General features: G+C 40.2%; 3 protein-coding genes and 1 long non-coding RNA gene across 7 annotated transcripts; 2 read left to right on the top strand and 2 right to left on the bottom strand.

Annotated features, from left to right (window-relative positions):
- Positions 1–1,409: 1,409 nt before the first annotated feature.
- On the bottom strand, positions 1,410–3,039 carry LOC145445649 (uncharacterized). The gene is made up of 2 exons (XR_013917097.1): positions 2,061–3,039; positions 1,410–1,588 (listed from the first exon to the last, which is right to left on the bottom strand). It is a non-coding gene; the product is annotated as an uncharacterized LOC145445649 (long non-coding RNA).
- Positions 3,040–21,705: 18,666 nt separating this feature from the next.
- Positions 21,706–36,691, top strand: LOC145444532 (anosmin-1-like). The gene is made up of 15 exons (XM_080322518.1): positions 21,706–21,969; positions 22,254–22,299; positions 24,308–24,441; positions 24,710–24,896; positions 26,172–26,318; positions 27,178–27,267; positions 27,323–27,452; positions 28,630–28,758; positions 28,817–28,968; positions 29,126–29,195; positions 29,766–29,882; positions 29,941–30,041; positions 34,611–34,797; positions 35,618–35,808; positions 36,525–36,691. The coding sequence occupies exons 1-15, from the start codon at positions 21,866–21,868 to the stop codon at positions 36,675–36,677; spliced, it is 1,938 nt and encodes a 645-aa protein (XP_080178644.1). The 5' UTR covers positions 21,706–21,865; the 3' UTR covers positions 36,678–36,691.
- Positions 36,692–37,027: 336 nt separating this feature from the next.
- On the bottom strand, positions 37,028–44,545 carry LOC145444538 (sterile alpha motif domain-containing protein 3-like). 3 transcript variants are annotated; one of them, XM_080322528.1, is made up of 9 exons: positions 43,929–44,537; positions 41,989–42,140; positions 41,629–41,929; positions 40,765–40,858; positions 39,495–39,656; positions 39,221–39,433; positions 39,028–39,154; positions 38,662–38,741; positions 37,028–37,596 (listed from the first exon to the last, which is right to left on the bottom strand). In XM_080322528.1, the coding sequence occupies exons 3-9, from the start codon at positions 41,853–41,855 to the stop codon at positions 37,342–37,344; spliced, it is 1,158 nt and encodes a 385-aa protein (XP_080178654.1). In that variant the 5' UTR covers positions 41,856–41,929; positions 41,989–42,140; positions 43,929–44,537; the 3' UTR covers positions 37,028–37,341. The 3 variants fall into 3 exon arrangements, with proteins under 3 accessions (XP_080178654.1, XP_080178652.1, XP_080178653.1); XM_080322526.1 differs by having other exon boundaries at positions 41,989–44,541; XM_080322527.1 differs by lacking the exon at positions 39,028–39,154 and having other exon boundaries at positions 41,989–44,545.
- Positions 44,546–48,185: 3,640 nt separating this feature from the next.
- LOC145444537 (spermine oxidase-like) lies at positions 48,186–59,292 on the top strand. 2 transcript variants are annotated; one of them, XM_080322523.1, is made up of 4 exons: positions 48,186–48,685; positions 54,533–54,651; positions 55,055–55,263; positions 57,972–59,292. In XM_080322523.1, the coding sequence occupies exons 2-4, from the start codon at positions 54,591–54,593 to the stop codon at positions 59,160–59,162; spliced, it is 1,461 nt and encodes a 486-aa protein (XP_080178649.1). In that variant the 5' UTR covers positions 48,186–48,685; positions 54,533–54,590; the 3' UTR covers positions 59,163–59,292. The 2 variants fall into 2 exon arrangements, with proteins under 2 accessions (XP_080178649.1, XP_080178651.1); XM_080322525.1 differs by lacking the exon at positions 48,186–48,685 and having other exon boundaries at positions 54,001–54,651.
- Positions 59,293–69,130: the final 9,838 nt, after the last annotated feature.

Genomic DNA, 69,130 nt, shown 5'->3' with positions numbered 1-69,130 from the left:
CATTTAATTTTCAGAAAATTTTAGTAAAGCCCAGAATTTTCGTCGTGCTTCGCGCGGCTTCGGAGTGACCAGTATGTTTCCACGAAAGTATCAGTGAATATAATTTAGGTAGAGGGTTGGCGTGGTTCCGTTCACACCACATTGTCGCCCTTTGCCCATATCAAATAATTCATCACAGTATATATGGCTCATCATAACATTTGAAACTGATATTTCGCAATCTAGCATTTACTTATCATATCGTAATCTAGCATGTCCATGGCGTGTCCAAATCTGGAAAACGTGGACTCTGACTTTTTTAGTTTTAGAACTGTTTTAGCATACCACCTTTGAAACTTTCTGGACTAAAACATGAAATACATGTTCGGCTTTTAGAAGTAGTATTTATATTTCAATTTCAATTCCAAGTATCATATACTTTGAGTTATAATTAATATCAGTTAGTTTGTCTGGATAACATACATGTTGAAGTATAAAAGAAAGTGTAGTAATGCCTTTAATTTCTGGAAATAAAGCTACACAATATGGCATGTTTACGGTTCACCATAATTTTTATTAACGTTTACTAATCGCGCAATGTGTTTACACCGTGTCCTATACAACTTCTCCGTATTGCTCTTCGACTAAACTACGGCCTTATAATATGGGGAATGGCGCCATACCATGCTATTTTCTAAAACGTGCTGTTCGAGAAAACAGAGGATTAGCATCGCATTTCCATATCAATATACTATCATTTTCATCCCATGATGTGGACGAATGCTTATCCTATTGACAATTGGATATCTGTTGGTATGCATCAATATGAATCAAGCTCGTCACCTATCGCATAGCTCAATTTGCACCTTTTTACAATCCTTGTGCAGGAATTAGGATCGTTTTCCCAACTACTTACTTACTTGAGTACTTTTAAAGTCAGCCAATTCTACTTCTACTTCAAGTAGTTTTAGGTTGCTTAAAGATGAAGTACTTCTACTCGTACTTGAGTAGATTTTTTCGTCGCTATTTCTACTTCTCACTGAAAAAAAAATTTACCTCGATTTACCGCGAAATGTCTGGAAGCAGGGTGGCCAGCCACTTGGCAGTAAAATAACATTACCGTCACTCAATGTAAATTTAACTTACACCCGTCCGGTAATCTAACTTTACATGCCAGACTGTAATGTTACAGTCACCTCTGGTATATTCAATCTACATTTTCTTCTGTACATTTACCACCGAGACTGTAATTTTACCGCCTTACCTACCTACCTATAACCCTACATGCTGTCATTGTAAATCTGATTACATGCGAGCTTGTAAATTCACGTCTCAGCCTACATCCATACCTATCCAAAGCAACGCGATGCCAAAATACCGCAGAAGTTTCTTCACGCTCTCAAGACGACATTAGGACAACTGTATATGCATTCATGATTCACGATGAAAAAGTATTGCTGCTGGAGGTATAATTCTTGTTTAGGAGGCATGCAAATATAGCACGAGTGGTCCCAAGAAAAGGTGAATTAATTCCAACGCCGGATAAACTTCCAATTGTTTCTTTTTCTCGTCTTCATTCCTTCTGTGTGACTAGTATCTTGCAGTTCCACTAAAAATAATTCATGCGTAAGTCGCTATACTAAGCCAAGTTGCTAACCTAGACATGACTTTAAAGACCAAGACAAATAGGCTAACAAAAATATAACAAGTCTTGAAGTACCGGTACTGGTACATTGTGAGTTGACGACTCCTCATTTGACATGATATAGCAGAGATTCATGATCAATGTATTGAAAGAAAAGGTGCCTCATTTGATGCGGCATGTGAGCCAAACATACCGAGCAGTGGATGAAAACATATCTAAGCTATGGCCCGATAAATGTCAATAACAAGCTAACAGTTTCAACTACTCCGCGGTAGAGTATGATGTGGTGTCGCAGGTCATTATACAAGTCGACCAATATCCCAAAATAGAGAATGGGGCGACTGAAATATTTAAATCATGAAACTAAAGTCATCCGGGTGGTGTGCACAGTCGTAGATATTCACGGTAACTAATACTATACAGTAGGCTACTGTACCTTTTACGATGCGCATCCCATTCATCAGTCCTGGGAATCTTTAACGAAAGTCTCTACTTTCTTCAATCACAAGTCACAAGCTTCGCACCGTCAGCATTTGTATGCCCAAAGCTCAATATTAATGGCCGACCAGTCGGCTACTCGGCTCGACACGCAGACGACTTTGAAATAAGTGATATTCATCCGCTCACATATGCCACCAATAATATTTACTGTCCACGTTATAATGTTCAATCCAGGTTGGTTTTTCATACAGAAACATCTATCAACACCTATAGTCCCTTTCTTTTGCATCTAATTTCGTATATATTGATATTTATTGCTCCACGTGTGGTTCCCTATTTACTTACCTAACCGGACGCTATTTGTGATGTCACAGTTGATTGTTGGTTGTTTACTACGAATCTCAGAAAAACCCGCAACGCGCAACCTAAGGTAACCTATTATAGGTCGCCGTGTCCGCCATTAAGAAATGGTCAACTGAGCCTGATGTGCTGATATTTCTAGTTTCAGTAATAAGGTTATATATCCTAAACTGATTTTTGTAGCTCATTAGCCCTATCTGTTACAACAAATCTAACCGCCGAGACCGACCGTGTAGCCATAGCCTTAATATAATGTCTATGGTGTAACTACATTATCAGCTGCTTCTTGCACCCAACTATGCACTATACCGAAATTGGTACTAGGGTCAACCAGTTCCGTGTGAACTAATCCGTCTCGCGAACGAGGTTGAATCAGGTCAAATCGCAACGAGAATGATATCACAGTGACATGCACTTCCACGTATCCACTGGTTGCTGGGGCTTGGAAGCTAATCAATTTTGCCAATAGCTTGGTAAAATGCCGTAGCGAGTAACTGTCAGTAACCTTGCGACGAAATTCTGGTAACTTGACTTAGCAGCTAAATTAATGTAATATTACATATCAAAATGTAAAATGACAAGCTACACGCTGCTATTGGCTGCGACCGGTAATTCGTTGTAAAATTTACAGAAATTTCTTTGTAAATCTACCAGATTTTTTTGTGTGTACTTGAGTAGATTTCTTGACTACTTTGACCACCTATGGTACATAATGGTATGCGAGGGATGCCACGAACTGCGAGGATACAATGCGGCTGATAAAAATGAGAATGAAGTCAAAAATAGGATGATATACCAGAGCACAGCTTTCATTGCGTCGCTTTCATAAATGTGATTAGTTTTCCGGTGAGTAAGCATAGGGAATTGGCCAATATAGCGCGTAAACAAAGCAGTCGTTGTTGTTGTTTGCGGTATTAGGTTTGATTTTCGACTGTAATGGTCATTTACACCAGATGGATATTTTTTATTTTGCTTGTGTAGCTGCCGTCTTGTAGCACGGTCCACTTCTGGGCTTCTTACGACACGTCTTACGCGGATCAGATGGCGAAACAGAGTCTTTGATAAACCTCTAATACAGTGGTTCGCAACCCGAGGGGCGCGCCCCCATTGGGAGGGGAGTGCGTGAAAGCATCTGAAGGAGGCGCGAAGAAGCGTTCAACTGAAAAATGTTTTTGCGCTCTGCACGATTTACCTCCAATTCACGCATGTTTCTCTATATATAGACCGAATTTCATATTTTTAAATTCTCTCATCAACAGTCATACCTTCCATGCCATCAAACAACCTGTTGGGGTTGATAGCATCCCGGTTGGATTCTGTGATATGACGATAAGTGTTGGGGGGGGGGGGGGGGCGAAATTTTTCACTATCATGAAGGGGGCGTGTCTCAAAAATGTTGAGAACCACTGCTCTAATACGTAAGAAGGGATTTTGGAGTCGACCTCGTTCGGACTCAAATCCACAGCCTATTGGTCATTTTTAAAAAGATTTCCGCCTTTCGCAAATTTTCATCTTGGCAACGCTTATGATTGTTTTATGTTTTGCTCGTTAATTCGCGTGCATGGAAAATAAACCTTGTTCTATCATCGCCATGAGGCCTGTCTGGCACTGGCATCAATAACAGATTTAGATGAGCTGTTGGCGTGAGAGATTTGAAGTAAGTTTGTTTTGTATTATCATTAATTCATTATTCATACATAGGCGGCACTAACACAAATAGCTCGTGTCAAATCGTTGAAAAACACTTCGCTAATTCGTGTATTTATCTCGGTACCAAAAACACAAAGTGTATATAAGATACAAATTATCCTTGGATTAAGGTGGGTTCCAAATAATTAGGCGCATCAATGTAATCGAACATATATAACCAGAAACAGCAGTGTGTAGTCACTGGGTTAGTATACAATGTCATTAATGAAGATTAGGAAAGGGATAGGCCGAGGAAGTGACACCGGAGAAAAGCTCACAGTTCGCGAAAACAATCTCTAGACCAGGGGTCACCAACCCGGTGCCCGCGGGCCCGAGGTAGCCCGCGAGGACTAGATAAGTAGCCCGCGAGCCCGTTCTAAAAAAGGTGGAATAGCAGCACCTACCAATATTCGTCAGATTATTACCAGTGAGATTTTAAATATATAGATTGATTGATTCAGCTATTCTTGTTTCAAATACACTTATATGTAACTTACATATATAAACACTTAAAAATATCCTCAATTACAATTAATAATATATAGATGTATGTGATAGAATCACCCGAAATTGAAGATACGGCGCATTGCCTATAATACAGGCGACATGACGGAATGCCATTCACGGTCTTCTTGAAATGGCGGGGGTTCCGTTATGATAGCTCGACGTCCAGGACAATGCCAAGGTAGTAAACAATATTACTATTTGGAGTTAGATGGCCGTGAAGTACTAGCAGATTTTGAATATCTGTATAGTGTATACTCATTACGTATTGCATCTTTTGACACAGCTTGTTTCTGTTACACTCAACGCAGTTTACGCAGTTTAGTATACCATGTTTCTAACTTTATGTAATCGTTGTCCGGTATAATGAAATCTTGTCATTTCTGGATGCTGAACAGTTGGAGATTGAAATTGTAACACTGAAACATGACCTTCACCGCAGTCTGCAGCAAACGTCTGGGGTCTTGTTGATACGGAAAAGTACAGTGGTGTATGCGCAGCAGCTATGAAGGTTGCAAGCGTCTATGGTTCAACTTATCGTTGCGAATAAGCCTTTTCGGACATGAACTTCATCAAAAACAAAACATCTGGAACACTCACTCAGAATTGCATGCAGTGTCAAGTTACATACCAGAGTACAGCGCACTAGTTGATATCGTGCAATGTCAGGCTTCCCACTGACTGCTATAGAAACAGATAACATGATGTCCAGTCCTGCCCAGTGCTATGAATATCAAATCGGAAATACGGTGTGGTACGGGTAAACGGCAGGAGTAAATAGTAGCCCGCCGCTTCCATCATTACGCAAAAGTAGCCCTCGGTTGCAAAAAGGTTGGTGACCCCTGATCTAGACTATTTTGAATCAGCTCATCATATCATCAACCAAACATGGGCCGCGAACGGTTTAAATTGATATCACTGCTGCACCACGGGCAGAGATGAGCGGATTTGAAATTTCGATGTCCTAATCCAATCCAAATCCGAACCTTCAAATCCAAATCCTAATCCATAACTTTTTCTTATTCAAGTCCATGTCCAATCCTAATCCGATTCCAACTGCAAATTCAGAAAAAATACTAATTTACGCAATGGAGGGATTCGAAAATTTTCTTTCACAACCAACGATTCACTTGATTCAAGATAACTTAGTAACCATAAGTACATTAATAACTGATTTGAATAAAGTTTGTCGCCATTCGCCACACGACATTTCAATCTCCCAGAAAATAGACCAATCCAAATCCAATCCAAATCCGACAAAATTTCACAAATCCTGTTTTTTCAAAACCTAATCCTAATCCATGCTCATCTCTGACCACGGGTATCGTTTAATATCAATAATCATATTTGCTTGCTAATGGGAATAACTGTCACACTCACGTACGGAAAACTTGATACAAAATACGGATTAACAATAAATTGCGCGCAACCCTGATTTACACAGGTCGTATTGATATCGTAGAAAGATCGTCTGAAATTTAGTTTACCTAGAAAACTGTAGCTTGCCCTGGTAATAGGCAGGCAGCAGTGTTGCGATGACCCAAGTCAGACTCGAGTCAACTTTTTTGTATGACTTGTCTCGACGCTTCAGAAATGTGGATTGACTCGTGACTAAGGAGCAAAATTTGCGGTTCAATCTCAAGTCATTAAGTAAACGGTTTCGATCAAATCACCCTTGTTCGTGATACGCTGGTGTTTCTTGTGAGAGCAACTAGACTAGTCATTCACTCGTTGTACGTTTCACTGATCCCCCATTGTTACATCACAAATAAATTGAGCAGACGAAACGATCACAGCTTACGTCAGAGGTCTCAAACACGCTGCCCGCGAGAGCATTTTGTGCGGCCGCGACGGCGTTTTGGAATTTCAAGTATTCAAAAAGATATTCACGTGCCATATATCTTTTTTTTTTAGATACAAGATCTTAAAGTTCAACCTAAAACTACTATAAAGATCACTGAAGTCTCGAAAAACTTCACTATCACATCACTTTTAAAAGTAGTAGTAGTAGAAGTAGTAGCAGTAGAATATCTGCTACTACGTCACATTTCTAATTCATGATGATAAAACATGACCCTTGATGATTCGTGACTGAAAATTGTGATTTGGTTTGGTTCGACCTTCTCATCAAATTACTCGATTTGGGATTGAATGGGTGAGTTATTAAAAATGACTTGAGTGTGGTCGGGTCAAACGGTAAAATCAGAGAAGGATTTGCGACTAGGAACGGTGACTTGGTATTCCTACGGACGAAACAATCCATGAAACAGTCATGGGGAATAGTAATATATCACAACATCGTTGCTTGCGTTGCATAGGATATGTAGTAGGGTGGAGTGAAAATGACTTTTTTTTTCAAATCAAAAAAGGCCTTCCTCAAACCTGACAAATGACCTAAAACTTCAATTAAAAGTGACTTCAGGCTGTTGCCCCCATTTTCCAGCCGGCAACCCCCCAATTTCTGCGCGTGGGGGGGTAAAATGGCCCATCTCGGCAACCGCTGGTCGTAGAGTCATGATATATAGCTCAAAATCTGCGGAAGCATCATGTTTCTATCTGTCTTCTGAGGAAAGTTTTCTCTATTGTGAACACAAAATGAGTTATAGCCCAAAAACTATATATACGCACATTTTTGTTGAAATTCAGCATTTATTCTGACGAATTGTGATCTGTCATTAGTTTTTTTTCAAGTAAAGTAACACACTGGAAATACCGGATATTGGGCCCATATTACAAATATATTCACAACACAGTCCTTTTAAAATCGGTTCAAAACATCATAATGAAACACTCACATTTAACGACTTATAGTAAAAATGCATTCTTTTGTCAAGTTTTTTCATCAGTTTAAGAGACTTAATTTTTCGGCGAATGAGGCCATCTCGTCTTTGTAATCCCGAAACTTGCCCTGATGCTTCTGTTACGAGCTTTACATGATGTTCCATGCACTGTTTGATTGCGGCAAGGATGAAACAAAATCAGAGGCTTCTCGCGGCATTCTTCTAACTCTGCATCAGTTGAGTGCTCAATCGCTGGAGAAAGTTGTTGATATAAGGTTCAATATCAACCAACTCGTGGTATACCTTTACTTCCAAGTTCAACTTTGAGACGCAGAATAAACGAACAGGACCGCAGTTCTATTGGTTGGAACCGCTATGACTCTCAATGTCCAGGAGTGAATTTTATTCAGCGGCATGTTTTCGAATCGCCAGCACCTTGGTCACACCCAATTGAAAAAAACTACGTGGAAGTGTATCTTGTTGGCCAGTTACTCAATTCAAAAAGCTCTCGGCTCCACTTATGGCCTTTCAAAAGCTCCCATAGGAAATTGTTAGTGACTTAAGTAAGGACCAGTTATATGCTTATAAATGTGCTGGGCAATTATTCAAGGAAATGCTGATGATGACCTGGCTTACTTGGAGATTGGACCACCGGTTGCGCATTCAAGATGGCTAACTTTAGGATGCAGTGCAGAGTTTTACGGTATTATGTAACAGTTAATGAACCGCCTTTAAACCTGGAGATTCTGGTTCGTTTTTGCCTTGAAGTATATTTTCCGACTTAGTTTGAGATCATGGGAAACAAACATATAACACATGGACGCAGAAACATCTTCAACTTGATTAAACAGGTTTTGAATTTCTCTGACCGAAACGTTCGAAAAATTGCTCCGAATGTGGTGATAAGAAACGGTTATTCCGCACACCCCGAAAATATTATGATTGCAATGCTGGTAGATGATAATGAAGACATACTAAATAAGGGTGTGACCAAGGTGCTTGCGTTTCGAAAACATGCCGCTGAATAAAATTCACTTGTGGACATTGAAAGTCATAGCAGTTCCAACCAATTGAACTAGGGTCCTATTCGTTTATTCTGTGTCCCAAAGCCAAGGCATACCACGAATTGGTTGATATTGAACCTTTATCAACAACTTCCTCCAACGATTGAGCACTAGGGCTGTTCAAAAATAACTTTTTTTTCCGGATTCCAGCCATTCAGTGCTTAAATTGTCAGGTTGCCACAACAAAGGCTGCACACCAAATTTGGTTCAATTCTAACAAGTATAGGGCTCCGCGGATCCAATTAAAATTTTTCATCTATACAGGAAAATTGAAAAAAAAAAATTTTCAAATTTTTCTGTCAACCCCATGAAATTGTTGAGCTGTCTTCAGAGACGATGCAAATAAAATTTGACTCAATTCGGACTAGTAGAAGTGGAGTTATTGGAGTTTTTCGTTGATAATTCTCCAATTATCCTTGATTGGGGGATAATCCGAGAATTATCAACGAAAAACTCGAATAACTCCGTTTCTACTGGTTGGAATTGACTCAAATTTCATTTGCATGGTCTTTGAAGACATCTCAACATTTTCATGGGATTGAGAGAAAAATTTGAAAAAATTTATTTTTCAATTTTCCTGTATAAATTAAAAATTTTAATTGGATCCGCGGAGCCCTATACTTGTTAGAATTGAACCAAATTTGGTGTGCAGCCTTTGTTGTGGCAACCTGACAATTTAATCAGTGAATGGCTGGAATCAGGAAAAAAAAGTTATTTTTGAACAGCCCTATTGAGCACTCAACTGATGCAGAGTTAGAAGAATGCCGCGAGAAGCCTCTGATTTTGTTTCATCCATGCCACAATTAGACAGTGGAACGACATGTAAAGCTCGTAACAGAAGCATCAGCACAAGTTTCGGGATTTCAAAGACGAGAAGGCCTCATTCGCCGAAAAATTGAGTCTCGTAAACTGATGAAAAAACTTGACAAAAGAATGCATTTTTAATATAAGTCGTGAAATGTGAGTGTTTCATTATGATGTTTTGAACCGATTTTAAAAGGACTGTGTTGTGAATATATTTGTAATATGGGCCCAATATTCGGTATTGCCACTGTGTTACTTTACTTAAAAAAAAAAACTAATGACAGATCACAATTCGTCAGAATAAATGCTGAATTTCAACAAAAATATGCGTATATATAGATTTTTGGCTATAACTCATTTTGTGTTCACAATAGAGAAAACTTTCTTCAGAAGACAGATAGAAACATGATGCTTCCGCAGATTTTGAGCTATATATCATGACTCTACGACCAGCGGTTGCCGAGATGGGCCATTTTACCCCCCCACGCGCAGAAATTGGGGGGTTGCCGGCTGGAAAATGGGGGCAACACCCTGAAGTCACTTTTAATTGAAGTTTTAGGTCATTTGTCAGGATTGAGGAAGGCCTTTTTTGATTTGAAAAAAAAAAGTCATTTTCACTCCACCCTAATATGTAGCTATCTAATCAGGTCAGTATGGTAACCATGGCATTCTGTGACCCCCGTGACGTATAGTTGGTTACATGTTGGGTGTTGTTTGTTCTCTTTATCCATTTCATTATCGGTTTCGAGAAAGATAGTAGCACGCTCTACAGCTGTTACACCAATGAATTCTTTGCCGATTGGATATTTCTATTTCAGGGGTTCTTAACCATAACCAGGGTCCGTAGACCCCATCGGGGTACGAAGCACCACATCAGGGAGCACGAAATGTATTGTGGAATTAGGCCTATATGCTGTGGAATATTTTTCTGGCCAATTTATTCAACTGGTAAATAGTATTGGCGCTATGAGCATTTTATGTTAACGGGCTTTCTGATTTTCATATAGGTACCATCAGAAATTGTGTTGAAAATGGACAGGGGCAACGAGAAAGCTCATTGGAATCACAAGGAGTGCAAGATGCATCCTCTCCTAAGATGTCAATAACTCATTAATTAAAAATAAATTATGCCCGCCGCGAAACCAATTTTATTCAAATTTTGATAATATGAATGTTGTCCGTAACAAGCGTGAATATTACAATAGTAAAGTACATATCTAAGATGATTTTGGAATGCCTGTCTACAAGGTCCCGTCAAAAAAGGCCTACGTGGAAATAATACATTGGTGCTGCGGCCCGAGGCAACATCAAAACTAGAAAATTGGCCCGCGAGCTCATTTGAGTTTGAGGCATCTGCCAAAATTATACTTGCTTAGTTAGCGAAATACCAAGATGCGACCTTCTGATCTATTACTATTCCCCTGATACGCGATTAGTTTTGTTGCGCCCATGGTTCTAACAAATTCACGGCATTCCGAGTCACTCCGAGTCCACTCGAGTCATTTTCATTTTGCCATCGAGTTAGCCCGAGTCTGAGTAATTCCAAGAGGGGTCGCGTCCAAGTCCAACTCACAAATTTCAGTCACGAATCGTCTAAGGGTCAGGTTTTGTCATCGTGAATTGGAAATGTGGCGAAATAGTGAATCTTCCACTGCGTGGTAGCGTTTGCAATTGATGTGATAGTGAAGTTTGATGAATAGTTTCAGGCTTTCGGAGCAATTTAAGAGGGCAGTTCCACTTTATAACCTGAAAAGATGTATGTGACACTTTTATATTGTCAAATTCATAAAAATCTAAAATGCCGTCGCGGGCCGCACAAAATGCTCTGGCGGGCCGCGTGTTTGAGACCTCTGCTCTAAGGCTAAGCTATAACAAGCCAACTGTCTTTTTAGTGGTCAAGCCAGCATAGTCTGTGTTTGCCTTTCCACCTATTTCTGCGGCATCATTGACGACTTTGACAGCCCTTGCGAGTGAATTCATTTTGCGGTGAGAGTCTGATAAATCCCCAGCATAAACGGCTGATTCAGTCAATCCTTAGAGCAGGGGTTCTCAACTTTCCTTGTATAACGGGCCGCATTTTAACAGCAAAAGACGCTGCGGGCCGCAGAACTATGTTACCTTGCATTCATGGGCTACTATTAAATTTAGGCTATTGTAGCCGATTTACCAGTCGTATACCGGCATTTAGTTCATTTCTATGCATTATAAAGTAATAATGAAAAGCGTTCGTAAGTTTGCAGCTGCTGTTTGTGAGAATGTGTTACTTCTAGCGGCGCATCTGAATCCCTTCATGGAGCGTGCATTACATTCGTTGTAAAGTCGGAATATGTAACTTCAAATCCTTCCACCAAAGAGCCGAACTCTTTGTTCCAATGCGTGGGCGAGCAAGTATAAAATTACTATAACTTTTGCGTTACAGAGACCATTATCACATTGAGCTCTGAGTGATATGAGAAGAAATCTGGTGTTTGGGGACATTTCTGAGCAAAACAATCAACATTTCTCCTTTCCGTTCATGCCAAGGGCACTGTACCAATAGTTACAGAAGTCAGCTTTGTCAAGTTGATATTTTTCGCTGGTCCCCTCCCCACGTTTGCCCAGCCGGTATTTCTCTGCATATATGTCCACTCTGATGAAATTCAACCAGATAATTAGTTATACAATGTCGGTGGATTCATCCAAGGCTGCGTAAAAGTAGTCTACGCGGCAACGTGTTTCAGAACAGGCGATAAAAGATTGACTGATATTGATGTTACTCGTCTGGTCAGAATTGAATCAGACGATTGCATCTTCGAAATTTGTCTGGTGATGTTGTCCTTGCTGCTAAGTTCCGGAAACAGCAAATATTCGCAAAGTATGTTACGATTTTATTGAAATCACATCTTCTATATCAGATTTCTCGGGCTTAGAGATATTCGAAGCAATTTAAACGATGCGTCTGTAACGTCGTCGGCAATCTCAACAAACGTTCGCAGTGAGTCAAACACTCTTTAAAAGTGTAGGCCTACTAAGAAGCGGGATTCTCTTGAACCAGAGTCCAGCCGAATAATGACTCAAAACAATAACAATCTGAAGTCGAGCATATATCAAGAAACGAGAGCACATTGAAGCAGTGGTTCTCAAACATTTTTTAGTCACGCCCCCCCCCCTTTTTGATAGGGAAAAGTTTCGTGCCCCCTTATCGTCATATAACAAAATGCAACCAGAATGCTAGCAATACAAACGGCTAGTTTGATGGCATGGAAGGTTATAGCTGTTGACACAGATAAATAACAGTGAATTAGGGATAAATTGCGCGCAGCGCGAATTTTTTTTCAGTTGACTGCACCTTCGCGCCCCCTTCAGATGCTTCACGCACCAAAGAGGGCGCGTGCCCCCAGTTTGAGAACCACTGTCTTCAAGAATGAGTAATCAAACGAAACAGAGACGGTGCGATAAAAGAGCTAAGTATCTAAATTAATTTGTAACAATACCGTGTCATTAGTAATTGCGTTTATAATGAAAGATGTCGCGGGCCACAAAATATACGTCTGCGGGCCGCATGCGGCCCGCGGGCCGCGGGTTGAGAACCCCTGCCTTAGAGCATTCAAGACTTCAATTATATACCGCGACTGGAGCCTAATAAGATCAGACAAAGTATAGTGTCATTGTTGAGCTTTATATTTTTATTCAATGATTATACTTCTCTTCTGAAACCAGAAATTCGTTCGCCACTTGCATAAGCGCCTATGCAATCTTTCTCGCCGTGTTCTGTGCTTTCCAAACATGAAGCCTACGGAGGTTTCCTTCGCAATAGGTCAGTCATGCTTTAAAAGTTTATATAAAGCAGCTTTTGCTTGTTCATCATCATGTATTTAGTAACTCAACATGTCCTGAATTAATCTTAAATTATTATATGCCAACCAACGTACAATGCGCTTATAGAATCACCGCCGTTAGTAGACTCCTTTAACAACTAATCAGCATGCTACCACAGTCGTGATCATTGAAGCATAGCCGATTAGCTAATCGAGAGCCTTCCTTACGTGATTATTAGTCTTGTGGCCGTTCTGTGGTCGTTGGTGCGCCCACTCGTCGGTAGCTTATTTCAAACGCTTTGCGACAAATCTTAGCGACTTTTCTGTGAGCTTATTCCAGGCTCATTGCTGTTTTTTTTTTATCAATTATTATCTATAGAATGAGACATTGATACCCATCATTTTTGAGATTTTGGAAGCTAATCAATTTTGCCAATATAGCCTGATAAAAAGCAGTAACGAGTAACTGTCAGGGATCTTGCGAAGAAATTCTGGTGACTCGACTTTGCAGCTAAATTAATTTAATATTACATATCAAAATGTATAACTACAATCTACACTGTTTATAACAAGTTAACCGACCAATCATCGTATTTTTGCCAAGTCTATTGTTTGCGAAGAAAGGTGTTGTTACTAGAATAGAACCCCTGTAATATGTAATACAACGTATTGCACTATCATGTATATAGCATGATAATAAAGCAGGGGCGGGCAACTTCTCCGGTCGGCGGGATGGATATGGGAAAATGAAGCACTTAGCGGGCCGAATTACAGAATATATACATTATACGTTATACGTCAATCGCGTATTTATCCACCTATAGAAGGAATCCATTGTATTTAATGTAAACCTCAAGTTTAAAGCATAGCGTCTAAAAACGGTATTTATTGAATTTATTTACAACAGCTATTGAAGTCAATCAGAGATCTGTTGTCCTTCAATATTGTCAACTATTTTTTTGAACTCTGGTTGCATGTCATATGCGGAAACCCTTAGAAAAGACTGCACACGAACATCAGTTATATTGGAACGCGACCTTCCTCGTTAATTTTCATGGCAGTGTTGGGATCAAGTCACTACCGTCGAGTCACAAGTCATCTCGCGTCATTGCACATTTTGACTCGAGTCGAGTCAAGTCACGTCACTTGATTTTCAAAGGTGACTCGGGTCAAGTCAAGTCACTCGATTTTTGAAGGTGACTCCAGTCAAGTCTAGTCAAGTCAAATCACGAGTCAGGTCACTAGCCCAGTCAAGTTGAAATTTCAACGTACTAGCCATGATTAAAGTCATTACATTTTGCTAACTGTTTTAAATACAGATGAAGTACCCATTTATTTGGAATCGACGAACGAATAAACAGTTTGTTTGTTTGTTTTCAGACATTCGATTGTGTTTGTCGACTACTACGATCATTTACACCAGGCCAATATTCTTCATATTTATTCCTCAACTGCCGACTTATAGCACGGCACATTTCTAGGCTTTGTGTAAGACACCGCTTACGCGGATTAACTGGCGAGGAGTAATGGAATGAAGAGTTGATTTTATTCGCAAAAGACGGTGTATCGCTCACACATACACAGGACTGCTCAACTACGCAATATAGCGGTGAAGCCTCAGTCTTTAAATATCAGCCAAAATACAGGATAACATACGAAACCTCAGAAAGTTTAAAAATGATATAGTTCAATACCCTACCCGCCTACTTATCCACGATATACAATTATAAACGTATAGGCGATATTCGTTTGATTTAAGTTATATACAAGAGGGTTGGTTGAGGTGAGCAAGTTTACGACAACGTAAGCTGTTGTATAAGCTCCGATCACTGCGTTTGCGATCAATTTATTTGTGATATAACAATGGAGGCTCGGCGAACTTACACGAGATACAGCGATTTAGTCAACGTCAATTACTTGATGACTTTAAATTGACTCGTCACTTTTGCTTCGAGTGACGAGTCAATCTGCATTTCTGAAGCGTCAAGTGAAGTCATTTTTCCGAGGCGACTCGAGTCAAGTCAAGTCATACGAAAAAGGTGACTCGGGTCATCCCAACACTGGTTCATGGTAGAAAATGTAAGTAGACCCAAACCGAGCAAGTAGTTTAATGTCCATCTTTCTCAGGTTCGCAAACTTGTATTCATTCTGTGACGCATGAAACTTGTCAATACATTCACAATGAAATTTCACTTTCAGAGTAAATACTCTCGGCGCGCCGGACAAAATCCCTTCGCGGGCCGGATCCGGCCCGCGGGCCGTATGTTGCCCGCCCCTGTAATAAAGTGTTCAAGTGGACAACACGGGCATGGATTTTGAGGTAAAATTTCGGCATAATAATTTGACTTCTCCGGCGAGCGATCTGAAGGTTTTGAATCCGACCAGCAACGCCAGATGAGTTAGACACCCCTGGCTCAGAATGTTGTAACAATGCAGATCTGTAACCAAAAACTCGATCAGATCGCAGAAGCTTATTATCTTCATTTGATGTTACGCCAGTTGGCACATGCCTGACCGCCCCGGCCGCCATGAACACGATAAATACAATATATTCCCAACGTTTGCTTCACCAGATCTTTGTTTCAGCTTTCCGACATCCAAATGACTTCCTATGTAGGCTAATCGACATCGACGTTTTCTATTAAATTGTACCGAGATCTATTACACTCAACCTTTTTCGTCGTGGCACTCCCTTTTAACGCTTATTCGGAACTGGTACGCCCCTGACCAGTTAACTCACTGATACCGTATAGCAAGCCTGATTCACGTGTGTTCAACTTCCTTGTTATTCACGGCCGTGCTTTGAATCCATACATAGTATATTAGTATACGGCCTCATTCCGGCGGAGAGTCGTCTTGGCTCATCTGGACGTCATGCTCACGTTAAATTGGCTACTGGGAATTTCGCAACGTGGAGAGCGCTTATGGTATTCTGTACCAACCCTGATTCGTAAGTGTAGCAGCAGAATACCCCCGCTGGCATGCTTTTTATGCACCACAATCGTGAGTATAAATGTTAGGAAAGGTTATGTGGACTCTCCTTTTGGTCGAGCGGAACGCGAAATATTGTCACATCTGGGAATTTTAATTCGTCGATATTATTGGTTGTTTCATATATTACTGTCAAATATTCATCCATTCTTAGCCCACATAATCAGATTAAACGATATAGCTGATGGATGAGGTTGTCTTCGTAAATATTGCGCATGAAATAATGATGATGCATCTCCCTTTTTTAATAATCACTTTGTTGCTCGTTGTTCTTTTTTGATCTCCCACCAGGATTGTAGACATATTTGAAAAATATATTGGAAACGGCCAATAGTACGAGACAAACCTTCATTCGTGAGACGCACACGATTCCAACCTGGTATATCTGCATCGTATTCCTCTGCCGTTCGCATTCGTACCGTGGGACAGATTTCACTATAACGAACATTTCAAGTCGCCCTGAATAGCGCCAAGCATGAATTATATTTTTGAAGTTTGAAATCTCTCAAAGATTTGGGGGCCATATTTTTCAATCAAATTGCATATTGAAGGTCGCCAACACACGCTAATTTAATTACCGGTGTGTGTTGTGGGCCACATAATTATTGATCAACTGGCTGCATGCGACCGTACGCCTTCAGGCTGGCCACCTCTAGCCTGTTGAAATAAGGAGGAATGAGGCTGTGACGTATTTGAAATGCTAAATACTATAACCAGGGCTCGAGATTACCGGACCACCATCTAGCACAGTGGTTCTCAAACTTGACCCCCGAGACATCCTGGCTACATACCCCTGCAATGAAGTACACTATGTGCGCTATTTAAAAGCATCTCGCAGGAGGCACCAAATCAAATTTTACTGAGCTTTCGCAGTGGTTTTCTCAGAATCATTATAGACATATATCGACAGCGAAGCACATGTCAACTCCACCCTGTTCTACTCCAAAATGAACCAATAAGTCAGTTACCAACGTTTAAATCAGGGGTTCTCAACCCGCGGCACGTGGGCCGCGTGTTATGAACGCAATTACTACTGACACGGTATTGTTACATATTAATTTAGTTACCTAGCTCTTTTACCACATCTTCTCTGTTTCGTTTGATAACTCATTCTTTATTATTTTCTAGTTTATCGGTATATGTTGAGGTTAGATTGTTATTGTTTTGAATCGGTATTCCGCTGGAGTCTGGTTCAAGAGAATCCCACCGCGTAGACTTTTAGAGAGTGTTTCAGTCACCGCGAATGGTTTCAATAGAAACTAGAACAAGGTTTAGGAAGATAAAACGACAGAAAATGGGTTTGTAACTCTTCGCGGAACAATGAATAACAATAGTCGAACAATTTTAAACGGAAAATTTGTTGACTTTGATTTTGCACTTGATTTAGGCTAATTTTGGCGTGCTGATTCCAAAAATACCGCTGGTTTTCTTCTATTACCTCAACGTTTTGCTCTACGACATATGCCGAAAATATGCAAATATTGACGAATTTAGCCATTTAACTTTTACATACCATATAAAAATCCACACTCTTATCATATAATAAGTTATATAGCCACGGGCTCAATTGCATTATTAAGAAAAAGGTACTGGTATCTAGCTAGGCCAATGCTTTCACCATTTTTGGTTTGGGGATGCAATTATCCGAGGATATTTCATACACATATTTGATGCAAACTGCAGGGTATGGCGAGAAAAATAAACCTTACATTTGCTATCAGCTATAGGTCCAATGCCCCATTCAGCTAATCCAGTGTAACTTGAAACTCCTATACGCTCGATAAAATGGATCAAGATGAAGATCTTAGGGATAGCAGTCCTAATGATGAAGATTTTGAAATCGAAGAAGATTCAGAACGTAGAGTAGTACATAAAAAGAAATTAAATGATCTGACATAGGGTATGGGACTTGGAATAGAAATATTCGACATTTTAGCATCTTTGCTAATTGAGAAAAGATTACTTGGCAAGAGAGAAGATACCGGTATCTCACTTTTGATAATGAGAAACGGCGTTTTCATCGTAGGGCTACTTTCGGTAGTTTTGTGTAAGCCTATTGCTTTGATACTGGCATGGGCATGATACTGGTACCATGGATTGTTGGAGGAGTTAGGAATCTTGATTTACAACTACAGTGAATGGAAAATGTCTATCGTGTGGTATTCTCCAAAAGTTCAACGTCTTAGGTGCATTAACAATTGCACACTCAGTTAGTCTTCTCTAATAATACAGAAACAATGGGAATAATACAGAAACCCCGTAATTGTTGAATTATCACAGGCCCGATTGGATCATATGTGTCAGATTTGAAATATTTTGTTTTCTTAGTTGCCAGACAATAATGATGCATGCATCATGACGCATGTAACCATGATACACATGTGCCACTGTCATATGTATATGTCGGACAGCAGACATTCAAAAAAGCTAAAATATCTAAATAATTTCCCGGAAAAACCTGACATAGTCAGATATGGGCTAGGAGAAAATGTCCCCCAATATCTGATGATGATGTGTGTAAGATGCTAGAGTAGATTGGAGCTTACATATGTTAGCTGACTATTGTTCGAGTATCGAACGAGACAACCTACAGAATTATGGGTTATAAGCGTAAATTCGTACCCTAAAACTCTCATTTTACTTGTCCTGTAGAAGCAATACCAGTTTAAATCAACGAAATAAAGCAGTGCAAATGTTTATTTGAAGTCTGCTGATTCACTTTCGACTGATTGTGGTTTCTGAAACGTTTTATACAATAAATATAAAATATCAAAAGTAGTGCCTCTGTGTGGGTTATGAGACAATGTGGGGGTGCCTGACTCAAAAACTTGACTTGATAGAGAAAAATGGTAGTCATTTTTTAATTCAGCGCCCAAAAGTTAGTCCAAATCAATTGTCTGATCATAGTAAACAAAAATTGTGTTGACCAGTGTAATGAATGTGCTTTCTCATATATAAATGGACAACTGATGTGTCCTATTTGTCGAAGAAGGGCTGTCGTAACGAAGCGTAGAAGACTAAAATGATACCACGGGAGTTTCTTCCCGGATTATACATATCGGTCGTTCTTAAAAAAACGTTGCTAGCTAAGTCGCATCGCATTGTCGCCCATACGACATATTTCATTACAATAACTATGGCCCATCATAACGTTTGACCCTACCGTTTCGCAATTTAGCATTTACCCATCATACATTAATATAGCAACCCATTGCGTGCCCAAGTCTGGAAAGGTGGGCTCTGACTTTTTTTAGCGTTAGACCTGTTTTAGTAGACCACCGTTAAAATTGTCTCGACAAAAGACATGAAATACATTTTCCGCTTTTCTGAAGTAGAATTGGCATTTATCGGTTAATGAAAATAGTATCATTACTAGACTTCAGATTAGTTTCAGTTCTTTTGTCTGGAGAACATATATGTTTAAGTTTAAAAGCAAGTGCAGCATCGCCCTCTATTCTCCGAAAATACAATTACAATACATGCCATTTTTACGTTACAGCGCGTAAACGCCATATTTTTATCATCGTATACGAATCGCGCAAAGTGTTAACATCGTATAAATACAACTTAAAGTATTGCTCTTCGACTAAACTAAAGGCCGTAGGATGGTGAGATAACAGGCCATGACATTTTGTAAAATGGGGTGTTTGAGTAAACAAAAGATTAGTATCTCATTTTCATAGCAAAACTATCATATGCATATCTCATGATGCGGTCGAATGTTCAATCTGTCGGAAATTTACACCTATGGGATGCATTAATGTGCAGTGCATTGTGCATGAAGCTCTCTGTACCTTCCGCATTGCTCAATTTGCAGCTTTTGAAAGTCCATGCGAAATTATTATGACCGGTTTCATAACTACTTACTTACTTGAGTAGATTTAAAGATGGCAAATTCTACTTTTACTTCAAGTAGTTTTAGGTTGCTTTCAAAATTTCTACTTGTACTTGTACTTGAGTAGCTTTCTTGACTACTTTGAACACCTCTGCTTTTCGTTCGCAAGTCGTCAATTGACTATGTTACCTCACGAAGTTCTGAATCAGTTTGAAATTTGACGCTTTTATTGATTTTATCAATGGTCATTGGACAGGCCTTCAACATATTGCATCTTGAAATTGCGATATAAAAGTGTAATAAACCTGGTGAACCGGCAGGAAAGTCGTCACGGACAGGCGGTTGCGAAACACTGTTATAGAACGAATGTTATTGGGTATATTGTAGGGCTCCAGCAGCGGAAAAGAAACCTGATGATTTTAATCGACCGAGAGTACTATGTTGACTTAAAAAATACGTTATGGCTTCAGCTCGACTCCCAAATTACCCTCTTTTTTACGATAGTATGTTGTGTTGAGTGCTGACCAAAACTAAAAGGTAATAACTTTGACTCGACTCCCGTTATACCCGATTTTTCACGAAGCTCTAACGTTTGCTGCGTGGGGGTGAAGTTTTTGACCGCATTCTATTACTCTTTCTAGGAAAAAGACAATATCCCAAAACAGAGGACATTTGGGCGTCTCCCAAGGACACTTTCAATTTATTGAAAATAGTATACTTTTGTTGATTGAAATTGGGTTTGCTTGACTAATATGCAATCGTACTTGCAATGTCGGGTTTTTAAATCGAAGAGAAAGATATTGTTTTACCGCTAGACGGTAATGGTCGATGGGGATGGATCGCAATCAGTTCGTGAATATCCGATGGGCACAATGTTTCAAGTTCTCGAATATTCATTGAAAGTTAATCCTCACAATTCGTGTCGCGTGGGGAAAATGATTTTTTTCGAGTGCTGAATTGTATGCCCCTTGCCACTAAGAATTTGAATTATTATCGTTTCGTTACTGTTTCCGCTGCAGACGTCTATTTGTTTTGTTTTATTCGCACAACTTTGGCGCTTATCGCCTATAAGGTCATTTGCACCCAGTAATTTCAGTAATTTCAACGGTCTTTTCACGGTCTTTTTCGTCAGATTACGGACGACTTCCATGCACGCGCTCTTCCACCATCAGTCTCTCTCGATTTTCATGCGCCCGCGTCTTTTGATGCCATCTTTCGGGAGTTCGGCTCTCTCTTTCTCTGGGCTTTTCAAGGCGCTGTATATACAGCGGGATCGGCGATGAGGAGCCCAGATAAACCTCCGACACATAGAAACATGGCAGAGCCGAGACTCGAACCAGTAACCATTGGTGTCGTGACTGCAGTGTTTAACCAACTGCGCCACTCGCTTCCCCTGCAGACGTCTGTAATCCTCGATTGGTCGCATCGCAGCATAAGTAACATGTAGTAACCGGAGTCGTGATCAACCCTGAGCATTGTTAGTAGTTGCAATGAGATAGGCACCAGAACAGGCGATATATCCTTTTTGATTGTATATATGATACATGTTTAAACTTTGTACATTATTCACACTATTGCAATGTCATAGTGTCACATGTCACACACAGATGTCACAAAGCGGATGACGTCATCGTTTATCTGCACCATTATACACATACTCGATCGTTTCATTCAAGCGAAAATCCTTAATCTCCGTATTCGTGTCTCATAATCCACAATCGAAGCGAAGAACTTAGGTATTTTAATCAGGCATCTGTGTGACATTGATTGTCTTGATTGAATTACTATATTGATTTTTCCGCTGACTTCAACTGGCTAGATCACTTAAGCGATCAATATATCGCGTCGCTTTCAGGAGAAGCGGCACGGCTTGATATTCTAGTTAAGGCGGCTCGATTCAAAACTTCGAAAATCTCTAGATCGCTGGCTTTTTGAATTGGGGACATATAAACGAACTGAGACTACCGGATACAAATATGGAGAAACCTATCTTCATATTATCTGCTCTAGTGATTTTTGTAACGTTTTGCGAGTCAAGACAAGCGGACAATTTGTTCCTCAGGCCGAGATGCGTTTCGAGGTAGTAACAAGACTTGGGCAATTAGATCATTCTAATCATGCAATTTGACTAATTAGAGCGTATTTCTCGTAATCAAATTCTTATCTAATCTAAGTTTGATTTGATATGAACTTTCTAATTAGGAATTCCATTCAATTTCCAAATTTGTTGTGAAGTCAGTAATTTTACTACTAATCTAATTTGGGAAAGCTGAATATTTTCTAGTTGTCCAGGTCTGGTAAGCAACTAATATTTACTGACGATGGTTCCTTATTGCCTCCGCAAGTCGCCTTATTTCATCGCAGGTGCATTTCAGAGGAAGAACGAAGACGCGTCGTCGGAAATACTACGGTGAGTAAGTGACATCATTCAATTCGTCACTTGACAATTTAATAGTAACAACGCATTGCTAGCACAGGCTTCTCTCTGCCAAATAGAGTATTTTGTGTATTTTCATACCGGGTTGGAGTTAGCCGTTTAGTTTTGTGTTATTTGCTAATTGTATATTCATTTCCCTAGGAACGATGAGTTTATTCCGTCGTCAATAGATGATCATGTTCAGTTTCCAAACTGAGAAGTGTGAAGTGCCAATCATATTGAAAATATTGTCCGATAGCATTGCTTAGATTGGTGCATGTTCATACAAAATAGAAGTTTTCTCGTAATTTTACCGCGGTATATATCAATCAAAAATCAGAATAAGCACAACTGGAGTACGACGGAACGGAGGCACGTATAGGAACATAGGATTATAACAACACTTGATTCTATGAAGTCGCTTTAGTCAGTCGCCGAGTGCAGACGTGTATTTCTCGCTCCGCTAGCTGATTGCTTTGTAATGATTACGTACAGCTCGGACGTGCTGCGCAGTATAGGCAGTAAACAGAGTAGACCAAGTCGCAAAGTGCGACGAAGACTTTACTGCCTTAAGTTACTGCGTACTCGCCGAGTGGGACAATATCAACAGAAAGACTGGGATCTGCTGGGTGGCGCCGGGGACCCGAAGCCTCAACCAAGATCCCTGAGGATTAGCCTAAATGCAGAAGTTAAACTTGGAACCGCATCGGCACAGCGCCTCATTAACCAGCTAGAGGCCGCCGCCGCTCTTGTTGGCCTCCAGATCAACGCCAAGACGACTGAGGTTCTGGCCATACCAGCTCTGCCGGAGAACGCGACACCAATTCGACTGGGAGATATCGATCTCAAGTATGTAACGAGTTTTGTATACCTCGGTATTGACGTCGCTGACTCTGGAAAAGCGCTCAAGGCGAGGCGAGCAAAGGCCTGGGGCGCGGCAAGACGGCTACATAGCCTCTTCCATTCAAGTGCCTCAACCCAGCTCAAGACCTGCATCTTCCGTGCCACTGTCGAGCAGGTTCTTCTCTACGGAATAGAGGCACTCACGCGGACAGAGAAGCTGGCTAAGACGCTCAACGCTAACTATGACGCACTCCTCCGCTATGCACTCGGCATTCACCATCCGGAGCATATATCCACGAACGCATTGCGAGAACTCACAGGAACGGTCCCATGCCGTCTACTGGCAGCTGAACGACGCTTCCGCCTAATCGGCCATCTAGTGCGGCATCAAGACGAGCAACCAGCCGTCGCCATCATTAATCACATTCCCACGGAGCCATGGCGCAGAGGTGGCTGGAATCGGAGAACATGGCGCTCGACAATGGAGACTGATCTAGCGCAACGCGGGCTGTCGCTTGAAGACGCCCACGACCGCCCACGTTGGAGACGCTTAACACGAGCCCAAAACTGATTATCTCGATGTTCTTTTTGTCTCCTGTTTTCTTTTGCCCTTTTTTATTTTATCTAATTGAAAAGTCGATATATATATATATGAATCAATCAGAATCGTCGCATCCGCAAATAGCGCGAAAGAGCTATGCCAGCGATTGAACGCATACCGAACAAGAAAAACGATTATCGATCGCCCCACACAAATAAGCAAATGCTGTTCAGTCGCTAACAAAAGCCTTGGAATATTCGATCGAAACTTCGAGAATAGGATATCTTAATTTCGAGAGATAGGTAATGTTTTAGGCTACCAATATTAGAGGGTGAATGTACACTCTTTTGGCTAAGTTAATATGGTGGTTGAGATGTATGGCTATTTCTACTGGCAAAGTTTCAATATGATTTGAGACTTGCACATTTCAAATAACAAGCATAAAAGTGCAAAAAGTTAAAGTCTCTGCGAGCAATTTTGTTGGTTTTGCTTATTCTTGTAGATTCAATAACTCGATTGCTACGGAACATGACTTCCGTTTTATAAGTGCCAAGACAAAGTCAGTTCCGAAACCAATGTCACCGTAACAACAAGTAAGAAGTTTGTTGTTATCAACAGGGCAAATCTCGAGCGTGTTCGTCGACCTCGAGAAACCCGAACTGTAATCTCTGCACTTTGCCCTGCGAGCGCCCGAGACTCAATTTGTCGGCTTGCCTGGAAATGTGTGGAGGGAATATCGAGTGTACACACAGGTTCGTGGACGAAGCGTTCGGGTCAGAGAGGGGCAATCTGCATAGATTTGGATTTGAATAAATATATCTATTGGAAAATGTTGGCTGGATTCTGATAAGTAGTATTATAAATTCTCTGTTGCACTTGGACATCGAATTTCTAATATTTTCACTGAGGATTGAACTAAGTTTTGTTTACATTGTAATATTATATTTAATTATTTAATATAATATTAAAATGTATATCATAGTTCTGTACACCAAAAGTCTCTTCGAAGTTTTGTTTCAGCTGCGCATTCCTGAGCGACATCCGGCATCACAAACCTGGGCTTTGCTCAGCTCCGAGTGACTTCGACAGAGCGAAGAGAAAAATCTTGTGGGGAAACGGAACCCTCGTATTGGAGCCACCGGACTGGAACGCAACGTCATGGAGTGCAGAATGCGAGAGTGACTTTGATTGCAAGAAAAACGAGAAAGTGAGATTACTAGATAACTAACCTACGAAAAGGTTCTAGCTATATTACAATATTTGCGCAGTCTCGTGTGGTACATCTATCCGTGGGTTAGTTATCTATTGTGAGAGTTGAGACTAGAGGGGATATAATCCACAGCCTTTATAGCAGGGATTAACAATCGGTTTAGTTCGAGGGCTACACTCTTTGTGATTATAAGCCAAAACGCAATCATTTATTTGATTATATAGCGACAGAAGACATGAAGATACATTGATTTGAGGATAACGCACAGACATTAACATCAGCATTAACGATATTTCATAAGCTGGTCATCCTCAATAAACAGTTTGTCAAAATAAGTTGTGCCTATTCGTAGAATAAAATGGAAATTTGAATCTTCAAGAATCGATATGTTTTCGGATTTGCTGGTCCCTACTTTTGAGCACCAATGGTGACAGCATCGTTACATGTTTCCCTAAATACGTGTCCGAAAATGGCTCACTTTGTGACTGTGTTAAACTTGCCTCTCTTCGTTATTTTCTGAAGACGAAATAATCATAATATTAACAGAATATCGAAAATTTTAATAATTCGTGTTTTATTTATCGGCTCATAATTTGATAATTTGATAATTTGTACATGTAGTTATAGGGCGTTCGGTTCAAAGAGGTGTTTCAAATGGCAGCAATGGATTCATTATATGACAACTCTTACATATTCAGTTCAGTTTTATTATGATTTCCATGGTTAAAAAACAATGCAAGACTGCGATACAATTAAACGAAAGGAAAGTGCCGAAACGACTTGATTAGTGCGTTATATCCGACACCGAAACACAAATCCTCTTCAGTTGATTCTTTATTGAGAGCAAAACATTATTCTTCAACATGTCGCGTTTAATTTGCTTTTGTAAACTCATTTTGAAGGAGTTGTGACAGAGAGGTTATGAATCATTTGTACCTGACTTCACGTAGAAATGACTATACCCTCTCTAACACACTCACGAATCGGATTTTCCAACTACAGCACTGAAAGTAATCAACTTGATGGAGTATCAAATCTAAAATCACATTCGTGAAGTCATTTCCGCTATGACTTCCTGGAATTTGTACCAATCGAAGCCTTTGAAAGTGTATAAACCCAGAAGTCAGCTATATCATAAAAATCGATACTGTTGTTCGTCTATGACTAATCAATAACATGGTGAAATATATTGGTAAATTTTTTAACGAAGTCACTGCACTATTTCCATAAGATATATTGAAGCTAGAGATTGAGAACTTTGATTGGTTTCAGTGTTGCACGGTTGACTGCGCGCCGGTTTGTCGCAAGTACGTCACGGAGAACGCGTGGCTGCCTAGGCGACCGATTGCAGAAAGTGTCGAAGTTCGCGAGAAGTTGGCGGGAAACGTGTCGTACGCGGAATTGTCATGGAGGTCAAAGGTTGGAGTTTTGAAATCTTGAATAACCAGTTACCTTACTAGACTGATTCGAGAGAAATGCCGGAAATCTAACTCTCATCTAATTGGTGAATTGTTTCTATCTTTTAATTCAAGGCTATTCAAAAGGTGGAGTGCGGTCTGGATTCGAACCTTAAATATCTGTCAGAGTATTCACTTACTCTTAAACAAAACCAACTCCATCATCGTTGGTTTGAAAAAAGGCGGATACACTTCATAAAGAGTATATTTCGCATCTGTATGACCAGCGGAAACCGTAACCACTGTCACCAGTTTATATCAAGATTTCAAGAACTATCAAGATATGAAATATGTCAGTTCTCCCATTAGCTGTGACTAGCAGAGAAAAAAATTAGAGCTTCTTGCTTTCGCTAACACCGCTGACAGGATTTTGTATATGGTATTGCATTTGCATGACTGTAAATTACTTCAGAAATGATATGGACTTGAGCAAATTTAATGTTTTAAAACTGGACCTATCCTCAGAATAACTCCGTTACCCTTTTCTTCTTGCATAATTGGGCGCATTAAAGAGAAATGCTGGTAATCTATTTCTAGTCTAATTTTTGGAATGTTTCTATGAGAAATAACTTTGATTTGATACGAACGGAATTTGATTTTTGTTCTATTTCTTTTTGATTCGGCATTCAATTCAATTTCTAAGTTTTAGCGAATTCAGTCGTTCTAATTCTATAGTACTAATCTAGTTTGAAAAAAAACTGCATCGATATCGTTCGAGTTCCTATCTAATTTTGAAAAACTGTATAGCTGACATTTCGAAACTGGTCCTATTTGGGAAAGATGAAACATTTCCAGTTGTCGAAGTCTGACGCTCTTTCCAGAACAAGCCGTGGACGATTTACGTTGTGCAGGAGAAATCCGCAATCTTCCCTGAAACTTTCGCGAAAACTCGTTGGAAAACCATCCATGAAGTCGGTTCAGTTGCAAGCGCTAGTTCGTATTCGAAACAGACCCCGATTCGTTCAGGTGAAGTCGTCAGGCGTATCCCTCCCTCACTTGCGCCGCGGGTGGACGTACAAGTTTCGTGTGGCTTCAGTCAATCAAAACGGGTCACGTGGTTTCACGCGGGAGACCAGGCTTTTCACGCTCTTTGGTGGTGAGTTACAAACATGAGCCTATCAACCAGTGTTTGTCAGCTTAGAAATTTGATTGGAAATAGACTTACTGTATTCGCAAAAACTTGAAAATTGAATTCGTTTGCGAATTAGGAAAACATCCCACAGAAATCAAAGTTCTGTTCTCTGAACCCACGGTTCTCAACCGTGTTACGCGGACAGCTTATAAAATGCGTCGTTTAAGCCAGTGCCAATTGAACTGCTCAGCGGTGCCGCGAGAAAATGTGATAGACAATGTCGACGTATAACAAAATTAAGGAATCCAAATTGTGAGTGTGACATAATATGTGTTTATATTGTTCTTACCTGCTCAAGACATTATGCACAATGCGATGCAATGAACAGATCGGTGGGTGCCGAAGCATCCAAGTACTGTTTCTCAATCTGGCATCCCCATGCTAGTGCTTGATCTATATCTTTCTTTGTTTAGGTTTCCTCTCTCATTTCATTCTCTGCCTTGAATTGCTCCTTTATCGGGTATTTTTCTGGGCTTTTTGTTGTAAAGACTTTATGAGTACAACGACGTGGGGGAGGAGAGACTCAGATAAACTTCAAACGCTGGGGAACTTGCTATTGTCTCCATCGCCAATGACACTTTCTATACTCCACGGCGAGAGTTACTACACACAGCTTATTAGAGGCCTAGATGTCATATCAGTTATACCAGAACCAGTGTCACCTGCTCATTATGAAGTTACCTAATTAGGGCTATGACGAATTTCAACGTTTTACTAATGTACAATGATGGTCTGGCCATGGTCTATGCCAGTGGCTCTTGACTTAAGCGATATCGCTCCAAGTGGACGTATTTTAGAAACAAGGGGGTGAAAATACCAAAGGCGTCGATTCGGGGCGATAGGCGCGCGAAAATGTCGAGGCCTCCAGTGGGATATATTCAATTAACATAGTAAAAAATTGACGCGACGGCTGACTAAAACATGGTCAACGCAACGGAAATTAGACTCAAAAATCGACTTTCCGGGAACCTACTCAGAAAAATTACCTTCTGTTTAATCAATTCATCTGCGATCAGAGTTAGGTGAATAAATTGCCCGTTTACATGTCCTCCTTTTCGGAGCCGTGAATATGGAGAGGGGGGTGGGGTACGCTGTCATAAGACAACTAGAATTATCCAGGTCTGGTATAAAATTCTTTTAGAGCCTCTGCCACCGCCCGCTCCTTCGAGTTTTCATATTTCTCTGATTCGATTCAAGCCGAGATTCAGATTCAATCTCCTCGTGGTTTGGAAAATGGAAAAGAACTATTTCAGCGATTTGCCGATCGAGGGTGAGAAGAGTTATTCAGCCTTTGGTAACGACATCAATTCTGATTGCTTCTATCGCAGGATTCTTCCTATCGCGTCACAATCTATCGGATAGTGGCGTCGCAGAGAAGGAGTGGAGAAAGTGCGTTCCGTTCTCGCGTTCTCGACCCTTCGATGGCGACGAGCTCTGGTCATCGTGGGTCAATGATCTGGAGCCTTACGTCACTCACCGGGTTAGGTTTCGAGAATCCAAAATTAAAAATTAGCACAACATAAAGTAATTTACATGAGATTTTTAACATGAAAACTTGAAAAGTCCATAAAAATAAAAGTCAAATAATCTGCTCCGTGCAAAAACGTGAATCCAGCATCCTATCCATTTTTCTCCAGATATACGTCACGTCTTTCTCTGTTTGGAACAACAGTCACCACGTCAGTACCTCGTCAGCAAACGTCACGTGTAAGTAGTCAGAGTTGCTACTCAAGTAAAAGTGGCAATTGAGGGTACAGAAAAATTCAGATTTACACGAAACAATAACTTCATATTTTCCATAGTCATTTATTTTTCGGCAGATCGAATGATTTTCGCCTGTCACTAAAATTCACTATGGAAAAGAGATTAATAATTCAATAGTATTCCTTCATTTTTTGTTGATAAGAAGATGCAAATTTGGTTAAGTCTGTTTGACGCAGAAGGTAATGCATTTCGTGGGATTCATTTTGCAGGGTGAAACGTAAATTTTATTTGTAAAATAAAACTCTGGTACACAGTCCTCTGAACATTTGCAGTGTTGTTAGGTACAGGTTTGCGGAAAAAACAAGCAGAAGTGGTCGTGAAAGCATTCTGAAAGCGCAACCATATGAGTAAGTAATGCGAATAGACAAAACGTACTTCAGTACTCTCAAAAAGTAGAATTACTTCATTACTGACCAGTGACCACCTGTAGCTGTACTAGACCTCCATTGGGCCGACAACTTTACCGGAGATTTAAAATAGCTTTTAAGTCAGAACGATCATTTCGTCATGCAGTCGTTTTCCCGCCACCGCACCCGAAGGAAAGAGTGACCGATTTGAAAGAGGAACTACCTTTCTTAGCGATCAATGGATCTTTGTCGGTCAAGATCACGTGGAAATTCCGATTCACAGGTTAGAGAAGTGTTTGGATGCCAGTCATTCGTAAATCGTGCCGATTATTTCGTATCAGAGGCCCCCTCGAACCTGGTCCGGTTCCTGGTTAGCGTGCGATTCGTGTCCAGCGTTCTTGGGGAGAGGAGCAGAGAGTTTCAGATGCGCGCGAAACAGAAGGTTGGTATTATATGTATACGGCTGCACAAAATTGATTGTCTATGAATGATTCGACTCCAAATCGAGTGTTCGAGTATTACTCATCACAACGTCATAACACTATGCATGTTATGAAAAGTTCAAGGATGTACCGTGTGCGAACAAAAATAAACTACGCAAGTTTTTCACCACATAAAGAAATTAATACGATATTTGCTCCATCATACCTAAGTATTGTACTTTCTGGCAATACTAAGACCGTTTTCATTACTTCACAGAAAAGTCGTTTCCACTCAAGTGCGCAGCTTTGTTGGCTACTAGATCAGTGGTTCTTAACCTTTTTGTTTTCGCGGACCCCGACGAACCGTCACGGACACCCACAGACCGCCACGAAGTTTTAGTTTAAATTCAGCTCAAGTATCGTGCAATCATCATCTGTCTTGTACCAGTTTGTTTGTTTGTTTGTTTGTTTTGGGGTATTCATGGTGTTTGTCGACTACTATGGTCATTTACACCAGGCCGATATTCTTCTTATTTTCCGTAACTGCCGACTTATAGCACGGCCCACCTCTAGGCTTTTGTAAGACACCGCTGACGCGGATGAGGTGGCGAGGAGGAGCCTACGTAAACCTCCAACACTTAGGTATCGGAATTCGGAAATCGACCTCGGTCGGACTCGAACCCGCACCCATTGGTGTTGCAGCCGCGGATGTCTTGTACCAGTGATAACTGTTGGCTTGCTGCTAAACAGCAACAAAATGACTTTTCTTGAAAAATAAGATCATAAAATTCATGCAGAGATTTGGTTGACTTCTATTATTTAAAAGCGAATTCTGCAACTGCAATTCTTGAAATAGGAGGTCGTGTCCTGAAAATCCGCGCCTTCGATGTGATATGAACGAGTGCCGAAAATCCATTTCTACATAGGTGGTGGCTAAGGTAATAATAACGCGTGACGCTTCCGACGCCACGACAGATATCGGTATGATCGCAACAAATATGGCGCCAAAATTGACCAACATATAACGCCAAGTCTGGTAATTTCTATCTAGCAGCTTATCGTGAAATTATTATGGAAAAATGGTTGTGTAGCCTATATCATAGGATAAAATGGATTTTTGTAAACATTTCGAAGTCACCGTGATTGACCTTACTCATCCAACTTTTTTCGCAATCTCTAACAAGACATCTTTTAACAGCAGCATGTTTGTATGAGTAGACTATTGGCAATCTAGCAATCAACATGAGTATGCACAGGAGGATATTTCATCGCAGAAGGCCATTCTGTTTATGTGAGCTCTGGAGTTTTACTAATAATGAAGCGAAACTTCCTCGTGATTTTCCCAGTTTAAAATATACAAATTAGGTTATCAACTATTTTGGGGCTTCGCAGACCCCTGAAAATGCTTCACGAACCCCCAGGGGTCCGCTTACCCCCGGTTGATAACCACTGTACTAGATCTTTCGTATGCAGCGGTAAGACCAGCTGAGGTTTACAGCCTTCCTTAGTGGAAAATATTATTGCAGTTATAATTGTCCTTGAATGGTATTTATTAGGAAAAAAGTTTATAATGTGCTTTTAATATTTAAAGAAGTGGTTCTCAAACTGGGGGAACATGTGAAGGGGGTGCAAAGCCGGGCGATTTACCTCCAATTCCTAGTTTTGCTCTGTGTATTGTCCGTATTTCATATTTTGGAATTCTGTCATCAACAGTCATAACCTTTCATGCCATCAAACTGTCCGCTGGGATTGCTTGCATCATGGTTGCCTCATGGTTTTGACTCGAGTCAAGTCGAGTCATTTTCAGTTCATCACCGAGTCGAGTCCGAGTCCAAGTCACCGTTTAAAGGGTCAAGTCCGAGTCATAGTGTTATGACTCGAGTCCGAGTCCAAGTCACAGTATTGAAGTCATGTTCAACTCATATTTTCAATCCTGCTTGGGTGATATCGAATTCCGATTCTACAGATAGACAAGACAGGCCGCCAAAATGATAACTCTACTAATCTTAGAACTTAAAATCAAATATCTGTCTTGTCAGTCTGATATACATCACAAATACAAGCATTCAGTTTTTATTTCGAGCACATCGATGACAGCTCACAAATAGCTGACAGAGAACCAACGAATTCACGTCTACATGCTATCTGATAAAGAACCAACGAATTCGCGTCAGAGATATTAGAGAATCAGAAAATGCATGTTTATGTCTGGAGAGGTATTTTCACCAGGCCAGCATGCTGTGAAAGCGTACATGCAGCTATGTGCACTGTGCAGTGACAAAAGAACAGATATCTTTTGATATTACTAAAGGTTTTCCCAATTGCATTACAGACTACATCGCATTTACAGCATTGGAGAAATAATTGTACAAAGGGGCTGTTCATAATCATTTTTTCAAATTTTCCGAATACTTCTTTAAATTGTACATAGTAATTGTACATAGTGAAGTCATGCTCATGTAATATCGATAAGATTATTTATCAGCCTAATGCCTGTGCGCAATGCATCACTGAGCTATATAAACACCGCACACCTGCTGGTTTCTAACCGTTCATGGTCGCGACTCCATTTCCAATATGAAAATGTTCCGTGGCCCAGCTCAAAATTTGATAGGCTGATTACTAGTTTAAGGTCGGCACATTTGCCCAGACTTATCCACGGCATATTTGGAAACTGATTTGATTGCATTCAACATCTTCGCGAACCCCATAATAAAGGCAAACTACCCCCAGGTTTAGAACCTCTATCCTTGAATAAAGCACCGAAACGGCGTAAACTGACTCTACGAATATACCGTTATCTTGTAATTGTAATTGCGATTACAATTAGACTTATTTCTATAAATGAATGTTATTTTTATTTATCTTTGATCGCAGTTTTTGCGAGGGTGGCAGTCCCCATATTAAAGCCGACATATGTGATACTAAATCGCGCGTAGCGCGAACAAAAATTTCACGTAGCATATATCTACCCAAATATAATATTGTTTATGTTGATTAAGGAAGAAATCATGACTCACTTCAAAATTCCTGACATTTCGGCGTATTTTCGAAATTCATCCGTTACGCAGTTTTAACAGTGAAATTCCGGACATGTCCGGGATATTCCAGACGTCTGGCCACCCTACCTTAGAACATAGTGTCCTATATGGTGTCGACACAAGCAAATCGCACGGTTCAATGAAATTGTATCACGTCACAGTTTCCATTTGGCTACAGGCAATTTGACGGTGATTTTTGACCGACTTGCCGAGCATCAAATTTGATAAAACGGGTATCAATCGAAAGCTGCCGCCGTACTGATTACGAAAATATAAATTTTATTCCGCTCGCGGCCCTGGAACCCCCACAATCAGCCTCTAATTTTTCATTGTTATGGAGATTGGCATTGGGACGCAACAATGCTGTCTGGCGAAACGACAGACGCAACAATACTGTCTGGCTCCCTTTTTCTCGAGCACCTGTCTCGTTTCGCTAGACAGCATTGTTGCGTCCTAATGCCAATCTCCATAACAATGAAAAATTAGAGGCTGATTGTGGGGGTTCCAGGGCCGCGAGCGGAATAAAATTTATATTTTCGTAATCAGTACGGCGGCAGCTTTCGATTGATACCCGTTTTATCAAATTTGATGCTCGGCAAGTCGGTCAAAAATCACCGTCAAATTGCCTGTAGCCAAATGGAAACTGTGACGTGATACAATTTCATTGAACCGTGCGATTTGCTTGTGTCGACACCATATAGGACACTATGCTTAGAATAAACCCACCTCTATTGAATACACGTTCCACTGGTGCACTAGATGCCAGAATGGACAAGCATTTTCGACCTACACTGAAGAGCATTGGATACTCATTCACATATATACATATATATATATATATATATATATATATTCTTTCAAATCTACACAAGAGCTTATCAGTCTCTAGCTCTTCCAAGCGCTTGACCATCTGAGTCATTGCACTGGCTATAATTGAACTTTGCTTTGATTGTTTGCTTGTATAATTGAAAAGTCTTGAGTACTTTGATTGCGGAGGATCTATTACACCTTCATTACTCGATCATTTTGTGCAATGCTTTGCTTATATGTACCATTGTCTGTTGTTTTTACGGCGACATGTTTGATATCGGACGAGTGCATCGGAAGCCGTGGTGACAAATAGCGATGACGGCAGAATTCGTCAGATGCGTTGATCTAGCCATTACGATTTGCAAATTTCTTCATCTTCAAGTCATATAAAATAAACCGAGTCAATGACTTGGGTCGAGTCATGCGTAATGACTCGAGTACAAGTCGAGTCAATCCAAATATTGACTCGACTCGAGTCGAGTCCTTTTCCCACTTCAAGAAAATGACTCGGGTCAAGTCGAGTCACAAAAAAATCGTGACTCGAGTCTGACTCGAGTCGAGTCATGACTCGAGTCATTACAACCCTGATAAAAGGTTTGAGCAAGGAGCCTATAATATTAATACTCGAAAAGTCCTCGCTTCTTATTCGAGTACCCGAATCATTGTACTTAGACCTAAGTTTGTTATGCATTCATCTACACGCACTAGAAAGACAATCGCGTTGATACTTATATCTAGAACAGGTACCGCGTCATCGATGGGCTAGAATTTGCGTCTGAATACGAAATATCAGTTTCCGCTCTGTACGGATCCTTCAAACGACAGATGGGAGAACCGCAGAAGTTGAGGGTCTTCACGCCACCTGCCGGATGGAATCAGAAGAAATTCGTGGAGCGACGGGAAAGTGGTCAAACGTGTCGGGAAGGTGAGCTTATGACTCTGGCTGATTTGATCATTGATAGATTTTGTGCTGTATGTTGTGTGGAGTATTGAGGTGATTTGATGACCGATTTATTAGCGCTAATCGTCCATTCGTGACATGGTCTCTCGATTTGTTGTACAAAATGTAATATATGATGTCTTCGCTAATGTAATGTACCTTCGTAGATACTCTTCTTCCAACCCTCTATTCAGCTTCATGCAAGGTTGTGTTGTTTTATAGATGCTATTATTCAGTGCTTACGACACCTCCCAGAGCAGGGGTCACCAACCTTTTTAAAACCAAGAGACACTTCTTAGGTACTGATAGTTAGACGGGCTACCAGTTATTCCCGCAGTTGATCCGTGCCCAGTTTGATTTATTGACTTTTACAGTACATTCATAGCACTCGGCAGGGTTTTCTCCCCTTACCAAGAACAGAAAACTCTCACTCACCGAGACTCACGCCAACGTCTTCGGGATCGACTGCATTGCAGCACCGCGCGCCGAAGCGCCAATCAATGTGTCGAGACTCTGGAATAATACCTAGATTCCCGTTAAGCCTCTGCGTGGGGGGAGACGAGCAGCGCCCCGATTGAAAACTGCGTTCGTATGTTACTTAGGCTCGACTGACCCATGTTCAACTGCTGCTCCTATGAAACACATCTCCACTTCGTTTTTCTAATCTCTCATTTGAATACTTGCTTCTGCGACCGTGAACGACTCATTTGGTTCTCGCGGGCTACCGGGAGCGCGCGAGCATCGAGTTGGTGACCACTGTAAGATAAAGATATTATGATATTACCAATAAAATGTGCCGTTCCAGTATCGAGACCAACAAGCGACATATACTGGAGCAAGTACGCGGGATTCTCATTGCAACTTTATCCGGAAATGGGCGGCACATTCACGGCCAAAATTCATCGGAATTTGCTTTCTGTGGCATATGACGTGGTGTTCGTGTACGTCGCCTTTAGCGATCTCACTCCTCTGAAATGGGAGTATCTGACGACAAAGGTACATATTCGCGACCATTGACCGTGATAACGTTTTCAGTTGACCAATTTGCTATTAGTATTTGATGTTATTGATATTGTAGCGATCCTGATACAACAAACTGTGAGCTAACAGACAGAGATGAGCGGATTTGAAATTTATATGTCCAAATCCAATCCAAATTCCAAGCTTCAAATCCTAATCCATATCCTAATCCAGAACTTTTGTATATTCAAATCCTAATCCGATTCAAACATAGAAAGCTATAGCCTACATCTTATGCCTATATATAATTCTGTAAACAGAAATAAAACCGTCAATCAGTGCCAAAGTACATGAAGTTTTTGGGAAAGTATTTACACAATTATGGCATAAATTTACAACATGAAAAAAAAAACATTTTTTAAAAGGCCTTTGTTTAAAACACTGTTTAAAACATTTGGTTTAAATGCAACTCTAATTTTAGGTATAGTACATATTATACAATGTGCTTTTCAATTCTCCACTACTTGATGACGATCACCCTTGACGAGGGTCAGCCAAAATTTTATATTTCAGCATGAAAATAATATTTAATTGCATATTGAAGTTCTGTACCTCTAAGACTAGCTATCGATATATTTCGGCAACGGTCACTGGTCACCGGTAACCTACTGCGCGTCTTCGGGTTCTCACATCTCGCAGACCGTAAAATGTCTGGGCAGCGACAGAAACTGATGTACTTTCGCATTTTACAGGATCAATCTTGCGAAATCAAATCTCTACCAGCACTACAAAGTTACGCCGTCTACTTCGTCACTGTCCGCTCCAATCGAGCCATACAGGAGTTCAAATACATATTCAGGACCGGACCTGCCACTGAGAACAATTTTAAGAGTGTGAATTCGTAGAGCGGTCGCATCGTACACTGTAAATCTAAAAGGTGGAGATTTCCTACATTAAAACTGGTTCACCATTTTGACCATTTCCGGTGGAATGCAACTCCACCCCCCATCATGGTGGAAATACTTTCCACCCTATATGGGGGAGTACCGTCCCCCCTATATGAGGATTACCTTCCACCCTATATGGAGGAATACCCTCCACCCTATATGGGGGACTACCTTCCGCCCTATATGGGGTAATACCCTCCACCCTATATGGGGGACATGCCTTCCACCCCAACCTAGCTGTCAGCTGCCACACATCTTTGTTTTAAGCAATACTGCAGAATACAAATCTAATTAAAAACATACAAGTATGGCATTTCATGCATTTTATTAGGCGTATTCGAACAGTCATTACTATAGGGTTACCATATTACGGAATCGAAAAAGGAGGACAATTTTACCAATGCAGGAATGTTAGTTGATCAAGACTGACAGCCGATTTTGCTATTTTTTGCTGGAAAACTTTTGGTGTTGAATGAAAGTGACGACTCCAGAATTACCATATTTTTACTTAAATTTAGTGATGCTGACTAAAATAAAAAGTCGGCACTGACAATCGACTTCGAATGACCCGCTTGAGCCTCCGTATGGTAACCCTACATAACTATGATGACAGTTCCATTGTTTATGGCAACATATTGGTAGCCCTCACAACAGGATTTGTCAGCTCTACGCCAGGCAGCTTTAGCAGGTATGACGAAATGAAGGTGAGAGTGTGCTTGATATTCTTCTGAAACTTGATGTTAAATATCCAATGAGCTGCGATCAGAAGAGCAAGTGCTTCATCAAAACGTTCAATGTTTTTTGAGAAGACGATTCCATCCAAGTGCAGGCTCCATTGCGAATTGTAGACCATCGTTGGATATGGAGAGATAGAAACCTGAAAGATATATTACTATGAAATCTTCAGACTTCAGATCATTATGATATCGAGATAGGCTTAGCACACAGGACAATTTATATTACCACTGCACAAGTTATAAACATGAATTTGTGTCACAAAATGTTGCTCATTTGATTTATGCTTTTAAAAATATCTTGTCACCAGTCAGTCTGCTGCGATGAAGTATATTTCAATTTCATGAGCCCCAATCCATTACTTAAGCTATGCGCGACGCCAGTACCAGGTCTACTGAAACTTGCCACTTTCTATTGCTAGAAGTTGTAAGGGCATATAAGAAATACGGCTTGACTTGATTATGAAACACTGGTTTACCATTATGGTCATTTACAACAGGCCGGTGTTCCTTATTTTTTAATCCGTATTTGCCGACTTGTAGCACGACCCACTTCTAGGATTGTTGTAAGACACCGCTTACGCGGATAAGATGGCGAGGTAGAAACCAGACTTGTACAAACTACTGAATTTTCAAAATCAGCAACTAGAACTACAACTACTGAATTTTCAAAATCAGCAACTAGAACTACAACTACTGAATTTTCAATATCAGCAACTAACTACAACTACTGAATTTTCAAAATCCGCAACTAGAACTACAACTACTAAATTTTCAATATCAGCAACTAACTACAACTACTGAATTTTCAAAATAGGCAACTAGAACTACAACTACTGAATTTTCAATATCAGCAACTAACTACAACTACTGAATTTTCAAAATCAGCAACTAACTACAACTACTGAATTTTCAAAATCAGCAACTAGAACTACAACTACTGAATTTTCAATATCAGCAACTAAGTACAACTACTGAATTTTCAAAATCAGCAACTAACTACAACTACTGAATTCTCAAAATCCGCAACTAGAACTACAACTACTGAATTTTCAAAATTTGCAACTAGAACTACAACTACTGAATTTTCAAAATCAGCAATTAGAACTACAACTAATCAAAAAAACATTAGCTAGTTGCCCATCAACTAACTAACTGTTAAGTTTTAACAATGTATATTATACACCATCTATCTACGAACAGCTTACCTCTCCAATATGAAGAAAATTGTCGTATCCTTCTCCAAACATGGTTGGTATACCAGCACGCCAATCCACCACTCCATCACCTATAAAGCAGACACAGGTTATCAGAACCATCGATAATCACTTCTAGCATTCCGATATTTATTTTGAACGCGTGTAATTTTCGGAAATGAATCCAACTGTAACTGGCTGGTACAAGACTATGTTATTGTGAAAGCCACGATTATTGGTGCGGCGCAAGTCAAACAAGTTTCAACAATTGCATCGCAACGGCAGAAGTTAGAGAGCCACTGCACTTGAATTCATTCGAAAAAAGTTGTTAGCGGAAAATTTGCAACGCCACACAATTTCATGAAATAATACTCTCACCTAGTAATCCTTGAATAGTCTCGGGAACTTTAGGCCACTTTATCTTGGCCTGAGCTATATTGTAGCGGCTCTGTGTTGTGCGCTTCAAAATATCAAACCCAATCAAGATTTCAGCCTCTTTCAACATCTTAATATACATAAGATATGATACACCTGTGGCAATGACAATTATACTATAGACTATTGTACCTACCCATTGAGCATCCAATAGTGCTGGATAAATCAGGAGTATATCCGATAACTGAGCCCCTTCTAAAATCTGATTTCTGCGGTGTTGATGGGTCCTCTTCATTCCGTCTAGGAGCGTGACTTGGTTTTGTTCCCTCTTTTTTACTTCTTGTTGCATATCTTTTATGTGATTATCAATGCTGTGTTGATCCTCAACAAAATCCGGACAGAAAGTATCCTGAAAAATTAGAGTTAAACTAGCTCATCTCAAAACCAAGATAAAAATTAACTGGACTTACAACCCTGGCTCTTTTGCATCTTGAGCTGCTGGCTTCTTCTTCTTCCTCAACAACATTCTTTCGTTTTGTACCATACTTCTGCTTCATCTGATTCACCAATTCAGCTTCCAAATGTCTTCGATAGTCCTTGAACTTCTGCCTCAAGGCAATATGCCACGAGCCCTGAAGAAATTGCAGTTGGACTCAACTCTGCAGAGAGTACTAATACTAAAAGCAAGGAAAAACCCCTAAACAGCCCGCAAAGTCTAAAAATCGGCATTGTTTCAACAATGGCAGCGCCATGACACAATGAACATAAAAATGGAACGGAACAATGCCGATTTTCAGACTTTGAGGGCGTTTTGAGGTGGTTCCATTGCATTGACTCGAGTCGCGATTTTTGGGTGACTCAACTTGACTCAAGTCTTTTTTTTCAAATACGTTAAATGATTCCACTCGAATCAATTTTTCATTGCAACTTTGAAGAATAGTTATTTCGAGTATTAGTCCTGATACTTGGCAAAATGGGGCCATATTTGCGAGGTGGCGGCCACCTCGTACAAAATGCTCAAACGCCCAAGTGATTTGTGACCAGTAATTAGTAATTAGGCGAATCGAAGCGACTTCGTTAGAGACGTCTTTGTTTTCGATAGCCTACACGTGTATGCCAGGCGCGTAACCATGGGGTTTTCGGGGTTCGAATTCCCCGGTGGGAAACGTCATTTGAAATGACCATTTTAACTCTCATATTCAGTTGCAATTCAATAACTGTGTTCGCAGTGTTCCGCACGAGTGTTATTTTCGTTATTAACGCACAGTATGCCATGCCATTGTCAAATATTGGTGCATCACGAGATTATGGGTGACAATAACTCTGAATTTATTCGATTCGTTTGAACAGGGAACCTTCCACATTCCGATAATCTTGATTGCTGGACGTACTCGTATCGAGGACAACAATATCGAATTTTAAACTATTGGGCATTTGGTAGACAGTCGATTTCTATTGATAAGATTGCGGCATGCGCCCGGAGCTGGAAATAATTCTAGCCTAGGGGTGGCCAATCTGCGGCCGTAGAAGGAAATTTGTGCTGCCGTCAACACTTAATTCAATTAGTATGTGTTGGCAGCCGTCGATTCTGGTGCGCATATGCTGATATGAAAACATATATTTGTCCGGAATTCACCGGTAATGGGCCAGGACAGTTTACTATGGATATTTGGCTTCCACTTAGTGTATTATGCCCATTGCCCACTTGCCCAGGACTACAGGTACATGCAGCTGACTTACATAGCTGGAATTTTCTTCGTTATTGTCTTTCAAAACCGGATAGTTTCTTAATAATGCCACGCATACTTCTTGATACTGATGCGCAGTGGGGTACCTGTTAGATAGATCGTCATATAGTTACCTTCATACATATCCTTTAACTTCATATGTCTTGGAGCGTCATGGTGCCGTAATGGCCGACTCCCTAGTGCCTATTTCTATAAATCATGCGCATTTTCTGTTGGAAAAGGGTACCCAATAATCAAGATATCGTACAATATTAAAACGCGCATAGCGCGAAAAAAATTCCGGAAAAATTCCAAAAAGATACACCATGATTTATGTTATTCAACGAAATTATTTTGGACCCCTTCGAGCTCGGCCCTCCAATTGGCGGGTTAGGGTCCTGAGTAAATCTTACGCAATTTTCATGCCACGCGGAGAAGAGTGTTCGTTTATCGCAGATTAACTTCGAGCTAGCCCATTGTTATTTATAACTTTGTTAAACCATATGTTATTTCGCCATTCCCATAAAAGAATGCGCTATTGAAATGATATCTATATCGCTCACGCGAACGAAACCATAATAAAAAAATCTCTTCCGTGAGGCGCACGTGATTGTAAATTCTCATTTCTTCACGGAACGCGATATTTACCTTTGGACAACAGCGCGCAACGACTAAAAAAACATCACATCGGATATTTTGTGCGCACTGCGCACGCTTCGATTTTCTGCGCGCAGAGACCGTTTCAGCACTGCTCAGTTGCGCACGTGCGCAGCTCAGAGGGAACATTGGTTACCTGATATCTATCTAAACTAACAAAATGTGTGCGCGAGCTTTGAAACAAAATGCGATGGATAGAATTGAATAGAATTATACTTACAAGGAATATCGCAAAAGATCTTGAAAGAGAATTGTCCTGATTTCTTTTCTCAGTCTTGATGGAATCACAATATTGCCAGCGCTCCCAGATACTAGGTTTTTGATGCGTTGCACCAGGTATTGAGGAAAGGTTGGGATGTCGTAGACCACAGGCCATCGTTGGTATGAACGTGAAAGTAATGATTCAACGGAATCATTCGTCACAATAGATTCAGATGGATCACCCATCACATTACATTCAGATGAATCCACAGTTAGGGAGTCGCTAGTGATGCTGCTGTCGCAAACGCTTTGTTCATTTTCTAGGAAAATGGGGTATAGAGGTGAAAAAATTGATAACTGAAGCCGAGCCTAAACTTACCCGTAACAAGAACTCTAACCCGATCATTGTCTTTTACATCAGCATCAGACAGATCAACCCAATCAGTAAACTCCTTATCATAACACTGAATATTCAGGAGTTCCGGCGCCAAATCAAATTTCAGTGCAACAGATGATGGTATATCTTCTTTTCTACACACATTAATGATCTTGTTGTTGGTATTGAATGTAGCTAAAAGTCTCATAATTATTTAGGACTGAAATTACAAATTACAATTAGTTTTCAATTACATCTCACAAGTGATCTAAACGGACATGATGGTGGTCATCGACTGCGTACGCATCTAAAGGTACAAATGAATTTTCATCGCCGGGAGAAAGCAAATATTTCACATAAGAGTTTTCCACAATGTGACTGTGAAATTGTCTAGAAAAGAAAGGCGAAATGAGTCATTCACCACACAGATACCACTGCTGCTCTCTGTACAAGATGAACTCCACCTTACAAAAGACTGGATGGTTATCAAATCCTCAGAAGCGATCGATCCCCCCCTTTAGAATATCTGCTTTGTTGAAATATGGACCCATCACAATATGTGCTTTAGCCACGTTTTGAAGTGTTTGCTTTTGAGATGCTTTCAATAACATCACGTTTTACCATATACTTTTTTAAAGTATCTAAGATAGGTATATATTGATAATTGATATTTTCGTCCAGACCAATTTCAGTTGGCAGATCTAGTCCATAGTCACACATGATTTCAATGAACTGTTTTTCACTCTGGGTCTTTTCGAGCAATACTGGGAGAGTTGACGTGCAGCTTGGCATCAGTGCATCTGTTCCCAGTGAATTTTCCTTGATACAATGCTCCCCAAATAATTCCATAATTTCGATAACATCCGATTAAAATACCTCTAACAGTGGATCTTGCCAAGGTGTACTTTTCTCGACATTTCAAAGCAAACCACAAAAATTTATCACCGAAGTCATGTTATGTTCTCTAAATGATGCTGGTTCTACATCACTGGCATGGTAACTGGTTCCAGGGAGGTCATTGTCTTCTACTATCGGTACTACTGTCTCTGCATTAGATGGCATAGAGCTTTCACTGTGTTTCCTCGAAAGGTGCATTCTATATAAGCATGATAAGAAGCAGCATTGCATGGAGTGATTATACACTTGAAGTTAGTACACATACAGTGGCAGCGTCGAGCATGAGCCAATAGAGACTTCCTGTCCGAGTACTGGTTCATGCATGCAAGGATAGGACATTTCAACACATTCATAGTAATATCTCTAATGATGTGCTGTTCAGTCATACATTTCAGATTTTACCGTTCAATTCACAACTAAAACGCACTGGTAACAGTTATTGTGCTGAATGACTGTCTAACACTATAAAGGATTAACCGCAGAAATTGTATTACTAAACGTCGGACTGTGCGGGACTGAAGACAAGTTATGCATCGTCCGAGACCGTGACCCGTCGTTTAGTATTGGCAGAATTATACTGAATATATTCATAGTAAATTCTCACATTTACAAAAATTGTGACGCCAGAAAGATATCAGAAGAGTTCCTTTCATTCAAACAATGAAAATCCAAATTATAAATATGCAGCTATAGTGCATAATGGTAAAACTAAATACAGAACCAGTTTGAATACCGGTACCCAATAGCTCTATCTATGTTATGCATGAATATGAAAATGTACTCTTCCTACCTAATTCCTTGCATTATAATCACCAATTGGCTTACTTGAATTAACTTCCCACCAAGCAAGATATCAGCAGAAAAACAGTATCGGGTCATCAGATGCATCATTCTAATCTCTCATAGGTAGCCTACTGGTAACTGCTTATGACAAGTTCATTGTATTTTTAGTCACGAGCGATACCGGTACTTAATATGAAATCGATTAAGCAAATGACATTACCTATGAACTAAAATCAACAATAATCATATTGTGATCAACTCACAATCAATGAATATAAATATCTTTCTCTGTCGACCGACTAACTCAGATTGACTGACGACGGAGAGCGCGTATCCCCGATTCCCCGTGCATTCGAAATTGCCAGAGTCCCGGATGCTGAATTACCGCCGGTCACGGTTCATTGGTGAGGATATTGGCAATAAGAATATACGTTAAAGGTTTCGGATATGCTACGGTCGTGCAGGATCTCGAAATACTTATCACAATCCATTAATAGTATTCATATATTTTCAAATTTACTAATCCCTCTACTGGCTTAACCACTTGTAAATGAAATATTTATTATTTTATCAATATTCCAAAATGTATGCGACTATGACTTTATATTGAGTGAAAAAACAACACTCGACTCGAAATTCATGTCTGATGACGTTATTATCTATAAGCCAGTATCGACTGTCATGTTTTAATTGGGCAATACGACAGTTTGCGAACAGTCATTTCTGATTTCCACCATGTCAATAATTGTTTTCCACCAAATATGGTAGACTATTGATTCCTCCCTCTTTCTACCCTCGAAATTCCTCCATATCTGGTGGAGATACGGTGGATAAATGGAGGGAAAGTATCTTTCTCCATTTTCCTACCATTTTTTCCACCTTTTAGATTTACAGTGTAACTTGAGATACTGAATCAAGGAAGTTAGATAATTTCGACTGTGAACGATTTCTTTGACAATTATTATTCTATACTTGTTGAATGAGCAGCTGTCTGTTTCACCGCATCAGGGTTCGATCTAACGAATTCGGCTCTACCTTATATCGGTATATTTTAATCGCCGGATCATTTTATGTTTTTTTTTGTAATGTCTTACAGTGTGCATGCTGCCCCGTTTTTATTTGTTATTTTTATTGCTACAAGCTATGTTTTCATTTATGGATTGTACCACCAGTGTTACGAGACGGCTTTTCAGGTGGTATGTGAGTAACGAGATCACTCCAAATTACCTTCTTATCATTTCATTTTACCGGAATCTTGTATTGTTTTACTGTGATGAAAATTCATATACTAATACAACGTATGAAGTTCGATATAATACCTGCATTTTCACCACCGGATATTTCTCTGAAATAGTCTGCTTAGTAATTTATCCAATAAACAATATGCACCATAAACCAAAAAATGTAATGACACCTGGCTACACTTTTAGGATTCCCCGATGTTGTTGTTTATATTATCATAGGGTCCTGTAGTGGGGCACACACAACCAAATCGGACGGCAAAATTTCATAAAATTGTTATCAATCGAAAGCTACCGCTTTACGAATCACGAAACTGTTAATTTATTCTGCTCGTGGATCTGAAAACCAATAAAATCAACATCGAATTTTGCATTGTGATTGATTTTGACGTTGTGACGCGACAATGTCGTATATGTCGCAGATCAAGAAAAAGTGAGCAGCGGCGCGGTGAGAGTGGGAGAAAGAATGCTCGATCGCGCAGCAAAGGGCCTATTAACACCCTAGCTAGGCCCCATATATGTGCTCGAGAGCAATACTTACTGGCTATTATGTCATTACTACTGTCGTTGGGTAAACTTGGCTTTGCATGCTCAACCCACAGCATTGTCACAAATTACAATGGGGTATGTACCAAATGATCTTTAATGTGATGTAGAACGGGCGTCATATTATCTCTGGCCGCATAAAAGGTGCATATTAGAACTTTCCACATTATTTATACTATTGCGATGCCATACTGAATCCTACTGGAATATTCTATAGTAGACGCCTATTACTCGATTCAAAATCGAATCACTAAAGACTCAATTGCGACCAGCCCTGTTATTAATGGAGAGGATTCTAGCAAGGCATTTGTTTTTTCAATTCCATGACGTATATATGGAAGACTGTCCCCTGTTTTAGAATAGGTTGCTTGGTTCTTAAACACGATCATTTCGACAAACGGGTAAATTTCTTCTGTTTTGCAATAACTTCGTGGTACAGCTGCGACATAATTCTCGTACGTGAGCCGGAAAATCATAAAATTGATTAAATGAGACAAATCATAACACCGCGAGAACGAATGCGACTGTAAGGAAATTTCTCAGGAAACTATATATTAATCATGGTTTCCTCATTGTGACACACGCTGCACTTTCAACACGTGGTGACAGAAAGAGAATCAGTGCATTCACTCTGTACTGACAGTATACATTACTGTTATTTATTCTTCACAAGTGACCAAAATTAAATGCATGCACTGGAAACGAAAATCGTGCATTTCGCCGATTTCGCCCCAAATTGTACGTTCACACCCTTCCATTCGATGAGAATGATTCAAATAAAGCAATTCATGTGGTGTTATGGACTGCATCAATTAATGATCACTAGGGCGATTTTGTTAGATGTTAAAAAATGTCAAAATAAAGTCAAAACTGTAGCGTTAGGTCATATAAGACAAAATTGTAAACAAAGTCAAAATTTTTTTACAAACTGCACTTCGTTTGTATCGTAGATTTTGCACTGTCGGGAACTTATCATTTGACATTTTACAGCTTGTAGCCTACTTTATAGGCCTACCATTGTAGACGGCCCATTGTCTACTCATTGTGCATCATAAACATTCAAATAAAACAAATAGATTGACTTGGTATTATGCACAACGTACCGCAATATCTTAACTGAAGCAAGACTGCGCGGGCATTGCATGGTTCTTATATGAAGAAGCGAATTATGAAAAATTGTGATGTAGGCACCATTGTCAGAATGATGCAACACGCTGTGTCACTAGCAGAGTACGCACAACTTCAGTGTTGTTAGCCAACAACTGCTACTGTCGAACGTTCTTTCTACATTCTTGGCAAGCTACTTAGTAAGGACGGATACTTTCTACCCGAGAATGTAGGAAATTATCTTTCGTTGTACTACAACAGATTTGAACCAGAAACGAAGATAAGTAGTACAATTCGAACATTATGTGGGAAAACCTGAGTTGCATATGTGGGGTCACTTCATCACCATAACATTCTGTGATTCACCACTTATAATGCAGCATAATGGATCAGGTGTAAGTTTATTAGCAAAAGTATTCGCCTCAAATGCGCTGCTGAGGGTACGGAAACGGAAGCCTTAGCTTGTCTGCTATGTGTGTAATTGAAGAGGCAAACTATTCGATTGTAGTACGAAACCTACGAAGCTGCCGCGAGTCCAAGACCCAGAATACTGTCCATCGAACCGTATAATCCAGTGTTCAAGAACGTATGGTTCGCGAGTCATATATGGCTCTTTTGGGTATAAGATGTGGCTATTTGCCAAATATTTATTTTTGTACTGAATTGATTAATGTTGCAGCAACTTGTTAGTAAAATGTCATCATGGCCAGAATGATTATTCTCGTGGCAGTATAAACATGTCTTTGAGAGGTAACGACAATGCCGTCTTCAGGTTTACGGACTCAGATCCCCTATTTTAAAATTTTACTGTTACTGTCGTACCGGCGACCTATATCACTCGCGAATTTGATCTACCCGACTCGAAATCTTAGATTGCACGATACGTTGATTGATCAAAGAAAATCATAGCAGACATGGCGACGCCAATACGACAACGCAGTCTTGAAATACACATCATATTTCTGATCTACGGCGGAAAATGAACTGCCGTGGACGTTACATTCCCAATTACAAACTCGAATTACAAAAATTGCCGTAGCTAGCCACGTTCTTGATTGGTCAGTAGCTCTGTAGTACCGGCGATAAAATGTAGGTGTGTAGCGCAACGTTATGTGTTTTTGGCGAATACTTTGAAAATTGGTCGGTTTTTAGATTTGCGGAATCAGTGCGACAGTTTGATGAATTCTAAGCTATTTACGAGGAATTTCTTTATCAATGGTGAGGCTTGCTCCATCTGTGCCTTACCTCTCGTTTCGCGCTTCATTTCCGAACAATAAATATGCAAATTGCGTGACTTTGGGAGAAAAATGTTCCAAATTTTGTTATTCATGTCCATCTAGAGAAAATACTAATAGTAATTCAAGGTTTCACAATTTTCGTTCACTCATCCTAACGACAGGCGAGGTACTGTCTCACTTGCCTCCCCTAACCCGACGTCACTCTTGTATCACGGCTTAGCGTAGGTAAGCATATATACTGCTGTAGTAACTATGTTTGTTTCCATTTATGCATGTGTTCCTGGGTTCTCGAAATTAATAGAAACATCACGACGAACCTACGTTTTCGTAATTCAAGGTTGGCATTCTTAAATAAGGCAACGAACATGATTAATGATATACGAGCTTTTATAGAGAAAATGTGCTGTGTTGTACACAATGGTAATACAAGTACACAATACACATAGTAGCGAATGGTAAGACAATATTAAACTTATAGGGATATGAATAAAAGGCGGAGTGCATAGTTGTAAGGGAAGAATGACCACTTCTGTAGTTGGAATGTCTTCCTGTGAGATTTCCTCAATTGATATCATGTTACTTGTCGTATAGTGACGGTCTGTATTCACCACACAGTACTTCCTGTCCTAACCGATTATGTAACTATCCGTCAATTTGAAACTTCGCTATCGGCTTGCTGAATTGCGAAGGCGTAAGACAATCCCTTTCCTCTTACGTTTTCGCGAAGTGTCAGCTTGGGGTGTGGGAGCTTTTCATCCAATGCGTCACACATGCATAACGAGGTGAACCCACTGGGCGCTTGTTTCTTCGACATGTTCTAGTAGCTGCATGGACGAAATTTTATTCGAAAAGGGTATTGATGCCGAATCAGAGTTGACTGCGATGAAGGTGGGACTTTCAGTTACATTTTATCTAGTAAATAGTCCCATAAACCAATCGCGAGCAGCGTAGACTGATGGCGATGCCTGTATGCTGTCATTTGATGATTTTCCATGATTGTAAATGCGTGTCCTGTGTATGGTTATTAGAATGCTATGGAGCCAATTTCACGTGTCGTGCTATCCTCCAGGAAGATGCGGCGAGGTTCACGGTTGCTGCGGCACTAAACCGTTAGAGTCGAATTTATAAATATATAAACCCAAATGGAGCCTGGTTCAATTAGCGACTTCTTTCTAATCACATTAGCACTCTTCACACGTCGACTACACAAGAGGGTACTACAGGTACCCGCAATTTAATGTATAGGTAATGGCATTGATGGAAATGTCCGTAGCTGTAAGGAAATGCATATAATCTCCGTTACATATTGGCCATCGTATAACTCCAGGGTTCTACGACGCCATCGGTTCGCGAAGTCGATAGCGCATTGGTTCATTGCGTTGCGATTGTCGGATTGTTAGCAGTAATGACGGAAATCCATATGTTCCTTACCTGGTCATTTTTCTATGCATTTTTATTGAACGTATTTGCCCAATTTCACATCCAATTGGGTAACAAAAGTCATTTTTGAAGACCCCTATTGTACAATGTACATGGCCACAGTGGTAACCATACGAGTGCTGCTTTTAAAACGCTCTACTCTAGACACAAGACATGTCCCGGCAGGCTCGCTCGAGTCCAGTCTCAGTCTCAGTCAAGACGCCGCCTTGCGCAATGTTGACTCCGCCGAGCAGCTTGTTCAGCTCCTCGTCGCTTCTGATGACGAGCTGCAAATCAGGGTTGCCAACTGCTGGTGGTCCAAAAGAGCCAAATTGCTCTCCAAAATGTGCCAAATGTCCCTTCAAGGAGCCAACTATTTTCGATTTCAACCGATATGCTTATAAATTACACCTAAATCACAAAAATGATACGTTTTCAACGCACTTTTACATTAGAGTGGTGTGAAAATAACTTTTTTAATCGAAAAAAGGGGGTTCTTAAATCCCGACAAATGACCTGAAGCTTCAATACAATTGATTTTTGGGAATTGCCCCTTTTTTCCAGCCGGCAACCCCCCAAATTTCTGCGCACTATAGGAGGTAAAATTGCACAACTCGACAACCACTGCTCGTAGAGTCATTATATATAGCCAGCGTTGCCATCGACATGGATTCAAAAATAAGGACAGTCAAAAAGTTCGATTAGGATTAAAAAGCGTTTTATACGAATGTTGAAATTAAACGAGCCGTGGCATATCACATTCCATACTTTTCGCCAGAAACAACCTGATCCAGCGAATCCTTGTTATTATAAAGTGATTATTGGATCTGGCGACAGCTCAGGTGTAGGTGTACCTTTCCTCAGTACGGAAAAAGCATTTCGTCTGCCCTTCCCCCCCCCCAAAAAAAAACGTTGGTGTTGGGCTACCCATATAGGGTGATAAACCAAACTTCTTCGCCGCGTTGTGATTCAAGGCATCTACCAAGATGGAAAAAGGCTGTACACCAAGTTTAGACAAAATCATTTTTTGAGCGTATGGAGCAAGAACTCCAGTAACAATGCTTGTGGTCTTGGTCTTGGCTGGAGCAAGCTTCTTTGCGATGATGGTTAACCCAAGTGTCGACTGCAGTGCGCCCTTTTTCAGTACGCAATAAATGCTGACTTTCCCACAGCTTATTCTGCTGTAGACTAAACAGCAGAAACCTGATACTGCTGTTTACTGCTAAAATTACGTCCGCTGCGATAGCTTGGCACAGCCGAAACTGCTATACCCCTCACTGTCCTAGCTATTTCACCACTTCGAAGTGAAATCCTGTGGTGCGTACGCCACGGGTGTTCCTTTCGTTTATGATGTCATAAAATCTCGACGCAAAAGCAACACAGACACCAGAGGGGGATGATCGAAGTTCTGTAGTTGCTGAAAATAAGACAAAATAAGGACGCAATTAGAAAATAAGGACATTTCTTAGAAATAAGGACAGTTGAGTTTTCCAAGACGTGGCTCTTCAAAATAAGGACACATCTTAGTGTGGCATCCAGGGGTTTCTAGAATGTTCTGTATTTGCCGTTTGGAAATTACGTTGCACGTGATATGGCTGGAGACCGCGTGTTGAGTGGGTTGAGTAGAGGGAGTTGGCTGAGAGCGTGGCTGAAGCTGGATGTGAGTGAGTATGTCTCTGTGTTTGGTAGCGTGAAGTATGAGTAGTCGGGAACAGCAGCATGAAGTAGTTGTAGTATTAGGCAGTTAGGGTGTGAAGTAGCAGGTAGTTGGCATTGTATTTGTAGGCTTGAGGTGGATGTATTCTGTCGGAATCTATGTTCAGATAGATTGACTGGGGCATGGAAAGATCACGGACGATGATGCGCTAGCATCTGGGGAGTGATATTGTCCCGTAGTTAGTCCCTCGCCTGTAGATGGTAAGGCTGCTGCTGATGTAGGTTTAGGCCTAGCTGTCGGAATACGGTTTGTGTGTACGTGTGTGCTGTGTGTAGGCCTGTGTCTCGTATTGCTATGGTCTTATGCTTCCGTTATCAGTTTGTATGTATCGCTGTGTATATTGTGTAATATGAGTCTAGTGTGAAACGCCGTTTGAGTACTGTGTCGTGGAATATAATCTTATTATAACCGTATGGACTGGTGTACTGTGCGTTGGGCGTTTCGTGTAGCGAGCGCGCAGCAGGCGGCAATCGCAGAGAGACGAGGTCCGGAGCCCAGGAACATACCGGCTTCCCTGTTAGGTACGTGACGCCGTATCAGGGTCGCTACACTTAGAAATAAGGACGGTATGGCAACCCTGTAGCTCAAAAGCTGCCGAAACATCATGTTTCTATCTGTTTCAAGAAAAATGTTTTCTCTATTGTGAACACAAAACGAGTTACAGCCAAAAACAGTAAAATATTGAAGCGGGTAAATGGCAGGAGTAACTGAGTTACATGTTAGTGTGATTTACACAAGAACAGCTAAATCATTATATAAAAGCTCGTTGCTAAGAGCTGTTACTCCAATTTTTTTAAAAACAGGCCCGCGGGCGACTCATCTAGTCCTTGCAGGCTACGTTAGGCCCGCATTGGTGACCCTGATCTAGAATATCGAGCACGAGAGAAACACTGTGATGGCAATAAGCCGCTCAAATGATGACATAGGCCTGCAAATCCTAATATCCAAGGTTAGAACGAGAACTAAAGAAGAGCGATTCGACGTTACATCAGTTTCAATTGTTAAATAATTTTATAGTAAAATGCGCCAAATTGAAGCCAACGCGCCAAAAGTAATTTTGCGTTGCCAACCGACCTTTAAAAGAGCCAAATTTCTGAAATTTGGCTCCCAAATGCGCCAATTGGCAACACTGCTGCAAATGACGCGGGATGATTCTGCTCTTCTTGTTGTCGCGGGCCGCGTTTCCGGCCAATTCCAGAACTTCGGCGCTCAGGTACTCGAGCAAGGCGGGCCAAGTACACGGGAGCTCCGGCTCCGGCTCGCTGTGCGTAGTTGCTCTGTCTCAGCAGACGGTGAACTCTGCCGACCGACCGGGAAGGAGGTTCTGGTGTTGTGACGATATTAATGTTTAGATCTCGGCAATCACTGCGACAATAGCATTAGATTAATTCCAGTTATTACCAATTCTGAGCTGTTTATGATGGGTTGCGCTATCACCAGTAAGGCTTGGCCAGTCCGTGCCTCCCATGTGTCTCACCTCTCCTTTCGCGCTATATTTTCTGAACTTTAATATGTAAATTCCGTGATTTTGTATGTAAACATGTTTTAAAATTGGTCATTGATGAACATTGTTGGATAATGCACATAATTATTGTTGTTGCAATCATTGAAGGTTTTCGGAATATTAATTTACTCATCCTGGCAACGGGCGAGGCGCTGCCGCACATACCTGCCCTGGCCGACGTCACTGCTGTCCTCTAATATAGTACACAATATAGCCTCACAACTGTATGTCGCGTACCACATGTTATTATAATAATTATGTTTCATACAGGGAGCAATTTAGTGTCCCTACTGAACAATGTCGTTTGTCTTCTTATTATATTACAAAGTAACTAAACGAATTAGATTGGATCTTATCAAGCAATAGTATTATACATGTGAATGCCGATCGCATGAACATGCTGAAAACCAAATCAATGAATGTGATCAGTGGATCTCAAACTGGGGGCCTAAAAGCATTTGAAGAGGTGCTCGGAACAGCGGTCAACTGGAGACAAAATTTGGCGCTTCGCGCGATTTACCTCCGTTTCTTTGTTATTGCTCTGCGTATAATCCGAATTTCATATTTATTTCTCTCAAAAACAGTCCTAATCTTCCATGCCATTAAACTATCCGGTGGGATTGCTAGCATTCTGGTTGCATTTTGTGATATGACGAAATTTTCCACTATCTAAAATGCGGGCGTGTCTAAAACAGTTTGAGAACGACTGAATTAGATGATAGCATAGATTCGCGCATGCAAAATACATTAAGATGAGCGGCGCCACTAAAATAATAAGTTTAGCAGCTCATGCGATGGGGGAACACATGTATGCTCAATACATGAAATCGTGCCCATCACAATCATAAGAAAACAAAACGCACTCAGACCTCATCCGGCAGAGAGCACGCAGTTAATGAAGTATTGTGTACACACCATTGACGAAGCATCAATTAATAGATAAGCCAATGTTTATTGCACTGTTCCCGCTGTCATAGGGTTACAAGATACCGAACGCCTTCAGTTTGCTAAAAATTTCATCAGGGACCATCGCACTCTATGACTGACTGTCTGGCATATGGTAATGGTTGAGATAGAAGCTGAGACTCCTTGCAATTTTGATTAGGTATGAGATTCATGTTTTATTTGATAGAGAGCCCGTTTGTAATGTTTGAGACGCTGACCCGAGATGCGAGCAATAACATCGAAGTCGCTCATTCGACAGTTAGTTACGTCGCTCACGCATTGGTCTACGGTTCAAATCATCAGATAAATATAAGATTAAATTGCGATAGGTGTTTCAGTGGTTAGATGCATACATATTGTGCAAGTTATTCTAAAACAATTGTTAACACACACTTTTCGGTGCCAAGTTGGTGTCAATGATGTTGGGAAATTGTAAGATCCTCATATGGTTTCTATTTCATGAGTTGGCTCGAATTATTGCGATACTCGATAGTTTCCTGCAAAAAGTACTAGAATTGGGTCGCTTTTCGGGTCATGATACCGGCAATAAGGAGTTGGTGGTCATGATTGAACAGATAACGAGCATTCCATGATAAAGAAGTACGAGATTTGAGCTCGGTACGATATCTCGTATTATATAAGTTGGTAAGGTTGGTTCGATGGTGGTGTTTGTTTCAATATATAAAAGAAAATCAGTGTTACGTAATTCCCTGCAGTGATGTCAAACAAAAGTAAGAATTTATGCTTCAAACTTCTTTATGTCATACCTAAATCCGTATTACCCCATAATGAAACTATTACGGATTCACCGGGATCACCGTCCTGAAATGTTGTCGTTGGCTGCGCCCAAGATATTAGCCTACCCCTGCCAGGAGTATCTATTCGATAATTAAAATGAAGATATCTTTACTCTACTCATAATCGTCATTCGGGATAGCGAAGCGGTAAAATAGCGATTGGTAGAAGAAAAGAATGGTCTTCTGTACACTAATTCGGTTGCTCGATTAAAGGAAGTATTGGCATTGTAGTGGTATGCCTATTGAGATATCGGTAAAGTGCATAATATTGATGAATCACATTTTGGTTGTATAGAAAAGGTTCCTTTATCGTAAATCCTACCATTCACATGTTTGTTACGTATTTCTCAGAGGCGTAGCATACAACATAAAGTCGATCATACCAGGATTTACGAGAAGAAACCCTTCGCCATGATTACCAACAACATTCTATCGGCATGTCTTATTTTGTACCAGATATATTCATCTGGAGGTGAGTATTACCGATGACAAATTTCTAATTGATCTCGGCTTCGATTCGAACGAGTTGAAACTAACTTTACGTCGCGTCAAACCAAAGATAGGGCACCGAAGGGCTCAGTAACAAAAGTCTCTAATATCAAGCGTTGCGCGAAAGGCATAGCTTCAAAAATTCGTTGTGAAAACTGATCAACATTGGTAATACGATAAAGAATTCGGAATCATTTTTTCATAATTCGAACTCCCGAATTGACAGTAATTGATTCAAAAGCATTTTGCAGTACGACCCGTTTCGAAAATATTCACGTCAGAAATATCGTGACTGGCATTTTCTTCCTTGGCATTAAATAGAGAGTGCGCCATGATTGACAATTTTAAAAATCACTATTTTCTGAAATCTCGTTTTACATCTTCAGTGCAAGCACAAAAAATTATCATCGTGGGAGGAGGCGTAAGCGGTCTCTCGGCCGCTAACTATCTATGTCGAAGCGATATGTGTGACATCACAATACTCGAAGCTGAGGGGCGCGTAGGTGGAAGATTATACACCGATATATTCGAAGGGGAAATTGTTGAGCGTGGGGCTCAATGGATGCATGGAATCGACGGAAACCCTGTCTACTCGGTAATCTACAGAAGTTAACTCCACGGTTCTCCAATGAATCTGCAGTTGTGGTACAAGTAGTCTATGACAATGATCAGAGCTGATCAATAAAGAAGTCCTTCTACTTGATCGGAGTACTCGAATAGATTTTTCTCCTAAACAAAACTAATCAGTTTCTATACTTAGGATTTCGACAAGTAGAAACTAGATTCCATCACTTTCACGAGTGAACTTGCCACTAGAACCGCGTGAAATAGCCCTTAAATAACGGTAACTGACTATATTTTCGAAGATTGTGCTTATTCATTGCAGTACTACTCATTTTGCACTATCCACCCCTGATTAACTGTTAAATTTCTACATCTCCTGACGTACCATTTGAAACTACTAACTTATGGAGTTTTCATACCTTTCATTTCAACCCCCACTTGAAGAGTTTTGATTCGCCCTTGGAGTTGCTAGTTCTACTTGGTATTGGATAGAACGTGAGCTGCAATGCCGAACGTGCGCAGCAATGCCGACTAGTTCGACAAATTCTGATAATACTCAACTTAAATAAAAGTAATACCATAATATCAACTCAATTGAAGTAGTTTCGAATATCGTAGGTTTATGATTAAAAATTTCTAATGCATGATGCATATTCGTGCAGTGTTGGGACCAAGTCACTACTTTGGAGTCAAGAGTCATTTCGAGTCATTGCACTTTTCGAATCGAGTCAAGTCAAGTCAATCGATTTTGGAAGGTGACTCGAGTCAAGTCGAGTCAAGTCAAGTTAAGTCACGAGTCAAGTCACAATTCAAGTCAAGTTGCCTTTTCGAAGTATGAGGCATGATTACGTTATTGCATTGTGTTAGGTGTCTGAAATACAGATTGAGTGGTCATTGATTTTGAACCGATGAACGAATATAGAGTTAAATATACATGCAAGAAGGTCCTATACCGCTCACATATACGTTAAACTGTTTAACTACGGAAGTAATTGCGTAGCCTCAGTTTATAGTTACCAGCCAGAATAGTGAAGGGACAAACTAATTGATATATTTATATTTATAATTATACATATTGCTTTGATACAATTCGAGTCTGCGCCAATGGTTGAAGAGTATATAAACCATATTCGAATTCATTTTCAATAAAGCAAGAGGTTTGGTAAAGGTAAGAACAGAGAACAGAAATAGATATTTTGCTATTAAATTACTATACTATTTGTTTACGACAACGTAAGCTGTAAGCTTCGAACACTTCGTTTGCGGTCAATTTATTTGTGAGAAAACAATGGAGGCCCAGTAAAACGCACGATCATTGAATGATTGGTCGCTATCACGGGTTACACCAGCCTTCCGCGAACAATCCGAACATATGCAGGATGCAGTGATTTTTATCGACACCGATTACTTGATGACTTGAAATTGACTCGTGAATTTTTCTCCGAGTCACGAGTCAATCAACATTTCTGATACATCGAGTCAAGTCAAGTCAAGTCATTTTAGCATAGTGACTCGAGTCAAGTCAAGTCATGCGAAAAAGGTGACTCGATTAAAGTCATGACTCGAGTCATTCCAACACTGTTGTTGCTGTTAGTATTGTGCATATGGTGTTCGGCTACTATGGCCTTTTACACCAGGTCTCAAGAGTCTTACAAATCCTTCAGCGTCACAACTGACTGCCGGTGAGTAGGCCTACAACGAATTCAGCCACTGGCAGCCCACAAAGCTGTTATCAGATCCACGGATTTCAACACTGTATTCGTGACCAACGCAAAAGGATAAATAACTCGATAAATAGATGCAACATTTGACGTTACATCGGGTTGACGTAAAACAGTGACACTCAGGGTTGCATTTATAACAAACAAGCTCAAAACATAGTGCCTTTTCATACCATGTTTTTTAACATGATGTCGCGAATCTTTAATAGTGGATTGTCATTGACAATGTAAAATACAGGTTAAATATGGCTCCTTTTACGAAAAAGGCTTCCGACCCGTCTTAAATGGATCAAAAACCAGGACTACATCGTTATGTAACATTTTCACGGTAGGCGGTCATCACCATCTGGACATTCATTCTTCACCAATGATATATATCTACGTGCTGTAACTGTTGAACCGACGACGATTTCGAGGGTCCCAAACATTCCATGTCGCACAAGTCGACTATATCGCGTGCAAATCCACAGTAGGCTCATATTACATGTTTTTTTCCGAAAGTCTTAGCACAATAATAGCATAATTATACAACTTTGGGAAAAAAGAATTTTTTATAAAACAGCATTTTTTAAATAGTGTTTAAAAACATAATTTGTTTTTAGATGCAACACTAGTGGCAATTTGTCTGCTTTAATAATGATTTGTATCCAAACGTGATGCAAATATCTTCAAACACTGCTTTCTGTTCTACAAATCCAGAAAAACAGAATTAATCTAGCTTATAGAACGATCGAAGTATGTTAAGTCTACTTGAGTACCTAAAGAAACCTAGGACAGATACACCCTATTGTGACTAATATATGATCGCAAAATAGCCCCTCCTGAAACAGTGGAAGTTGCTGCAAAGGATTAAAACGTATCACACATATCGTCTTAATGCAAAGCCTGGTTAGGTTTGACAAGATGATTAATGAACAGTATAATATTCCCACTGTAATTTTCGGCCTATCCTAATGATCAGCAATGTAAAAATAGAATTTACAAAACAATTTCTTCACTTTTTTAAATATCTTTCCAGCTTATATCGCAAAACTACCCGGTCGTCGTTGATGATCATGACGAAGAAGGGTCAATTCATCGCAGCAGTGGAAAAGCGGTGAACGGAGAGATAATAAATCTATTACACGACGCAGAGGGATTGTACGACGAGCTGAATGAAAAATTGATGGCACTCAATAAACCTAGCACTGAGAAAAATACTGTCCTCGTCAATGCCGCTAGAAAACTATGGGACGACATGTTAAATACGAAATCTGTCAACCTCGAAAAGGCTGTCACAGATGCCATTTTTCATTACACAATGACTCAATGGTCTATGGAAGACGGCGAGAGAGCGCAAAATGTCAGCGTACTTGCGTATCTGTATTATCACTATTTGGAAGGTGGCGATGTCATCGTGCCGCAGGGTTATTCAGTTTTACTTGGACTTCTGCAGAGAGACATTCCAAAATCCTGCGTCAATCTCAATACAAAAGTAACAAAAATCATTTGGGATGGCCCCGAGGTCACGTCACCCGGAAAAGTCAACGTGAAATACACTAACAATGATGGCACTGAAGGACAAATCAACGCGGATCACGTGATTGTAACAGTATCGCTCGGAGTATTGCAAAAGCATCACAGAACCATGTTGGTTCCGAGCTTTCCGAAGCAACAAGCTCAGGCTTTGGATACGATGAGACTCGGAATAGTAAACAAGATTTTCATGCATTTTGAGAAAAAGTTTTGGAATGATGGGGACTTTCCATATCGCTTCCTATGGGATTCAGACATCAAAAAAGAGTTCAGGGAAGACGCTCACTGGTTTACAGAGATAAGTCAGGTGGAGATTTATAAAGAAAATATATTGCTGGTATGGGCGAACAACTATATTTCGACAGCGGTGCTGGATCTACCTGATCAAGAAATAGGGCGCAGGATTACCATGCTTTTACGGAAATTCATGGCGAATGATATGATTCCTTTCCCCAACAATATGTACGTGACGAGGTGGCACCAAAATGAACATTTTCTGGGATCCTATAGTTACATCGCTCTTGGCGAAACGACAGCAACACAAAAAAAAGCACGCAGGCCGTTGAAAGTGAACGGCGTACCGAAGGTGCTCTTTGCTGGTGAAGCGACTGACATTGGCAGATACAGTACAATCGACGGCGCCTATCGCAGCGGAATACGAGAAGCGAGTAGAATCGTCAAAACACACTCATAAGAAAAAAGTTGATCCAAGTGCCTTGTTCAATGTGACATTTATTCTCCCTGAATATCTAAACTGCTATTTATAGACTACAAGGAATTACATATATGTGTATGTGTAACAAGAAAATATAATTTGATGCAAGTGTTAAAATTGTGCATGATCAACGTAATACAGGTTAGTTGCAGCTGTACATCTACTTATACTGCGCAGGTTCGTGGAAGATTCAAACTGGTATATAGTATCTACATTAGGGGTGTTAAAAAGTGACTTTTTCTCTCAAATTCTTCTAGCTACTTGATAAAATTGTTAGGTTACCTGATTGAAGCCTGTACACCAAATTTGGTTCACTTCCCACCAGTAGCCGCATTGCTACAGGAGAAGACAGTTATTTATTTATTTATTGTAAAAAAATGAATAAAAAAACATTCAAAATATTCTGTTCGCCCCATGAAATTGTTCGGTTGTCTATAAAAACGATGTTCACCAAATTTGGCTCCAACCAGCGGAAGCGGAGTTATTGATGTCGAAAAATTTGGATTTGAATAAAATAGTATTTACGGTGGGCCATTTGCTCATTTACAATTAAGCAATTCGTTATGCGCGGTTGCGTTCCGATTAATCAATACGATTGCAATTTTTGAGATGAATACCCGAACTGGTTTCTGAAAGGGAACAGCCGAATTCACACTGCTCTGCAATAGATATTCGTTAAAATACTTGCGTTTTGTGTGCAAATCATATTTTGTTGATTGTGTTCTTTTATTACCGTGTTGACGCATATTTGATTCCGTGAATCAGCAATCTATAGTATAATGTGTCGGAAGTGTAGTTAGAGATGCGTAATGTTAATATAATTTTGTTTTAGTGGTTCCCGAAGGCAGGGCTGTGGAGTCGGTAAACTTTACCACCGACTCCGACTCCACACGTTTTCAATATACTGACTCCAACGCCGACTCCGAAGTGTTTAAACGTACTGACTCTGACTCCGGCTCCGACTGCGACTATTTTTCAAAGAGAACTCCGACTCCGTCTCCAACTCCGACTCCAACATTCAAATTTACGTCGAAAATTATATGTCACAGTGACGGTTAAATATCTATCATATGACCATTAACATATGCGAACATATGATTAACGATGGTATGCAAAACTGTTTCATTATGGCACAGCTCGAATTATTGACTATGCACTTTGCATTAAAGAATGCCGTTCTTAAATACCCTTCCTTTTTGATATAACAGGGACTGTCTTAATACCCTATATGTGTGAATCATTCAAACATGACATATATCCAATTTTGTATATTTATAATTTAGGCCAGGGGTCTCAAACTCAAACTTGATGACGCATCAAGGGGGTATACAATGTATTTCCAAGGCTTTATTTGACGGGGCCGTGTAGACTGGCATTTTACAGATATCGTGAAAATGTGGTGTACTATATCGTAATATTCACGCCTGGCACGAGAAGAAACACATTTTTAAATATTTGAATCAAATTGTTGTTGTACTTGGCATAATAATGAGATACAGACTCAATGCAGGGGGCAAATGCATCATGACATCGTAAAAGCTGTCGCGTTACAATTTCCAGCTAGCAGACATTTGATGTGCTGAAATTATAGGTATAATATCTTGGATTTAACAAGGATTGATCTGATATCAGACCATTTGAGCAGTGTCACCCAATCCAGGTTTCGGGCATAGATCTATACTCCTGATAAGTAGGCTATTGATCATGTCATTGCCAAAGTCAAATTCAATCAGCGTTAGATTTACCAGCGAACATTGGAACGGATAATATGAAATTAATGTGTCATATTAAAGAAATGTCCAATTGCCTAACAATCCATTGGTGTTACAACAGTCTAGCGTGCCACTTTGTTACTCGTCCCATTAATTGACAATAATAACACGAATAGAGACACCCAAGATATAAGTAACTATACATCATGGAGGCAACATAATGCCAATGGTTGCCATGCCGACTTGCTTAGCGATATCCGTTACACTACGCGATGACCTTTTGATATTTTACTAATACTCATGACAGCGTCCATGGCTTTGCCAACACACGGCGTGCCAAGTTACATGTTCTTCTCTGATTTTAACGCTCGAACCGACTCAACTCGAGTCATTTTCCTTATATCACCCAGTCAGTCCGAGTTCGAGTAATTCTACGAAAGTCCAAATCACAATTTTCAGTCACTTTTTCAGTCGAATCATCAACGGGTCGTGTTTCATTATGATGAACAGGTAATGTGACGTGATACTAGATCTTCCACCGCTATGGTAGCGTTTGAAAGTGTCGCGATATTGAAGTGATCAGTAGTTGAAGGTTTTGGAGTGAATTTTAAGTGCTCAAATCTAAAAAAGACATGTGGCAGGTAAATGTTGTTGAATACTTAAAAATCCGAAATGCCGCCGCGGGCCGCATTAAATGTTCTCGCGGGCCGCGTGGTTGAGACCCCTGATGTATTTAGATGAACCAATCGGAGTGTAGCTCTTGTGTATGAGTCACCAACTGATACAGAGATGCAAAGTACTAATTTTCTCATTACATACTATACTGATTGCAAGCACGCGCACGCTCACTACTAATAACAATTGGTCAGCAACGAAATTTAGGAAGTAGTTAAAAAGCATATGTCTAGTCTACATGTACTTAGTCAAGTATTCAAGAACTAGGACTAGCAGTCTTTCTTAATCATTTGTTCGACCCAAGCACCTGAGGTATCCTAAAAACATTTTTAATTTTGTGAAGGGGGAAGCAGCTTTAGTTATATTTACATCAATTTTACAAAACCAGACGATGTATTTACTCTGTCTGCAAAAATGCATATTGTAATTTTCGTCATCGACGTAAATGAATTGCAATTTGCGAATAATGTCCAATTTTATCAATATCGTTACTAATAACAGTGATTGATGGTACATAAAAATCCTGTTTTAGTTATTATTAGTAACTTAATGATACCTTTGAAAGCATTGGTTTCATGATCAAGAAATTGGGGTCGGAGTCAGGGTCATTTTCACAAACCTCCAACCCCGACTCCAGCCGCTATAATTTTTACTACACCGAATCCAACTCCAAAGCGTGATAAAACATTTTGAGACTCCGACTCCATTAAGGAAAAAATGAGACAAAGTCCGACTCCGACTCTACAGCCCTGCCAGAAGGCTTGTAAATTAGCGTAAGGGTTTCCGAGATTACTAAACGGCGGGAACCACAGATCTAGAAGAATCAGACCGAATACAGATCGCAGAACCATGTTAAGAGCCTGTTGTTGATGTAGCAGTCATTTGTGATTGTTCAACATTCCTGCGGGTGTGCGCATCACCAGACAACACAGAAATTAAAATTCCATACACAGTACAATCTCTGAATTGGCATTCAAGATATGATTAATCAATATTTAATAAAGAAATTAAACGGATGACAGGTACAGCGAAAGTGCATATTTGTGATTCCCTGTTTCGCTGCTCGTGTTTGCTTGTCATTGGTCGTGTTATCCTGCCTCCGATTATTCCCAAACGGCCGCGAACCTCTGTGATAGAGACAATGGCCTACAGGCTCTGTCATTCAAGTGCCTTGACACCTATAGCCTGCGTATACGTCGTAGGTGTAATCATGATTCAAACTGAAGCCATTATAGCGAAATTTGCCGTAACAATTGAAGTCACAAGATATAACTGTTTTCATATAACGTTATTCGTTATCATTGCTATATTACGCATCACACGCTCTGTGCTTAAAATCCCTAATTCCTAAAAATAGGCCAATCAGTGCTCCTGATTAGAAGTCACCATCACCCATAAATGTTCAACCGGCATTTCAAAAAATGAAAAGAAGGATGAAGGCTAAAATTCCCAAAAACTTTTAGGCATTAAATATTTGTTTACTGTATTCGAAGGTAAATCCGTCATTTTAGTTCGTGACTGATCGTCGCTGACACTTGGCTCAGGCAGAGGGAGATCGAATTTCTGAAGAACTGTCAACTGGAACACTTCTTCAAAATCTATACATTTGCCCAGTATAGTGATGTAATGAATCTGATGCAAGTCTCTTCGAGCACGGCAATCCGATAAAATGCAGTTGAAGTGTATTTGATGTATCTAGGTCTATCTAGGTCTAGGTCTAGGTCAGGGTTCGGCAACCTTTCGTATGCAGCTTGTCAAAATTTCAAAATATGACCAACTGGCGTGCCAAACATTTTTTATTTTGCAAAATATTTACCGTTTCAAGCAAGGAATCCCAGGAACCTCTCATCTGCAGCTAGCAACGGCATCGGTTACGCCTGTGAATCTTAAAGTATTGGTCCCGAAAGGTATAACTTTTGGTCGCTACTGCACTATACCTATCGCTTATTACACGTAATATTTGCACCATTTACTTTTAGTCGCGCAATGATCGATCTTCTCTGATTGCTTTGGTATTTTCCAAGTCCACTGCGTTCACTACCATAGCCTATAAGTAGAGCGATTTTTTTTTACATGTCACAAAAAGTCAAAATTAGGTCAAATTTGTATCGTTAGGTCAAAAAAATGCAAAATTATTTACCAAGGTAAAGCCTTTTTGCAACCGCCATTTCGTTTGTATCGTAGATTTTGCACTGTTGGTAAACTTTTCGTTTGGCAGTTTACAGCTTGTAGCCTACTTTATAGGCCTACCGTTGTATACGGCCCGTTGTCTGCTCCTTGTGAATCAGAAACCTTCAAATGAAGCAAATAGGTTGACATGGTCTTATGCTCAACGTAATATCCCAACTGATACAAGACTGCGTGGGCATTCCATTGTTCTTATATCAAAAAGCGCATGATGAAAAATTCTGATGTAAAAAACATTACCTGAATGAAGCAACACGGTTTGTCACCAGCAGTGTACGCACAACCTTAGTGTTGTCAGTCAACAACTGTTGCTGTTGAACGTTTATTCTCCATGCTTGGCAACCTACTTAGTAAGAACTTGCACTTTCTTCTCGAAAATGTAGGAAAGTATCTTTGGCTGTAAGTTGAATTATTTCTGCCATAATGCGTAATGTAACTACTGGAATTCTTCTGAGCCGGATTTCGTTAAAATAAAGTTTTTTCATGTAAAAATTTGTCAAGTTTCCAAATCCGCATTTCGAGACGGGGCTCATTATTTACCCCTACTGGTTCTCATTTCATGCGTGCGGTTCAAGCTGCAGGCGCTGGATTATTGGGCACCGGTCATTTCGGCGCCTGGACAGTTAACATATCAATGTATAGAACGTTTTGGCCAACATGGGCGGTTATTCTGTTTCAGAGTTTTATCGACGTCAATAATTCTGACATCATACGGGGTCGCATGTTGTGCGAAACTTTATGTCTAGGTCGTGCCTCCTAGCGTAAAATGCACAGCGCCAAAATATCGGTTCAAATAATAGTCGCGATCCCGCAGGCTGCAAAGTGCACACTACTAGACTAAAGCATCCAATCGGTTCCATGCGATATCGGGTTTCCGTTCTTTCATAATTGCTAATGCGGTTGAACTCATTTCTGTGTAAAAAACATAGACCCAGTAAATCACGCGCAGCGTGGTAAAATTTTTCAAGTTAAATAAAATCTGCCCGAAAAGACTCCATTCTATATTTATTTACAAAATAATTTTGGGTAGCCTAGGAGCATAAAATGTTCAAGAACATTGAAGCAGGGTATGATATGGAAGTATGGTATGGAACGAAATATCGGTACGGTATGGAAAGAAATGTCGGTATGGTATGGTATGATATGTCGGTATGGAATATGGCAATGTGCAAGTAAGGTATGGTATGGTATTTTAAAGTAAGATGTGGATATTTTTTCCATACTCTTCCATACTTCGACAGTTTTGCTAGAACCATGACAATGATCCGACTTTCAATTTGTCAAATTGATTGCTTACCTCAGAATATCGTTCACTGTACATGTTCATATCTGAAATGGCGATTCATGACTCACCAATCCCGGTCGACATCTATTTGAAGACAACAAAAGTTGTGCTACGCGCATGGGAAGGAACATAATAGTAATGATAATTATTATTTCAATCTGAATATCATAAAATAGAATTGTAATCGACCGCTGTCGTGTTGCATTTCGCTTATCGTCACTTTTTCTCCGTTAGTCATCTCCAGAATTCCTACCTAAAGTGTCACAGGTTTATCTAGGCTCCTACTCGCCCTCTCATCCGCGTAAGCGATGTCGTAAAAAGCCTAGAAGTGGGCTGTGCTACAAGTCGGCAGATACGGAATCAAAAAATAAGAAATATCGTCATGATGTAAATGACCGTTTTAGTCGACAAGCACCATGAATACAACAAAAACTAACAAACCTTCGTTAGACACCATTGTAGACTCTGAGAATGTAGCAGTTACAAGAATATTCATATAAATTGGTTGAACTTGGAAATAATTTCCTTGATATTGGTCGGATGATCATCACGCAGTATCTATTTGACAAAACCATCATTGTAATAATATAAGTAGCGTGTCTTCTAGCGACGTTACACCATTGCGGCCTCCAACTGTGCATGTCCAAGTTCATTTCTGATGAACTCCGGACTAATGTACTTTGTCATATCGTCTTACTATAGTCATCGAAATCACATCATAGTGGTAATATTATGAATAACAACTGGGATCGGTTATGATTCACGAATGCATTTCGTCATTAATATTGGTAGTTTCACATATTACTATGAAATATTTATCCTTTGTCAACCAAAGTGATCAGATTCATCGGTAGAGTTGACGGAGGGAGTGTTTTCGAACATTTAGAGCAAATGGATGCATCTTCGGGTGGACCAATTGTTTGTATAGTCACATTGGGCCGTGTTGTTATTTCTTGAACTCCCATCGGGATTGTCGGTATAGTGGGATGATAGTGGGATCTCCCAAATGTACCAGAAACAAATTTCTTTCGTGAGGGGCGCACGATTCCAGATTGCTATTTCTATATGGGGTGCATCATTTTCCTCCGCTGTTCCCATCTGTACTGTAGGGCTCAGATTGCAGCGAGTGCTACGACTACATTAAAATAGAAAAATTGATGTCGCATTGAATCGCGCGTAGCGCGGAGAAAATGTAAAGATTAAATAAAATATCCCAAACGTTCGGGAAACAATTCGTAGGTTCAATTTTCATGTCTACGGCCTCCGAAACATGCTAATTTAAATATGCGTCCGCGGCCGCGCAAATTTCCTTCTACTGTCGCAGGTTTGCCACCCCTATACTGGAGAGTAAAATTGTGAGGGTTTTGTTCGTAATTAAATATGTTTATGATGGTATTCATTTGATTTTACGGTAGTGTTTGCTGAGTGCTGAGTCGAGGTAAAATTGACTTGCCCAGATAAACATGGCTGATTTCGAGCCGACGGCCGTGCAAACTGGAATAATATTCATCTCTCTGACAATATCCAGAGATGAAGCGCTTTGGAGTAGGACCAAGCACCTTGTCGCGCTGTCTTGCTCATATTTCACTACTACTACTAGACGTAGCCTACTACGAGTACAATGCGCCGCACGAAAACGCCTGATTACAGCGATACCTGGCCACCCACAAAATTAATGAATGGTGAACGAATGAACGTACGGATTCCGCGGTTTAGCGAGTCAGCTCTTAGTTAGCGAGTCGCTCACATGTCGTCGCCGGAGACAGCTTGAACTTTAAGTCAAGCATTAGTTGTGCTTGTTTAATATTTGACGTTTTATTTATTTTACCAATGGACAAGCCTTCAACATTGCATCTTGAAATTAAGGTATAAAATCTAAATATACCCCGCGGACCGGCAGAAAAGTCGTCGCGGACCGGCGGTTGAGAACCACTGGTCCAACGTAAACAATCTACCAGGAGTATCAGATCCCTCTTGATTTGATAGGTTTATTGTATCATAAAAACCAAATCCGTGCGATTGGGGTGTTGGCTACTGTATAACTTGATGATGTATAGTGATATCGGTAGCAAGTATAGAAACATTTTTACACTCTGCTCAATATCAATGTAGCAATAGCCAGACGCCGAATACATTGTCCGGTCTGGCCTAGACCGTTAAGGCTTAAGCAGGCTCGTAACAGCACTTCGTCTGCCCCCCCCCCCGCAAAAAAAACACGTTGGTCTTGGCCACCATAGGGTGATAAACCGTACTTCGGGGGGCGTCATAGATTCAAGTTCACGTTCACACAGAATCTTTCAAAAAGGTTCGCGTTTACACGAACCTGAACCTTTCAGGGTTCGCACCATCCCTTTATTCATGTAAAATTTTGTTGACTTCTATTATTTCAAAGCGAATTCTGCAACTGTATTTCTTGAAATACGTGGTCGTTTCTTGAAAATCCGCTCCTTCGATTTGATATGAACTAGTGCCGAAAATACATTTCCACAAACATAGGTGGTGTAGAATGTAAAATTAACGCATAACGCTTCCGATCACTACAAATGTGGCACCAAAATTGAAAAACAAATTTATTTGATGAACATATAACGTCAAGCCTGATCATTTCTATCTATACAGCTTACCTTGAAGTTATTATGGAAAAATGGTTATGTATATCACAAGAGAAAATGGATTTTGTAAACATTATTAAGTCATCGTGATTGACTTTACCCATCCAACTTTTTTCCACAATCGCCAACAAACATATCTATACAGCAAAATGTTTGTATCAGTATAGGCTATATTCTGTTGATGTGAGCTCTGGAGTTTTACTAGTAATGAAGCGAAACTGCCTCGTAATTTTCCGAATTAAAAAAATACAAATTAGGTTATCAACAATTTTGAGGCTTCGCGGACCCCCTGAAAATGCTTCACGGACCCCCAGGGGTCCGCGGACCCCCGGTTGAGAACCGCTGACTTAGACAGTATCAGGAGTACCCCGGATGCCAAAACATATACACATGATTTGTGATGACACGCCCGTCTTAGCCATCATTGGTTGCAGGCAATTAAGCACGATCAACACACAGTAGTCCAATTATAACTGTTTGTGGTGATACGTCGAGTGAAGTTTTGTACGCAGAAGAGGTTGGATACCAAAATCGAAAGCTATTCTTCCTAAATTCCGATTTCAGCTCCGATATTTATAAGCTAATATGCAATTAAGTAATTGGTATCATGTAAGTAACTGTTAAGAACGACTGAATTAGTTATTTCCGTTCCCACATGTATTAAGTGCATCCAGTGGTGGCTTTTGGGGTAGGCGAGGTAGGCGGTCGCCTAGGGCCCCCCTGGTTGATTTACGCGCTTTCGAGCCCCCCCTCCTCAGTTTACGCGCTTTTTGCAACTATTTCTCCGGTTTACGCGCTTTTTTTCAAGTATTACCATTTTCCGAATAACCGCGGAATCCTTGTATCCATAAAGAATCTAGGTATTGTACCGTAAAGAGGGGTCAAACATCAATCCACATTTTTTAGTTATCATTTTACGAGTAACCACAAAAATTGATGCACCAATGTAGAATATGGTACCGTAAGCAATTGTCGATCATTAAATTCCTGCACTCGGTGCAAAAGCTCACTTCGATTTTATAATCTCGATTTATTTTGCCATTAGTTAAAGGGCCCCCCTCCTACATTTACGCGAATGCTATCATTTTGCAGATAACTGCGAAAATACATGTACCCATGTAGAATATAATACCGTAAACAGTAGTCAACCCGCTAAAAGAGCTTACTTTGATTTTATAGGGAGGCCCCCTCCTACATTTATGCAAATTTTAGTTATCATTTTGCGAATAGCCGTGAAAATACATGTAGGCCTACTGCCTACATATGTAAAATATAGTACCGTAAGCAGTAGTCTATCATTAAATTTCTGCACTAGTTGCAAGAGCTCACTTTGATTTTACGATCTCTATCCCTTTTTACAGTAGCTAAAGGGCCCCCCTCCTACATTTACGCGAATGCTATCATTTTGCAAATAACTGTGAAAATACATGTACCCCTGTAGAATATAATACCGTAAACAGTAGTCAATTATTAAAT

Source organism: Botryllus schlosseri, chromosome 8 (genome assembly GCF_051294905.1).
Source record: "Botryllus schlosseri isolate E-star chromosome 8, Bs_hap1, whole genome shotgun sequence".
NCBI classification, from domain to species: domain Eukaryota; kingdom Metazoa; phylum Chordata; class Ascidiacea; order Stolidobranchia; family Styelidae; genus Botryllus; species Botryllus schlosseri.
The sequence above is the reverse complement of the archived record's forward strand: the minus strand, read 5'-3'. Positions and strand labels throughout refer to the sequence as shown.

Coding starts and splice junctions, on each gene's coding strand:
- LOC145444532 (XM_080322518.1), top strand. CDS start 21,866: ATGGAGAAACCTATCTTCATATTATCTGCTCTAGTGATTTTTGTAACG. Junction 24,442..24,709: donor AATATCGAGTGTACACACAG/GTTCGTGGACGA, acceptor GTTTTGTTTCAG/CTGCGCATTCCTGAGCGACA. Junction 28,969..29,125: donor AGCCTTACGTCACTCACCGG/GTTAGGTTTCGA, acceptor ATTTTTCTCCAG/ATATACGTCACGTCTTTCTC.
- LOC145444538 (XM_080322526.1), bottom strand. CDS start 42,193: ATGAGACTTTTAGCTACATTCAATACCAACAACAAGATCATTAATGTG. Junction 39,155..39,220: donor CACTATTGGATGCTCAATGG/GTAGGTACAATA, acceptor ATGTATATTAAG/ATGTTGAAAGAGGCTGAAAT. Junction 38,742..39,027: donor GACTATTCAAGGATTACTAG/GTGAGAGTATTA, acceptor TCTGCTTTATAG/GTGATGGAGTGGTGGATTGG.
- LOC145444537 (XM_080322523.1), top strand. CDS start 54,591: ATGATTACCAACAACATTCTATCGGCATGTCTTATTTTGTACCAGATA. Junction 54,652..55,054: donor CCAGATATATTCATCTGGAG/GTGAGTATTACC, acceptor TTACATCTTCAG/TGCAAGCACAAAAAATTATC. Junction 55,264..57,971: donor ACGGAAACCCTGTCTACTCG/GTAATCTACAGA, acceptor ATATCTTTCCAG/CTTATATCGCAAAACTACCC.